The 71237-nt window shown below is 50.3% G+C and overlaps 1 pseudogene and 4 gene segments (V, D, J or C); all 5 read left to right on the top strand.

The window, feature by feature from the left end:
* The first annotated feature begins 17230 nt into the window (after positions 1-17230).
* Positions 17231-18403, top strand: LOC113889250. The segment is given in 3 exon segments: positions 17231-17337; positions 17420-17727; positions 18386-18403. Coding segments are annotated over 3 exon segments (372 nt in total).
* A 9558-nt stretch (positions 18404-27961) lies between these two features.
* LOC113889247 lies at positions 27962-28758 on the top strand. The segment is given in 2 exon segments: positions 27962-28073; positions 28156-28758. Coding segments are annotated over 2 exon segments (645 nt in total).
* A 9625-nt stretch (positions 28759-38383) lies between these two features.
* LOC113889246 lies at positions 38384-39163 on the top strand. The segment is given in 2 exon segments: positions 38384-38479; positions 38562-39163. Coding segments are annotated over 2 exon segments (633 nt in total).
* Positions 39164-49976: 10813 nt separating this feature from the next.
* Positions 49977-50738, top strand: LOC113889248. The segment is given in 2 exon segments: positions 49977-50084; positions 50167-50738. Coding segments are annotated over 2 exon segments (483 nt in total).
* Positions 50739-57465: 6727 nt separating this feature from the next.
* LOC113889249 lies at positions 57466-58216 on the top strand (annotated as a pseudogene).
* Positions 58217-71237: the final 13021 nt, after the last annotated feature.

Genomic DNA, 71237 nt, shown 5'->3' with positions numbered 1-71237 from the left:
GAGGACACAGCTGTGTATTACTGTGCAAGAGACACAGTGAGGGGATGGCAGTGTCAGCCCAGCCACAAGCCACCCTCCAGGTGCCCCATGACCACCAGGGGGCTTGTGGGACACACCGAGCACAGGGCTGAGCCCAGGAGCAGGTGCCCTGGGCTTGGAGGGTATGTTCGGGAGAGCCTGTGCTTTCCTCTTCCTGCCCAGGAGTCAACCAGAGACCCTCCTCTGTGTCCTAATGTCTCACTGCTGTGCTTTACGTCACCCTTGGCATATTGTGGGAATATGCATGTTTTTGCAGTTTTAATTTTCTGTTGAAGTAGAATGGATTTTTTACATACACATTTAATACTCAAGAATTAAGGATAATTTTTTGGTTTACTTTTTCTTCTCCTCATAGGAACTCAGCATATCCCTGAGGCCCATCACCATTTTCCTGGTGAGTCTGAATCTTGAAATTTTTGAAGGTTCTGAGAAGACACAGGAGATTTTCAGTTGCTACAATTTTTGTTGTTTTTGTAGTGGAAGCAAGAGACTCACTCTCCTTCTTTCACTGAAACTGCAAAAACGGGTAGAATTCTGCCGTGTCCAGTGTTAGAGGTGCTAGCACAGAGAGCCCCAATACTGCGTATACAGACATCCTCGTTATTCAGATTCCGCATTTGCAAGTTCACCTACTTTTTAGCTACTATTAGCATCATAAAATATATACCATTTTTCACGGTCATTAATGGACATTTACAATGTGGACTGTCTTTAAATCATCCAACACACGCATATTTCTACTTGAGGGCAGTCAAGCCCATTCCCTCATGTTTCATCCAATCATGTCAATCAGTCTCCTTCGTGTTCACTTTACTGACATATTTTCACATTTTGTGCTCCTTATGTGACAATTTCCCTCTTTAAAATGACCCCGTGTGTAGTCCTCACGCACAGGCTAGTGCCTCTAAGCACCCATTGCTGCAAGCTAACTTTAAATAGAAAATATGTCTCTCAGAAAGGTTAATTCAGCCAAGAATGGTATTTCTGGGGCATGTGAGCTTGACATTGATGCCTCAATATAATATCATTTTTAAGGTGGGATTCAGATCTCAATCTTTGTTTTTTGAGGTAGCCTTGGAAACTTGGTTGAGTTCCAAATACAGATGGTAAAATGGAGATTTATGGACAAGAAGGAGATGGACTGGACAGAAATGGACCATGAGGAGACTTCAAGTTCTGCAGTCCTGGCTAGACTGTCTCCAAGGATTCTTGGTCCATAGACATCAAGGAGATCAAATCACCTGGGAGAAGCAGGTTTAATGAAATGACTCCAACATTGAGAGTGATAGAGATCAAGGGTAAGCATGCTCACTAGTCTGACTTAGGTGTCTTGATAAAAACTAGGAAAGGATGGACACAGAAACCCACAGGTCAAGACCTCGTTTGAGAAACAAATTTCAGGAAGCCAGAGAAAAATGTGGTCAAGGCGTCCTTGTCACCTTGGGAGTCAGCATTCTTATCTTCATGGCCTAGTCCTCTGAAAGTCAGCTTTAATCCAAAGGAAGATGATCTGTCTGGTCCTTCCCCATCCTGCTGGCATCTGTGAGCTGTGAGCATCTCCCGGGTCTGCGGAAGGTGGAGTGATGTAGTGACCTCTGTGAAGAGGTCTCATGCTTTCTCCTCCCCAGGTGTCCTGTCCCAGGTGCTGGGGCGGGAGTCAAACCAGGACTATTGGAGGCCCTCTCCTCACCTGGTGTGTCTGTGGATTCTGCATCACACAGAGTACTGACTGCTGGGACTGGAGCCCTCAGTCTTAAGACTCAGAGCTGCAGTGATGGGGTGCTTTGGTCCTGGGAACAGCACAGCATAGAGCATGTCTCTCCAGAAACCACTCTCCATCCACAGAGACATGTCCATCTAGCTCCATGAGGACCTAGGACACAACCCTGTGTTGTTGTCCCAGGAGGTCCAGGGAGAAGTCAGACCCAACCCACGTAACGCTACCTGCACGGCTGCTCCAAGCACCAGGGGACACCTGCGTTCATCAGGAAACAAGAGGACACTTTTCAAGGCAGGAGAGAAAATGTCATGATGGGCTTTTCTCTCAGAAGCTGGGGTCTCTCCACTGGAACATTCCCTCCCCTGAAAGCTCCTTCCACTGTCACCCCAGAGAGCTTTCCTGTTTCTGAACCTGGGACATGATTTCATGGAGTCAGGCTGGTCTATCTTTCCCCATCTGTCTTAGGACAGGCTGCACAGAAATATTTCCTCAGGGGACCTATTAGGTCACTACTTTCTGTTACTTGCTGTCAACTTTTTAATTATTAATACTTCTACTTAACTTCGAGTCTGCTTTCACCTTCAGATGGATTTCCAAATCCTCTCAGGCTGAAGTTCTCCCCAGCCCTGTTAGACTCTGTGTCTTTCATTTGAATAGTGAGTAGTATTTGAAGTTGGCAATGATGTCATAGACCACTGGAGTGACTTTTTCCCCAGAGGACACTTGAAAATGTCTGGACACCAGTTAGGCTGTATCGTAAGGGATGAACTGTAGGTGGCTAGTTCTGCATTTGGTAGACAGATAAATGATAGATGAAATAGAAATGAAGATAAAAGGAAACAATGCAAACAATTGTATCCTAACAATATGGTTCAGTACAGTCCCTCGGTCCTGTCTGACTCTTTGGGATCCCATGAATCACAGCACGCCTCACCTCCCTGTTCTTCACCAACTCCAGGAGATTACTCAAACTCATGTCCATCGAGTCAGTGATGCCATCCAGCCATCTCATCCTCTGTCATCTCCTTCTCCTCCTGTCCCCAAGCCCCCAAGCATCAGAGATTTTTCCAATGAGCCAACTCTTCGCATGAGGTGGCCAAAGTATTGGAGTTTCAGCTTCAGCATCAGTCCTTCTGATGAACACCCAGGACTGATCTCCTTTAGAATGGACTGGATGTATCTCCTCAAGGTCCAAGGGACTCTCAAGAGTCTTCTCCAACACCAGAGTTCAAAGGACCAATTCTTCAGCACTCACCTTTTTTCATACTCCAACTCTCACATCCATACATGACCACTGGAAAAACCATAGTGTTGACTACACGGACCTTGTTGGCAAAGTAATGTCCCTGCTTTTAATAGGCTATCTAGGTTGGGTCATAACTTTAAATAACCATAAAAATTTATCTGTAAATTCAGTGAGTAGTTAAAGCTCAGAAGTGCAAAGGTGATACGTGAATGTACTTGAAGATATTTGTAAAACATAAATATTCAAATAATTGGTAAATATTTTTCTAGCGCACTCCTCAGTCACGTGGTGATTCTCTGTTTTCTCTCTATGAAATCATCACATACATTACCAGTTGGCTGCCATTTTTATTCCTTCCAGCCAGTGGATGAGCGACCTTAATTTTACATCATCCCCAGCATTTGATCGCTTTAGTATTTTGTACTTTAGCTCCTCTAAAGGTGTGTAATAGCATCTCATCCTCCTGTTATTTCATGCTTCCTAAGTGGTCAAACAGGAGATGCCAAGAGTGAACATCGACATTTTGGAATCAGCCAACTAAGATGGACTGGAATGGGTGAATTTAACTCAGATGAACATTATATCTACTACTACGGGCAAGAATCCCTTAGGAGAAATGGAGAAGCCATCATAGTCAACAAAAGAGTCTGAAATGCAGTACTTGGATGCAGTGTCAAACACCACAGAAGGATCTCTGTTTGTTTCCAAGGCAAACCATTCAATATCATGGTAATTCAAGTGTAGGCCCCGACCAATAATGCTGAAGAAGCTAAAGTTCAACGATTCTAAGAAGACCTACAGGGTCTTCTAGTATTAACATCCAAAGAAGATGTCCTTTTCATTACAGGGGACTGGAATGCAAACGTAGGAAGTCAAGAAACACCTGGAGTAACAGGCAAATTTGACCTTGGAGTGCAGAATGAAGCAGGGCAAAAACTAATAGAGTTCTGCCAAGAGAATGCACTGGTCATAGCAAACACCCTCTTCCAACAACTTAAGAGAAGACTACACACAGACATCACCCAATGGCCAACACCGAAATCAGATTGATTATATTCTTTGCCGCCAAAGATGGAGAAGCTCTTTAGAGTCAGCAAAAACAAGACCAGGAGCTGACTGTGGCTCAAATAAGGAACTCCTTAATGGCAAATTCAGACTTAAATTGAAGAAACTAGGGAAAACCACTACACCATTCAGGCATGACCTAAATCAAATCCCGTATGATTATACACTGGAAGTGAGAAATAGATATAAGGGACTAGATCTGATAGAGTGCCTGATGACCAATGGACGGAGGTTTCTGACAATGTAGAGGAGAAGGGAGCAAAAACCATCCCAAAGGAAATTAATGCAAAAAAGCAAAATGGCTGTCTAAGGAGGGCTTACAAATAGCTGTTAAAAGAAGAGATGGGAAAAGCAAAGGAGAAAAGGAAAGATATACCCATTTGAATGCAGAGTTTCAAAGAATAGCAAGGAGAGATAAGAAAATGTGGAAAAATTTGGAAAATGCAGCAGGGGCCACAGGACTGGAAAAGTCAATTTTCATTGCAATCCCTAAGAAAGGCAATGCCAAAGACAGCTCAAACTACCGCACAAATGCATTCATCTCAAACACTAGCAAAGTAATGCTCAAAATTCTCCAAGTAGGTTTGAATAATATGTGAACTGAGAACTTTCAGATCTTCAAGTTGGTTTTAGAAAAGTCAGAGCAACCAAAGATCAAATTGCCAACATCTGCTGGATCATCGGAAAAGCAAGAGAGTTCCAGAACAACATCTATTTCTGCTTTATTGACTATGCCAAAGCCTTTAACGATGTGGACCACAATAAATGGTGGAAAATTCTGAAAGAGATGGCAATACCAGACCCCCTGACCTGCCTCTTGAGAAATCTGTATGCAGGTCAGAAAGCAACAGTTAGAACTGGTATGGAACAGAGTGGTTCCAAATAGGAAAAGGAGTATGTCAAGGCTGTACATTGTCACCCTGCTTATTTAACTTATGTACAGAGGACATCATGAGAAACGCTTGGCTGGATAAAGCACAAACTGGAATCAAGATTGCCAGGAGAAATAACAATAACCTCAGCTATGCAGATGACACCACCCTTATGGCAGAAAGTGAAGAACTAAAAAGCCTCTTGATGAAAGTGAAAGAGGAGAGTGAAAAAGTTGGCTTAAAACTCAACATTCAGAAAACTAAGGTCATGGCATCGGGTCCCATCACTTCATGGCAAATAGATGGGAAACAGTGGAAACACTGAGATACGTTATTGGGTGGGGGGGCTCCGAAATCACTGCAGATGGTGACTGCATCCATGAAATAAAAAGACACTTACTCCTTGGAAGAAAAGTTATGATCAGTCTAGACACCATATTGAAAAGCAGAGACATTACTTTGCCAACTAGGTCCGTCTAGTCAAGGCTACGGTGTTTCCAGCAGTCATGTATGGATGTGAGAGTTGGACTTCAAAGAAATCTGAGCCCCGAAGAAATGATGCTTTTGAACTGTGGTGTTGGAGAAGACTCTTGAGAGTCTCTTGACCTGGAAGGGGATCCACCCAGTCCATCCTAAAAGAAGTCAATCCTGAATATTCATGGGAAGGACTGAAGTTGAAGCTGAAACTCCAATACTTTGGCCACCTAATGCTAAGAGCTGACTCATTTGAAGAGACCCTGAGGCTGGGAAAGATGAAGGCGAGAGGAGAAGGGGATGACAAGGATGAGACGGTTGGATGGCATCACTGACTCCATGCACTTGAGTTTGGGTAAACTCCAGGAGTTGGTGATGTGACGTTGGTGACACCAGGGAGGCCTGGCGTGCTGTGGTCCATGGGGTCACAAAGAGTCAGACAGGACTGAGTGACTGAACTGAATGGAAATAGTCAGATGATAAAACAATATCTATATGAAAAGACAGGGCCATCTTATACTGTGTCTTCAGTCCTCTTCCTGGATGCCATGATTTCAATGTAGCTCATAAACCACATGCTCCCCTAACCAAATTCAAATACTGAGAAGAAAGAGACTTCACAGGGACCCAGAAAGACCCCAGGGATGGTGATAACGCTCCATCCCCACTTACAAGGACAGGGCTGGCCCACATGGAAACTGCTCCTCATGCTCCAGGGTACAATCTACCCCTGGGTTGAGGGAGCTCACATTCCTCCTCCCACAGGGCCGAGGTGTCAGGGAAGGCAGGGTGGTGGTGTAGAAGATGGGGGTGTGGGGTCTTCTCCTCTGCCTGGTGACAGCTCCCCAAGGTGAGGGTCTCAGGTGCAGACATGGGTCTGTGCGGATGGTTGTGACTGCAGGTCGCTGACAGGGACTGATTCTCCTACCCAGGTGTCCAGCCCAGATGCACTACTGCAGTCGGGCCAGAACTGGTGAAGCCCTCACTGACCGTCTCCTCACTTGCACTGTCTCTGCTTACTCCATCACGTGGTTATTGCCCCAGGGAAGGGGCTAGAGCAGATGACATGCATAAACTATGATGGTGACACTTACTACAGCCCCTCCATCAAGAGCCACATCTCCATCTGCAGGGACATCCAAGAATCAGTTCTCCCTGCAGCTGAGCTCTGTGACCACTGAGGACACGGCCATGTGTTGCTGTGCAAGAGACACAGTGAGGGGAAGGCAGTGTGAGCCCAGACACCAGCCACCCTCCGGGAGCTCCATGACCACCAGTGGGTGCTGGGGACACACAGTTGTGAGTTGCAGGAGCAGGTGCAGATGGTGATTGACAGCTGGTCTCCTGTCAGGAGGCTTCCTCTCCTTGTAGCAGTTTTTCTGGGGAACTTCTCTGCATTCTTGACTCTTAGGTACCTCCTCAGTCTCTGAGGGAGAATGGTGGTTGGGATAGGGGACCGTATCCTCACTGCACGAAAGGCACAGTCTCTTAGGGTTGCTTCCTCTTGTCACTTAGGTCCGTTCTCTGGACATTTGGTTTAAGCTCGCTAAGTCCACATGAGAGGCTCTGTGTGACTCAACAGTGTGGCTCAGCACAGCAGGGCCAGTGAATGAGCTAGCCAGCGGTCAGCAGTGTAAGTGCAGCTGGACTCAGACAACAGAGGCGTATAAACCCAGAGCCAGGGAAGAACCCCCCTTGGCGGTGCTAAGTGAACTCACACCTCACTCACAGCATCAGCCATAGTTCTCTCCACGGAGACCAGCGGGACCTCCAGGCCAGCCTGAGATAGAAGCTGAGTCTGCTGACACGACACACAGATGCAGGAGGATGAAAAGATTGTGTCGTCTGTGTTCGTGCATCTACGTCTCTGGTGTCCTCAGGCTCACCTTCTACATCAACCTGGGTGGGGGTCCCACTGGATTTCCATGGAGAGAACTATGAAGAAAGGTCTGAGTGTGGTGTCAGCTCTTTGAGCACCACCGAGGGGCATTCCTCCCTTCACTAATTGACAGGCTCTAGTAGGTGCAGTAGCTTCTGTCCTTTGGGTGGTTTTACGGCAGATAGAGGACACACACTAAAGGGAAGCTTGTACTTTAAAAACAATTCCTACTTGATATCCTCAGCTTTCTCGTCAAGCTACGAGCCACCAGAAGTTTATACCAGGACAAGTCTTTCAAGGAGAGAGTACTATACATCTAAGGAATATACAGAATATTCCCTGATGAATAAAGAAGCCATTGTGAGCACTGTCTTGGTGTTCAGACATCCCTCCTGACTGTCTCATGGAAGAAACCCTACATTTTAGCTGATGACTCTTACTGATTTTAAACCACATATGTCCTAATGCATGCATGCTAGTCACTCCAGTCATGTCAGCCTCTTTACCACACAAGGGACTGTAGCCCATTAGGCTCCTCTGTCCATGAAATTTTCCAAGCAAGATTCTGCAGCGGGTTGCCATGCCCTCCTTCAGGGCATCTTCCTGACCCAGGGATTGTTCCTGTGTCTCTTACATCTGCTTATTGGTAGGCGGGTTCCTTATCACTAGCGCCATCTTTCAATCATTATGCGAGTCTCGTTCAGCAGAAATCACACAAAGTGAACACAGAAAACAATGAGAAAGTGAAAGTTGCCCAGTTGTATCCAACTCTTTGCGACCCCACGGACTACAGAGTCCATGGAATTCTCCAAGGAAGAATACCGGAGTGAGTAGCATTTCCCTTCTCCAGGGCATCTTCCCAACCCAGGGATCAATCCCAGGTCTCCCAAACTGCAGGCAGATTCTTCACCAGCTGAGCAACAAGGGAAGCCCAAGAACACTGGAGTGGGTAGCCTATCCCTTCTCCAGCAGATCTTCCTGTTCCAGGAATCGAATCCTATATTGCAGGATGATTCTTTACCAACTGAGCTAACAGTTCAACCCCTAAGTAATGGCTGATTTTCACAACCCTGTAGACTGCAGCATGCCAGACTTTCCTGTCCATCTCCAACTCCCAGAACTTGCTCAAGCTTATGTCCATCCAGTCGGTGATGCCATCCAACCATCTCCTCCTCTGTCTTCCCCTTTTCCTCCTGTCTTCAATCTTTCCCAGCATCAGGGTCTTTTCCAGTGAGTCAGTTCTTCAAATCAGGTAGCCAAAGTATTGGAGCTTCAGCTTCATTATCAGTCCTTCCAATGAATATTCAGGACTGATTTCCTTTAGAATAGACTGGCTGGATCTCCTTGCGGTCAAAGAGACTCTCAACAGTCTTCTCCAACACAGTAGTTCAAAAACATCAATACTTCAGTGCTCAGCTTTCTTTATGGTCCAAATCTCATATCCATACATGAGTACTGAAAAATCTGTAGCTTTACTAGATGGAATTTGTCCAGCAAAGTAAAGTCTCTGCTTTTTAATGCACTGTGTACAATGGTCATAGCTTTTCTTCCAAGGAGCATGCTGTCAGGGAAGCTTAAACTGATCTATCGGGGAAGCCCAAACAATGAGAAAAATCACAAGCCAATGAAACAAGGAGCCCAGATGCAGGTGGTCTCAGATTTGGTGAAGTCAGCAGTTCATGTACCTGGAGAGAATGAACAACCTTCCACATGGCACACCCACATGTCAGCCCCTCACCCAGGGAACCCCCTCATGTACGGATGTGATGACTGCATTCCCTGGTCACACAGGGACATTGAAAGGGGCTGGAAGGAGGGGGACGTCTACTCTGAAATTATCTCAGGGACCTGGAATCACCGAGAGGTGCTTTATCCTGCCTTCTGACTAGAACTGGGACACAAGGACGTAACAATCTCCTCACCGTGGTGCTTTCTGAAATCCAGCCTCTTGGAAGAGCTTTGGAATCTGAGCCTAAAATAAGTGCCCTGCTGAGTCCTTCATCCCTGTCTCTCTATGTTGGTCAAGTCTGTCCAGGCTCCTCTGACTCTTAGTGACATTCAATTTCTCCTTCGACTCACATGTCAAGGACAACCTCAGCTGGTATCTGCTGGTTCCTGCATCAAGAGGTAGTGTGTGTGGAAACTGTCACTTCCATCATTAAACAAGGAAATTCTCAACACCAAAAGTTTCGCTGGACCTATCAGAATCCTAACAATACAGGGGAATCCCCCAGAACAAAATCAGAGAGCTGGGCAATCCACAGTCCAGGTGAGATCTGCCCATGAATGCGAGGCTTCAGCAGGAGCACCTTCAGGGTAATTACTATTATTCCTGCAGGACCAGCAATAACCACTGTGAGGACGAGATGTCCTGGGGCCACACTCCATGGTTTGTGGGATATAACTCCAGAAACATCCAGATCTTCAAGGTGAGTGTTCATATTTATCCCTCAGGACACCTGACGGATGAGGGGAAGGCCAATGCTGAGAAATGTTAACACCTACCCAGAAGGTTCATCAGGCAGAGCCTCATGGAAGAGCTCTTCCCCCAGCTTCTCCAAGGAGGTGAACAGAAATTCTGGCCTACTACAGACCTACAGAGGGGGCAGATCTGACAGCTAAGAGAAGGGACTGGACTGGTGCACTGCAGCCCAGGAGGGAGTAGAACATGGATGGGCCAATACTGAAAACCCTGGTGATGCTCAGAGACCAGACCCAGATCCTCTGAGTCGTGGGTGTTCAACCTCAACAATGCAGGAAGCCCCTACCCACACGTGACCCCCAGGGACCATGCAGAGCTACGATATGCAGCATCTTTGAGGAGGGGAGCTAGTGTGCGGAGACCACAGCCAGGCAACATCCAGACGGCAGGGCACTGTGGCTCTGGTACCCACGGCTGGAGACAGGCTCAGACACCTCACTGCCCACTGGAGTGGGCATCAAGCCCCGTGTTTCTGCATGCAACTATCCTGTGACATGATGTTAGCCCACGGGGGGCTCCAGGAGGCCAAGGGACCCCAAGTCCTCGAGAGCCTCTGGACTCACTGTGAGTGTCAACTGCATCAGTGCACTTGCAGCCCCAGGGAGGTGACATCCAGGTGTTCTCACAAACTATTGTGTGCCTTATTGAGGCTATTTCTAGAGATGATTAAAAGAACATGCTGTCTCTAGAAGAATACTCTGAAGCTGGAACAGAGCCACTTAATGCCAGACCAGAAGCACTGCTAGGACGGCCTGTGAGCCCAGGCAGGGGGTGCCCAGGACCCCAGTGCATGGATGCTGCCCAGGAGCATGTGGGGAGGGGTCAAGGAGTCTCAGAGACAGAGTCTTCTCTTTTCACTGAAAACAATAACTAGCAGGACAAGGACTGGTGACGTTTAATATTGGGGCCTGTTGGGAATACACAGCTCGGTGAGGCCCTGAGAAGTACACGTCTATATGTCTGTGAGTGTTGTGTGAGTGTGTGTAAGTGTGCATGTTTGTGTGTATGTATATATATGAGGGAGTGTTTGTATGTGTGTGCATGTGAGTGTGCATATGTAGAGTGTGAGGGTGTTTATGTGTGCATCTGAGTGTGTGAATGTGTGTGATGGGTTTTGTGTCTGTATGTGTGAGTGTGAAAGTGTTTGTGAGTATATATCTCTGTATGTCTGTGTGACAGGTGTGTGTTTGTATAAAGGTGTGTATGTGAATGGTGTGTGTGTGTGTGATAGGTGTGTTTGACATGTGTATGTGTGCCTGTATGTCTGTGTGACAAAGGTGTGTGTATGTAACAGATGTGTGTATGTGATAGGTGTGTGTTTCTGTGTAGTCGATGTGTGTGTTACAGGAGGGTGTGTGTGTAACAGGTGTGTGTCTGTAACAGTTGTGTGTGTTACAGGTGGTGTGTGTGAGAGACAGATGTGTGTGTGTATGTGACAGGTGTGTCTGTATGTGTGTGACAGGTCTGGGTGTGTGACAGGTCTCTTTGTGTGTTACAGGTGTATGTGTGTGTAACAGGTGTGTGCGTGTGACAGGTGTGTGTGTGTTCAGTGTGTGTTTGAGACACGTGTGTGTGTGACGGGTGTGTGTGTGTGTGTGTGTGACGGGTGTGTGTGTGTGTGTGTGTGTAACAGGTGTGTGTGTGTCTGTATGTGTGTGTGACAGGTGTGTGTGTGTATGTACCAGGTGTGTGTGTGTGTGTGACATGTGTGTGTGTGTGTAACAGTTGTGTGTGTGTGTGTGCATGTCTCTGTGTAACAGGTGTATGTCTGTGAATACCCAGTGGTGGCTGACTTTGGGGAAACACACTGATTCGAGGTGAAGATGTCTCTGTGGCACTAAAGGCTGGTTCACAATGGGGACTGTGTCCTGTGGGGAGGGTCCCTCAGTGGAAGAGCTCTGTGCACAGGAGTCAGGGACCTGGCAGGACACACGCCCTCAAAAAGCATGAGGACACGGGCACACACCCACTGAGCATGGCCATGGATTATAAGTCTGCTCCTTCCTAATATTGCCCATGTATTGAGTGTAAAGTTCTCAGCGTCTAGAACATGCAGGTGACCTGAGATGTCCTAGGTTAAATACGGATATTCTGAGCCCTGAGAACATCACCCAGAGCAATACCGGCTCTGCACAGCAGTCCTGGGAGCACAGGCCTCACCAGGGACTGGAGCTGGACAGTCCTCCTCCTGGTGGCCTTGGCTCCAGGTCAGGGTCATCCCGGTGCTGCGGTGAAGGAAGGGACAGGGTCCAGTCAAGGGGCTTCATGCACTTCTGTCCCCTGTCCACAGGCGTGCACGCCCAGGTGCAGCTGGTGCCGTTGGGGCTGAGCTGAGGAAGCCTGGGGCCTCAGTGAAGGTGTCCTGCAAGGCTTCTGGATACACCTTCACCGACTACATGCACTGCATGTGACAGGCCCCTCAGCAAGGGCTTGAAAGGATGGACAGATTGACAGCAAAGATGGTGGAGCAAAGTATGCACAGAAGTTCCAGGGCAGAGTCACCTTGGTTGCAGACCCGTGCACCTGCACTGCCTACATGGAGCTGAGCAGTCTGAGGTCTGAGGACACGGCTGTTTATTACTGTGTGAGACACACACCGTGAAAACCCACATCCTGAGGGTGTCAGAAAACCTGAGAGGCAGGGCGGCTGTGCTGGGAGAGGAGAGGAGAGATATAATGGTTTTCCTGACTTCTCATCACCAAGAGTCTGAAATCTGAGAGATCAGATCCTGCTCTCCTGGGACACTGGTGTTTTTGAGCAAGATCTCAAGGTAACAAATATATGAAAGAAAGATGCAGGATAAAGATTTCTCTCCAAAGGGTTATGGATTCTTATTCCTTTTTTAGCAGGGGTATTGAGACCCTGATTCTTCTTGGGAATGTTAGGTGAGTAATTATCTGGGAATACTTGGTTAATGTCAAGTATGGGACTCTTATTCTGTAGAGTGTCCTGGCAAGACCTCTGGCTCATTCTTTAGTTTGAAGAGTGCCATCGTCCTTTGGGGATCCCAAGGGTGAATTTCTATTTCCCAGTCTCTGTCAAGCAGCCCACATGGAGCATCTAGTCAGACAGCCACGAGCAGGGCTACAGAGTCAGGGTCGAGGGGTGCACAGGTCCCTCAGTCTGTGGCAGCACATGGTTCCTCACAGGGACCACGGCCTGCAGTGTCCTGTCTCCAGGGGCAGTGCTTGTGGTCGCCAAATAAGACGCAGCCATGTGGGAGACACTGGCGGATGTGAGACCCATGTCCTAGCCTGTATCACTCTGCTGCTCACTGTGTCAAGGTCCCACATGTGTGGGGCCTAAATCGACACACACACATTCCCTTTCAGTCCACACTTCACAGTCTGATATCAGTTTCACTGGATTGGAATCCAGATGCGACAGGACCACAGTCCCAAGGCTCTCAGTGTGTGATTGCATCTGTGCCCCCAGAATTCAGATTTGGAAGTCCGGTGCACCCCAGAGAATGCTGCTATAATCAGGGTCTTTGGTAGATACTTAGTTCACGAAAGGAGAGTCCTCATGATTTGGGATGGAGTCTTTCTACGAATCCCCAGAGTATATACTAGTCCCTGTCTACCAGGTAAGGACCCAGCAGGAAGGTGCCAGATGTGAACCAGGAAGGGGGCCTCACCAGAAGGCAGCCTCACTGGTGTCCTGACCTGAGGCTTCCAGCCTCTAGGACTGTGGGAAATAAAGGCTTACTACAGACCACCCACCTGAGCTCCTGTTGCACTCTGAAAGGATAAAGTCAGGGACAATCTGCTTCTTTGCCGTGTCCAGTCTAGAGCTTCACTGCCCGCATCCCTGGCTCTCAGCCACTTCCTTCATCTGCACAGCCCAGCAAAGCACCTTCCATCAGTGGTCACTTATCCCAGAGTCAGATGCCCTTGGCCTCCCTCTGATGAACACATTTGTGGTTTCAACTGGAGCCACACGATAATCCAGGAAAAGCAGACTTTTCAATTATTCACATTTTGCGATCTCCCTAATGCCATGTGAGATGACATTCAGAGACTCAATGAATGATTCAGACAAACACAGTCCACCTTCAGCCCTGCAAATACATCCTTCCCACAGGCCCATTACACTTAGCAAATCCCAGAAAACCTCCCAAATGTCCACCTAAGAATTGACACTAAATTATAATGGCAATTATAATAAAGATTGTAGAGCAAAGTCGGTCTAAATACCATCAACCCCAAGTCCCAAATCTAGTCCTCTAACTCAGCTATGCGTGAGGATTTGTGTTCTAAAATACAACACGTAGACAGGCATATCTCAGCTACAAGGAGTTTCATTCCGTAAAAAGGATAATTGTAAGTCAGAAAGGACCCCTGGTCCCAGTGTGCACCAGTGCTCAGTGCTACAGTTGTGTCTGACTCTTTGCCTCCCTATGGACTATAGCCTGCCAAGTGCCTCTGTCCATGGGGTTCTCCAGGCCGAGAATACTGGAGTGGGTTGGTGTCTCCTCCTCCAGGGGATCTTCCCGACCCAGGGACTGAACCCAAGTCTCCTGCATTTCTTTCAGTGCAAGCAGATTCTTCACTGCTGAGCCTCCAGGGAGGCCCCACTGGCCCCGACAGTGTTTAAATCCATCCATGCAAACCCTACCAAGTCCAAGGTCTGGGAATAATCTTCTTTGGCTCCTCTTCCAGCCTCTGGGGCTGTTGATCTGCCCCTTTACTTTCCACTCCTTTTTGTGGGAGGTGGTGCATATTTGAAGCTGAGCACTTTCACCAGCCTATTTCCCACTTCTGGGATCTTGAACCATCACCGTGACCCTCATGTAAAAGACAATTGAGGATGGTGCATGACCTTTCTATTCATTGTTGAATTTGATTTGCTAATAGGTTTTGAGAAGTTTTGCATTAAATTCATCAAAGGTATGTTTTATAAAAGTCCCTAGAGAAACTTTCTGTTCTGAGACTGTTGCTCCCTGGAAGATTTTAAAATTACTCTGACGAAATTCAATTTTCACACCGACGATCATTCTCTCCATGTTGTCTCCTCCATCTTGATTCGGTCCTGCAGGGTTTACAGTTTAGGAATTTGTCCATTTCTTCTAGATTGTCCAATTTGTTGGCATACAACTCTTTGTAATAATCTCATATGATTTTCTGTATCTCTGAGGTATTAGCTTTATGTCTTTTCTGTTTTTAATTTTATTCCAGTAAGTTCTTTTTCCTCCTTTGGAGACTGGCTAAAGACTTATGGTTTTGTTTGTCTTTGAAAAAACGACAATGACAACAACACCAGCTGTTGATTTAACTGATCGTTGTTGCTGTTTTGTGTGTCTGTGTTCATCTCAATATTATTAATTTCTGCACTTTTTTGTCATTTCCTTCCTACTACTGCCTCTGGGCTTTTGTGGAGTTTCTGTTCTAATTTCTGTATGTAGTAAGTTGGATTGTTTCCTTCCATTTCGTGAAGAACGCCTGTATCACTGTCAGCTTTCATTTCAGAATTCTGGGCAGGCATAGAGTATAGAGATAAGTGTGTGTTAGTCCCTCAGTCGTGTCTGACACTTTGTTGCCCCAGGGACAGTAGCACACCAGTCTTCTTTGTCCTTTCTAGGCAAGAATCCTGGAGTGGGTAGCCATTTCCTACTCCAGGGAATCTCACACCTGGGGAGTCAACCCAGGTCTCCTACATTGCAAGTAGATTCTTTACCACAAGAGGCAAAATTCTCATTATCTACAGAACAGTGTAGATAGAAAACCCTAAAGACTCCACACAAAGCTATGACCACACTCATCCAGAGAGCACTGAACTCAATAAGTCAGACTGGGTACCAGCATCTGATTGTTCATGGCTTAGGAGTTGTTGGGGATTCTCTGGATCCCACTTCTGATGCCATAAACTAAACCCCACAGAAACCAAGCGGCCGTGGATTTGGGGATGTGTCTGCAGCCTTCCAGTCCCGTCAGATGAGAAGCATATTTCGGTTTTACAGGTGGTCCAGTGGGATCACGAGATCAGAGAAACTACTGGAGAGTGGACAGCCTGTTAGGCGTGCACCACAAGACTCCACTGGCTTTGATGATGGATGAAGGTGTTGAGCCAAGGGATGAGGACACATCCAGACTCAGTGACTGGGATGGCAGAGGCCAGAGTTCCAGGGTCAATTCAGGATTCTTGGCCATGTTGCATAGCACCAGGCACAAGTGACCCCACAAGCTCTGAGGCAGAGTGAGGTGGGGCCTCTCCCCAGAGCTCATTCATGTCTTGGGAAACTGGATCTGGCACAGAAGACATGCTCGTGCAGAACTGCTGTGGCCAAAGCCAGACCGGGAAGGGCTTTGCATAGACAGTAGGTTCTAACTCAGTTAGTGTACAGGTGAGATACGTGTGCTGAGAAGAGCTGACCTGTGCCAGACCCAAAGGGATGACGTCTCAGGGCAGAAGACCAGGGTCACATGGACAGGGGATCAGTCAGAGTGGGGACACACACTGGTCTTTTTTGCTCCAGGACGGATAACACCACTGATGACACTGATGACAGCTCTCCCCACCCCGGGCAAAGCCGCTGTAAAGTCCACACATGCTGTGACTGTTGTCAGCCCCAGTCTACATCCTCACACACAGAAATGCAGGTGTGAGGCCACAGCCGCAGGGCCACAGGGAGATGGGGGAGTGGAGCCCTGTGGAGCTCCCAGGAGCTGTGTGTCCTCAGTCCTCAGTAGACTTGGGGTCCTCAGTGTCCACCCTCAGGGAGGAGATGCTGAGGTTCACGAGTTCCTGCAGACACTCAGTTGTGCACAGGAAAATGCAGCCCACTGGGCAAGTCAGCCGTGCTGGGAAGACGAGCATCTCAGCAGAAATGTCTACTTTGTCCACAAAATTAATACTGTGTTTAATTACTCTGAACAAACTTCCTCTAGAGTGATTCTTGAGACTATTTAAGCTGTTCAGATGAAAAAACAGTCAAGAAAGCCAAGGGAAATATAAATGCTTTAGTCATTCCGATAGACATTAAATTGTACTCAACTCCATTTGAATTCAGTGTGATTATTACATGTATATTTTTCTCTGATGTTTGCATGTGGAGTAAGTAAACATCAGCTAATTAGAGAAGAAAATAAAAAATAAGAGTCTGTGTCTAACAAATGGCTGGTACGTGAATGTGTGGTGGACATTTGTTGAGTAAAGGTAAACACGTTCTTGGGATTAAAGTCTCTTCCCCAAATCTGCCATTGTTCCCTGAAAGCATCTTTTTTCCTGACCAGCCCTCCTTCATCATTTCATTCCTCAACAGTCTTCCTGGTCTGGGGAGGGGGACCCCAAGAGGGGCTGAGTTCTCTGAGGGCACAGTCAGCATCCCCTCACAGGGGGAGCCCCATATACAGGACTCTATTCACTGCTTTCTGCTTTTTATACAGAGGTCCCTCCTGTATGCAAATATCCACTCAGGTCACAGGGTAGAAACAGAGCACCAGCTCACTTAAATTCAGGCTCCTCCTGAGGCTTGAAGAGACTTGCAGGAGTGGTGACTCTCATCTGCTCCAAGATGAACCCACTGTGGACCCTCCTCTTTGTGCTGTCAGCCCCCAGAGGTGAGTGTCTCTGGATCAGACATGGGCACGTGGGGAAGCTGCCTCTGAGCCCACGGGTCACCGTGCTTCTCTCTCTCCACAGGGGTCCTGTCCCAGGTGCAGCTGCGGGAGTCGGGCCCCAGCCTGGTGAAGCCCTCACAGACCCTCTCCCTCACCTGCACGACCTCTGGATTCTCATTGAGCAGCTATGCTGTAGGCTGGGTCCGCCAGGCTCCGGGGAAGGCGCTGGAGTGGGTTGGTGGTATAAGTAGTGGTGGAAGCACATGCCTTAACCCAGCCCTGAAATCCCGGCTCAGCATCACCAAGGACAACTCCAAGAGCCAAGTCTCTCTGTCAGTGAGCAGCGTGACAACTGAGGACACGGCCACATACTACTGTGCGAAGGACACAGTGAGGGGAAGTCAGTGTGAGCCCAGACAAAAACCTCCCTGCATGGGGGCCCGTGACCACCAGGGGGCGCGCAGGACTCAGTACAGAGCTGAGTCCTGGAGCAGGTGCAGAAGAGGCGTTGGGTGGTGAGGGGCCTGGGGGGGATTCTCCTCAGAGCTTCTCTTTCCTCTTCCTGCCCAGGAGCCGCACCTCAGAGCCTTTTGTGTGTCCTGATATTTCATTGTTGTGGTTTATGTCACACTCAGACAACTGTGTGTGTGTATATATTTTAATTTTTCCTGGAAACAAGGATAGTCTTCTGGAGATACACACACACACACACACACACACACACACACACACATAATACTCAAGAGCTGCGGGACCTCCACGCCAGCCTGAGATAGAAGCTGAGTCTGCTGACACCAACCACAGATGCAGGAAGATGAAAAGATTGTGTCGTCTGTGTTCCTGCATCTGTGTCTGTGGTGTCCTCAGACTCACCTTCTGCATCAATCTGGGGTGGGGGTCCCCCTGAATTTCCATGGAGAGAACTATGAATAATGGTCTGAGTGTGGTGTCAGCTCTTTGAGCACCACCGAGGGGCATTCCTCCCTTCACTAATTGACAGGCTCTAGTAGGTGCAGTAGCTTCTGTCCTTTGGGTGGTTTTATGGCAGATAGAGGACACATACTAAAGGGTAGCTTGTACTTTAAAAACAATTCCTACTTGATATCCTCAGCTTTCTTGTCAAGCTATGAACCACCAGAAATTTATACGAGGACAAGTCTTTCAACAACAGAGTACAATACATCTAAGGAATGTATAGAATATTCCCTGATGAATAAAGCAGCCATTGTGAGCACTGTCCTGGTGATCAGCCATCCCTCCTGACTTTCTCATGGAACAAACACTAGGTTTAGCTCATGGAACTTAGTGATTTTAAATCACTTTTGTCCTAATATATGCATGCGAGTCACTTCAATCATGTCAGACTCCTTACCACCCATTTGACTGTAGCTCATTAGGCTCCTCTGTTCATAAAATTTTCCAGGCAAGAATACTGGAGCATGTTGCCATGCCCTCCTCCAGGGCACTTTCCTGATGAAAGGTTGTTGTTGAATCACGCGAATACACCGGGATTCTTGGCCCCCGGAGGAGAAGAATTCAATCCGGGGCCAGAGACGAGGCTTGATCGCTCAGAGCTTTGGTGTAATAAAGTTTTATTAAAGTATAAAGGAGATAGAGAAAGCTTCTGACATAGGCATCAGAAGGGGGCAGAAAGAGTACCCCCCTGCTAGTCTTCAGCTGGATGTTATATAGTCACTAGCAGTCTGTTAATGAAAGAAAGGAATGTCTTAAAATTCAGAATGGCACCAGGCCCCTCACCCATAAGATGTATTTTGGGATAATCTTGGCACCAAATGGCTTATCCTGGGCCATAAAATGATTAACTTGAATCTTGAAGAAGGGCAGATCACCATACAAATAGTTTCATTTAAATAGATTAGGGGAACAATATCTGAGTATAACAAACTGGTTTGTCAAGTAGGTTCTGGGCCAAGAGGCTGAACCAACTTGGAGACAGAGTTTGGGGTAAAGGCATAGTACATTAGCATAGCTTAAGACGAACATTTCCATAAGAAAAAGGCATTGGTTATCTCTAGGCTCAAGAATAGCTAACTTCAGGGAAACCAGGTGTCATTATGGCAACACAGTATTTTAAGAGAAACCTCCCTTTAAATTTGTATAGAGAAGGAAAAAATATGGCTAGTTTGTTTCCTCCTGCCGCTTAAGAGAGATAAAAATGTCTGACACTTGCAGGCTATTTCCTCCATTTGGAGACCCCTGGCCTTCCTGCCTGTTACCCTCTCACTGACCCAGGGATGGAGCCTGTGTCTCTTGCATCTGCTTATTGGTAGGCGGGTTCTTTATCACTACCACCATCTTTCAATCATTATGTGAGTCTCATTCAGCAGAAATCACACAAAGACAAAGTGAACAGAGCAAACAATGAGAGAGTGAAAGTTGCTCAGTTGTATCCAAATCTTTGTGACCCCATGGGATTGTCCAAGGAAGAATACCGGAGTGAGTAGCATTTCCCTTCTCCAGGGCATCTTCCCAACTCAGGGATCACACCTAGGTCTCCCAAACTGCAGGCAGATTCTTCACCAGCTGAGCCACAAGGGAAGCCCAAGTACACTGGAGTGGGTAGCCTATCCCTTCTCCAGCAGATCTTCCAGTCCCAAGAGTCGAATCCTATACTGTAGGATGATTCTTTACCAACTGAGCTAACAGTTCAGCTGCTAAGTAATGGCTGACTCTTCACAACCCCATGGACTGCAGCATGCCAGACTTCCCTGTCCATCTCCAACTCCCAGAACTTGCTCAAGCTTATGTCCATCCAGTCGATGATGCCATCCAACCATCTCATCCTATAGCATCCCCTTTTCCTCCTGTGTTCAATCTTTCCCAGCATCAGGGTCTTTTCCAATGAGTCTGTTCTTCAAATCAGGTGGCCAAACTATTGGAGCTTCAGCTTCAGCATCAGTCCTTCCAATGAATATTCAGGACTGATCTCCTTTAGGATAGACTGGTTTGATCCTTTTGCAGTCCAAGGGACTTTCAACAGTCTTCTCCAACACCACAGTTCAAAAGCATCCGTTCTTCAGTGCTCAGCTTTCTTTATGTTCCAACTCTCATATCCATATATCACTACTGGAAAAACCATAGCTTTACAAGATGGAATTTGTCCAGCAAAGTAAAGTCTCCTCTTTTTAGTGCACTTTCTAGGTTGGTCATAGCTTTTCTTCCAAGGAGCATGCTATCAGGGAAGCTTGAACTGATCTATCGGGGTAGCCAAATCTGTGAGAAAAATCACAAGCCAATGAAACAAAGATCCCAGATGTGGGTGGTCCCAGATTTGGTGAAGTCAGCAGTTCATGTACCTGGATAGAATGAACAACCTTCCACATGGCACACCCATATGTCAGCCCCTCATTCAGGGGACCCCCTCATGTACAAATGCGGTGACTGCATTCCCTGGTCACACGGGAACATGGAAAGGGGCTGGAAGAAGGGGGACGGCTCCTCTGAAATTATGTCAGGAACCGGGAATCACCAAGAGGCATTTTGTCTTGCCTTCTGACTAAAACTGGGGCTCCAGGATGTAACAATCTCCTCACCATGGTGCTTTCTGAATTCTAGCCTCTTGGAAGAGTTTTGGAATCTGAGCCTAAAATAAGTGCCCTACTGAGTCCTTCCTCTCTGTCTCTCTATGTTGGTCAAGTCTGTCCAGGCTCCTTTGACTCTTAGAGACATTTGAATTCTCCTTCGACTCCCAGGTCAAGGACAACCTCAACTGGTATCTGCTGGTTCCTGCATCAAGAGGTAGTGTGTGTGGAAACTGTCATTTCCATAATAAAGCAAGGAAATTCTCAACACCAAAACTTTCCCTGGACCTAACAGAGTCCTAACATTGCAGGGGAGTCCCCCAGCACAAAACCAGAGAGGTGGGCAATCCACAGTCCAGGTGAGATCTGCCCATGGAAGCAAAGCTTCAGGAGGAGCACCTTCAGGGTAATTACTACCAATTCCTGCAGGACCAGCAATAACCACTGTGAGGATGAGAGATCCTGGGGGCCACGGTCCATGGTTTGTGAGATATAACTCCAGAAACATCCAGGTCTTCAAGGTGAGTGTTCATATTTATCCCTTCAGGACACCTGACGGGCGAGCGGGAGACCAATGCTGAGAAATGTTAACACCTACCCAGAAGGTTCATCAGGCACACCCTCCACAGAAGAGCCCTTCCCCCAGCTTCTCCTAGGAGGTGAACAGAAATTCTTGTCCAGTGCAGACCTATAGAGGGGTCATATCTCACGGCTAAGAGAAGGGACTGGAATAGAGCACTGCAGCCCAGGAGGGAATAGAAAGCAGATGGTCCAATACTGAAAACCCTGGTGACCCTCAGAGCCCAGACCCAGATCCCCTTAGTCATGGGTATTCAATCTCAACAACGCAGGTAGCCCCTACCTACATGTGACCTTCAGGGACCTGGCAGAGCTACGATATGCAGCCTCCTTGAGGAGGGGAGCTAGTGTGCAGAGACCACAGCCAGACAACATCCAGGAGGCAGGGCGCTGAGGCTCTGGTACCCACGGCTGGAGACCAGGCTTGGAGCCCTCACTACTGGACTCAGACCCGCTCTCTCCTGCCTGATTGACATGGCCAGTATCCCTCTCCTGCTCTTGGGTATCTGACTTGCTCAGGAATATTTATGAAGGATCCATCAGAGACTCAGAACATGGGGAAGCCGGTTTGTCTAGGGTCCTGCTGGAGGATACATGGCTCACTCAGCAGTGGGTCTGTCTCCCCACCGACGCCAGGTCCTGAGGTCCTCTGACAGGTGTTCAGGAGGGACGGTGAGAAGCAGGATGGAGTCTGAGGATGGATGCACCCCGAGGCTGTCCTGCTGAAGAGATGTCCTGCCAGGGTACATGCACATGGCTGACCTAGCTTCTCTGCAGGGTGCTGTTGTGGCAACCCACTCCAGTGTTCCTGCCTGGAAAATCCCATGGACAGAGGAGTCTGGTGGTCTACAGTCCGTGGGGTCTCAAAGGGTCAGACACGACTGAGATGACTGAGCATGCTCACTGCCCCATTCCCTGGGTGAGCACTCCCTCAGGGCAGCCTCACTGGAGTCAGCTGAAAAGGGCTCTGCCTCGATCTCCTAGGATGTCTCAGGTGTCTCCTCTCACAGGTGTGGGCACTAGGAGCCCCTCAGGCATTTGTGCTCTGAGTTGTCTGGGTCGACTGCACTGATTTCTGACAAGTGGGCTCGTCTGGACCTTCTTGTGGGGCCACTGCAGGGTCCAGGTGCTGCAAGAACAGATGAGCCAGGAGTGAACGGTAGGTGCAGTGGGCATCGAGCCCCATGCTTCTGCGTGCAGCTATCCTGTGACATGATGTTAGCCCATGGGGGGCTCCAGGAGGCCAAGGGACCCCACATCCTCGAGAGCCTCTGGACTCACTGTGAGTGTCAACTGCATCAGTGCACCTGCAGCCCCAGGGCGGCGACGTCCAGGTGTTCTCACAAACTCCTTCCTTGGGGGCTCTCTACAGAGTGCATGCGTTTATTGAGGCTATTTCTGCTGCTGCGGCGGCTGCTGCTGTTACTAAGTCGCTTCAGTCGCTTCCGACTCTGTGCGACCCCATAGATGGCAGCCCACCAGGCTCCCCCGTCCCTGGGATTCTCCAGGCAAGAACACTGGAATGGGTTGCCATTTCCTTCTCCAAAGGCTTTTTCTAGAGAAGATTAAAAGAACATGCTGTCTCTAGAAGAATACTCTGAAGGTAGAACACAGCCACTTAATACCAGACCAGAAACACTGCTAGGACTGCCCTGTGAGCCCAGGCAGGGGGTGCCCAGGACACCAGTGCAGGGCTGCTGCACAGGAGCATGTGGGGAGGGGCTGTGAGTCTCAGAGACGGAGTCTTCTCTTTTCACTGAAAACAATATCTAGCAGGTCAAGGACAGGTGGCGTTTAATATTCTTGCCTTTGGGAATACAGAGCTTCGTGAGGCCATGAGCAGTATGTGAGGAGATGTGTGATCATGTGTGAGTGCATGTATGAGTGTGTAAATGTGTGTGTGTATATGAGCATGCGAGTGTGGATGTGTGTGCATGTTTGTGTGTGTGTGAGTGTTTATATGAGTGTGTGAATATGTTTGAGTATGTGTGAGTGTGGATATATGTGCGTGTTTGTGTGTGTGAGTGTGTGCATGAGTGTGTATATGTATGAGTATATGTACATGTGTATCTTGGTTAGTGTGGATGTGTGCATGTGTGTGCTTGTGTTCGTGTGTATGTATGCATTTGTGTGTGAGTGGGAAGGTCTCTGTGTGACAGGTGTGTGTGTGTGTGTGTGAGAGGTGTGTGAATGTGAGATAGGTGTGTGTGTGTCTGTGTGTGACAGGTGTGTGCGTGACAGGTGTGTGTGTGACAGGTGTGTGTGACTTGTGTGTAACACATGTGTGTGTGACAGGTGTGTGTGTGTCAAGGTGTATGTGTCAAGGGGTTGTGTGTGACAGGTGTGTGTGTGAGACAAGTGTATGTGTAACAGATGTGTGTGTGACAGGTTGTTGTGTGTGAGTTGTGTCTCTAAATTTGTGTGACATGAGTGTGAGTGTGTAACTGTTGTGTCTGACAGGTGTGTGTAACCGGTGTGTGTGTGACAGTTGTGCATGTGACTGTGTTTGTATGTCTGTGTGACAGATGTGTGGGTCAGTGACAGGTGTGTGAGTGTGACAGGTGTCTCTGTGTGAAGGGGTGTGTGTGTGTGTGTGAAGGTGTGTGTGTGTGACAGGTGTATATGGAACAAGTATGTGTCTGTGTGTGACAGGTGCATGTGTGACAAGAGTGTGTGGGTCTGTAACAGGTGTGTGTGTGTGACAGATGTTTGTTTGTGTGTGTCTGTGTGTTTGTTTAACAGATGTGTGTGTGTGTGTAACAGGTGTGTCTGTGTTTATGACAGGTCTGTGTGTGTGAAGAGGTGTGTGTGTGCATGACAGCTGTTTGTGTTACTCTGTGTCTGTATGTCTTGTGACAGGTATGTGTGTGTGTGTGACAAGTGTGTGTGTGTGTGTGTTTGACTTGTGTGACAGGTGTGTGTCACTGTGAGTCTGTATATCTGTGCGACAGGTGTGTGTGTTAATGTGTGACTGGTGTGTGTGCATGAGAGACAGGTATGAGTGTGTGTGACAAGTGTATGTGTGTGACAAGTGTGTGTGTGTAAAACCTGTGTTTTTGTGTGTGACAGGTGTGAGTGTCTGAAGGGGTGTGTGTGAGTTACAGGTGTGTGTGTGACACATGTGTGTGTAACAAGTATGTGTGTTTGTAATAGGTGTGTGTGATTGTGACAAGTGTGTATGTGTGTGTGTGTGTGTCTGTGTGACACCTGTGTGTGTGTGACAGGAGAGTGTGTGTGGGTAACAGGTGTGTGTGTACACCAGGTGTGTATGTGTGTGTGACAGGTGTGTGTGTGTGCGTCACCAGTGTGAGTGTGTGACAGGTGTTTATGTGTGTGTGACAGGTGTGTGTGTGCATGACCAGTGTGAGTGTGTGACAGGTGTGTTGAGTGTATGAAGTGGTCTTCACGTGAGTAACAGGTGTGTGTGTGACAGGTGTGTTGTGAGTGTGACAGGTGTGTATGTGTGTGTGACAGGTGTGTTGTGTGTGTGAAGGGGTCTGTGTGTGAGTATCAGGTGTGTGTGTGTGACAGGTGTGTATGTGTAAAACAGGTGTGTATGTGACAGATGTTTGTGTGAAGGGGTGAATGTCTGTGACAGGTGTGTGTTTGACAGGTGTTCTGTGTGTGTTAAGGGGTGTGTGTGTGACAGGTGTGTGTGTAACAAGTATGTGGGTGTGCGACAGGTGTGTGTGTGTGAGGTCTGTGTGTGTGTGGCAGCTGTGTTGTATGTGTGAATGTGTGTGTCTGTATGTCTGTGTGACAGGTATGTTTTTATGTGACAGGAGTGTGTGTGTGTAACAGCTGTGTGTCTTTGTTTGTATGACAGGTGTGTGTATGACAGGTGTGTGTGTGCATGACCACTGTGAGTGTGTGACAGGTGTGTTGAGTGTATGAAGTGGTCTTCACGTGAGTAACAGGTGTGTGTGTGACAGGTGTGTTGTGAGTGTGACAGGTGTGTATGTGTGTGTGACAGGTGTGTTGTGTGTGTGAAGGGGTCTGTGTGTGAGTATCAGGTGTGTGTGTGTGACAGGTGTGTATGTGTAAAACAGGTGTGTATGTGACAGATGTTTGTGTGAAGGGGTGAATGTCTGTGACAGGTGTGTGTTTGACAGGTGTTCTGTGTGTGTTAAGGGGTGTGTGTGTGACAGGTGTGTGTGTAACAAGTATGTGGGTGTGCGACAGGTGTGTGTGTGTGAGGTCTGTGTGTGTGTGGCAGCTGTGTTGTATGTGTGAATGTGTGTGTCTGTATGTCTGTGTGACAGGTATGTTTTTATGTGACAGGAGTGTGTGTGTGTAACAGCTGTGTGTCTTTGTTTGTATGACAGGTGTGTGTATGACAGGTGTGTGTGTGTAACACGTGTGTGTGTGAGAGAGGTGTCTGTGACAGGTTAGTGTGTGTGTCTAAAAGGTGTGTGTATAAAGGGGTGTGTGTGTGACAGTTGTGTATAACAAGTATGTGTGTGTAACAGGTGTATGTGTGTGTGTGTGTGACAGGTGTGTTGTGTATGTGACTATGTGTGTCTGGGTGTCTGTGTGACAGGTGTATGTGTGTGACAGGAGTGTGTGTGTGTGTAAAAGTGTGGGTGTGTACCCCATGAACTGTGGCGTGCCAGTCTTCTTTGTCCTTTTCTAGACAAGAATCCTGGAGTGGGTTGCCTTTCCTATTCCAGGGAATCTCACACCCGGGGAATCAACCCAGGTCTCCTACATTGCAAGTGGATTCTTTACCACAAGAGGCAAAATTCTCATTATCTACAGAACACTGTAGATAGAAAACCCTAAAGACTCCACACAAAGCTACGAGACCACACTCATCCAGAGAGCCCTGAACTCAACACGTCAGAGTGGGTACCAGCATGTGATTGCTCATGGCTTAGGAGTTGTTGGGGATTCTCTGGATCCCACTTCTGATGCCATAAACTAAACGCCATAGAAATCCGCTGGCAGTGGATTGGGGGATGTGGTCTGCAGCCTTCCAGTCTCGTGGGATGAAACGCATATTTGGGTTTTACAGGTGGTCCAGTGGGATCACAAGATCAGAGAAAGTGCAGGAGAGAGGAAAGCCTGTTAGGCGATGCACCACAAGACTCCACTGGCTTTGATGATGGACAAAAGTGTTGAGCAAAGGGATGAGGACACACCTAGCTCAGTGACCTGGATGCCAGAGGCCACAGTTCCAGGGTCACCCTCAGGAGTCTTGACCATGTTGCATAGCATCAGGCACAAGTGACCCCACAAGCTCCGAGGATGAGTGAGGTGGGGCCTCTCCCCAGAGCACATGCAGGTGTTGGGAAACGGGATTTGGCACAGAAGACACACTCGTGCAGAACTGCTGTGGCCAAAGCCAGACCGGGAAGGGCTTTGCATAGACAGTAGGTTCTAACTCAGTCAATGTACAGGTGAGATCCTTGGGCCGAGGAAGAGCTGACCTACACCAGACCTGAAGGGGTGATGTCTCAGGGCAGGAAACCAGGGTCACATGGACAGGGCATCCATCAGAGTGGGGACACACACTGGTCTTTTTTGCTCCAGGACGGATAACACCACTGATGACACTGATGACAGCTCTCCCCACCCCGGGCAAACCCGCTGTAAAGTCCACACATGCTGTGACTGTTGTCAGCCCCAGTCTACATCCTCACACACAGAAATGCAGGTGTGAGGCCACAGCCTCAGAGCCATAGGGAGGCGGGGGAGTGAGCCCTAAGGAGCTCCCAGGAGCTGTGTGTCCTCAGTCCTCAGCAGACTTGGGGTCCTCAGTGTCCACCCTCAGGGAAGAGATGCTGAGGTTCACGAGTTCCTGCAGACACTCGGTTATGCACAGGAAAATGCAGCCCACTGGGCAAGTCAGCCATGCTGGGAAGACGAGCATCTCAGCAGAAATGTCTACTTTGTCCACAAAATTAATACTGTGTTTAATTACTATGCACAAACCTCCTCTAGAGTGATTCTTGAGGTTATTTAAGCTGTGCAAGATGAAAAAATAGTGAAGAAAGCAAAGGAAAATATAAATGCTTTAGGAATTCTGATAGACATTAAATTGTACTCAACTCCATTTGAATTCGATGTGATTATTACATGTATATTTTTCTCTGATGTTTGCATATGGAATAAGTAAACATCAGCTAATCAGAAAAGAAAAAAAATTAAGAGTAGGTGTCTAAGAAATGGCTGGTACCTAATGCGTGGTGTGCATTTGTTGAGTAAAGGTAAACACAGTCTTAGGATTGAAGTATCTTCCCCAAATCTGCCATTATTCCCTGAAAGCACCTTTTTCCCTGACCAGCCCTCCTTCAACATTTTATTCCTCAAGAGACTCCTTGTCGTGGGCAGGGGAACCCCAGCAGGGGCTGAGTTCTTTGAGGGCACAGTCAGCACCCCCCTCACAGGGGGAGCCCCATAGACAGGACCTCTATTCACTGCTTTCTACTTTTTATACAGAGGTCCCCCCGGTATGCAAATATCCACTCAAGTCACAGGGTAGAAACACAGCACCAGCTCCCTTAAATTCAGGCTCCTCCTGAGGCTTGAAGAGACTTGCAGGAGTGGTGACTCTCATCTGCTCCAAGATGAACCCACTGTGGACCCTCCTCTTTGTGCTGTCAGCCCCCAGAGGTGAGTGTCTCTGGGTCAGACATGGGCACGTGGGGAAGCTGCCTCTGAGCCCACGGGTCACCGTGCTTCTCTCTCTCCACAGGGGTCCTGTCCCAGGTGCAGCTGCGCGAGTCGGGCCCCAGCCTGGTGAAGCCCTCACAGACCCTCTCCCTCACCTGCACGGTCTCTGGATTCTCACTGAGCAGCTATGCTGTAAGCTGGGTCCGTCAGGCTCCGGGGAAGGCAGTGGAGTGGGTTGGTGGTATAGATAATGATGGAGACACATACTATAACCCAGCCCTGAAATCCCGGCTCAGCATCACCAAGGACAACTCCAAGAGCCAAGTCTCTCTGTCAGTGAGCAGCGTGACACCTGAGGACACGGCCACATACTACTGTGCGAAGGACACAGTGAGGGGAAATCAGTGTGAGCCCAGACAAAAACCTCCCTGCATGGGGGCCCGTGACCACCAGGGGGCGCGCAGGACTCAGTACAGAGCTGAGTCCTGGAGCAGGTGCAGAAGAGGCGTTGGGCGGTGGGGGGCCTGGGGGGGGGATTCTCCTCAGAGCTTCTCTTTCCTCCTCCTGCCCAGGAGCTGCACCTCAGACCCTCTTCTGTGTCCTGGTAATTCCTTGTGCTTTATGTCGCTCTCAGAAAACTGTGTTTATATATATTTTAATTTTTCCTTGAAGCAAGGATAGCTTTATGCAAACACACACACACACACACACACACATAATACTAAACAGCTAAAATTTTCACCTTCATTTCTCTTATTTCAAAGGAACTCAGTAAAAACATTTGACTCTCATGTTATTTTCAACTATTAACTATCCTGAAAGGAAACTTGAGATATTTAAACATTTTTAATCTTTGTTTTGTTTTTGTCCATGAAGAAGGAAGAGACTCAACCTCCTTCTATCTGTCAAACTGCACAGTAGAATCTGGAGCAAGCAGTGTCTAAGGCTCCAGTGTCAGGGGTCCCCAGTGCTGCATATGCAATGATTCTCATCATTCACAGGTTCTGTACTGCAAATTCACCCACATGCTAGCTTTTATTAGCGTCTTAACATAAACACTGTCACCTTGTGTCCTTATATAGACATTGACAGTTTGGCCAGTTCACTGAGTCACTCAACACACACACATTCCAGGTGAGGGCAATCAGGGTGATACCATCTCGCCTCAACGTCTCTGAAGTCCACACCCCATTCTGAGCTTATGTCTGGATCATTCATAAGGGGAAATACAGAGGTCCTCAGGTGGATTTGTCCGTGGGGTCAACATGGAGCACACCACCATCTGTCCTCTCTCCCATCACAGTGACCGTCACTGGCATAGGGAAAGGAAGCAGGATCTGTGCTGGCTCAGCCCTGAGGAAAGACCCAAGGACTGAGAGGACGAGGGGCTGAGCTGAGATGGGCAAGGGGCAGGAGGTGGGGGCCGTCAAGATGGAGACTCTGGGCTCAGATAGGGGGACTTGCCCTGGGATCTGGTTCCAAGCCATCTGATAGACACACTGCTTTCCCACACTTCCTCACCAACCATGTAAATCAGAAGGCACCCGTGGGGATCCTGGGATGACCAGGGTGAGTGTGACCACAGCCTCTCTGTATTCACAGGAATAGAGCTCCTCAATGTAAATTCCTCTTTAAGCTCCAGGGTAAAATCCACCCTGGGCTGTGAGAGCTCACCCCTCTCTGCTCACACAGGATGGAGGTCTCAGTGAATGCAGAGCTGTTGGGTAGAAAATGGGGCTTTGGGTCTTCTCCTCTGCCTGGTGACAGCTCCCCAAGATGAGGGTCTCAGGTGCAGACACGGGTCTGTGGGGATGACTGTGACTGCAGGTGACTGACAGGGACTGATTCTCCTTGTCCCTAGCTGGTCTGTCCCAGTGCAGCTGCAGGAGCAGGGTCCAGAACTGCGGAAGCTCTCACCTGTTCCATCTCTGGTTGCTCCATCACCAGTGGTTACTGGTAACCAGTACTCCCTGCAGCTAAGCTCTGTGACAACCAAGGACACGGCAGTATGCTGCTGTGCAAGAGACACAGTGAGGGGAAGGCAGTGTGAGCCCAGACACCAGCCACCCTCCGGGGGCTCCATGACCTCCAGCGGTGCTGGGGACACACAGTTGTGAGTTGCAGGAGCAGGTGCAGATGGTGATTGACAGCTGGTCTCCTGTCAGGAGGCTTCCTCTCCTTGTAGCAGTTTTTCTGGGGAACTTCTCTGCATTCATGACTCTTAGGTACCTCCTCAGCCTCTGAGGCAGAATGGTGGTTGGGATAAGGAGCCATATCCTCACTGCACGAAAGGCACGGTCTCTTAGGGTTGCTTCCGCTTGTCGCTTAGGCCCGTTCTCTGGACATTTGGTGTAAGCTCGCTAAGTCCACAGGAGAGGCTCTGTGTGATTCAGCAGTGGGGCTCAGCACAGCAGGGCCAGTGAACGAGCTAGCCAGCGGTCAGCAGTGTAAGTGCAGCTGGACTCAGACAACAGAGGTGTATAAACCCAGGGCCAGGGAAGAACCCCCCTTGGTGGTGCTAACGGAACTGACACCTCACTCACAGCATCAGCCATAGTTCTCACCATGGAGACTCAGCGGGACCTCCACACCAGCCTGAGATAGAAGCTGAGTCTGCTGACACCACACACAGATGCAGGAAGATGAAAAGTTTGTGTTGTCTGTGTTCCTGCATCTATGTCTGTGATGTCCTCAGACTTACCTTCTACATCAACCTGCGGTGGGGTCCCAATGAATTTCCATGGAGAGAACTATGAATAATGGTCTGAGTGTGGTTTCAGCTCTTTGAGCACCACCGAGGGGCGTTCCTCCCTTCACTAACTGACAGGCTCTAGTAGGTGCAGTAGCTTCTGTCCTTTGGGTGGTTTTACGGCAGATAGAGGACATGAACTAAAGGGAAGCTTTTACTTTAAAAACAATTCCTACTTGATATCCTCAGCTTTCTTGTCAAGCTATGAGCCACCAGAAGTTTATACGAGGACAAGTCTTTCAACGAGAGAGCACCATACATCTAAGGAATATACAGAATATTCCCTGATGAATAAAGAAGCCATTGTGAACACCGTCTTCGTGTTTAGCCATCCCTCCTGACTGTCTCATGGAACAAACACTACCTTTAGTTCATGAAACTTAGTGATTTTAAATCACTTTGTTCTAATGCATGCATGCTAGTCACTCCAGTCATGTCAGCCTCTTTACCACACTAGGGACTGTAGCCCATTAGGCTCCCCTGTCCATGAAATTTTCCAAGCAAGAATACTGGAGCGGGTTGCCATGCCCTCCTCCAGGGCATCTTCCTGACCAGGGATGGATCCTGTGTCTCTTACATCTGCTTATTGGTAGGCGGGTTCCTTATCACTAGCGCCATCTTGCGATCATTATATGAGTCTCCTTCAGCAGAAATCACACAAAGTGAACAGAGTAAATAATGAGAAAGTGAAAGTTGCTCAGTTGTATCCAACTCTGCGACCCCACGGACTACACAGTCCATGGAATTCTCCAAGGAAGAATACCGGAGTGAGTAGCATTTCCCTTCTCCAGGGCATCTTCCCAACTCAGGGATCAAACCCAGATCTCCCAAACTGCAGGCAGGTTCTTCACCAGCTGAGCCACAAGGGAAGCCCAAGTATACTGGAGTGGGTAGCCTATCCCTTCTCCAGCAGATCTTCCAGTCCCAGGAAGCGATCTTATATTGCAGGATGATTCTTTACCATTGAGCTGTGAGTTCAGTCACTCAGTAATGGTTGACTCTTCCCAACCCCGTGGACTGCAGTATGCCAGACTTCCCTGTCCATCTCCAACTCCCAGAACTTGCTCAAGCATATGTCCATCCAGTCGATGATGCCATCCAACCATCGCATCCTCTGGCATCCCCTTTTCCTCCTGTGTTCAATCTTTCCCAGCATCAGGGTCTTTTCCAATGAGTCTGTTCTTCAAATCAGGTGGCCAAAGTATTGGAGCTTCAGCTTCAGCATCAGTCCTTCCAGTGAATATTCAGGACTGATTTCCTTTAGGATAGACTGTTTTGATCCTCTTGCAGTCAAGGGACTCTCAACAGTGTTCTCCAACACAGCAGTTCAAAAGCATCAGTACTTCAGCACTCAGCTTTCTGTATGGTTCATCTCTCATATCCATACATGAGTACTGGAAACTCCATAGCTTTACCAGACGGAATTTGTCCAGCAAAGTCTCCACTTCTTAATGCGCTGTCTAGGATGGTCATAGCTTTTCTTCCAAGGACCGTGCTGTCAGGGAAGCTTGAACTGATCTATCGGGGAAGCCCAACAATGAGAAAAATCACAAGCCAATGAGACGAGGAGCCCAGATGTGGGTGGTCCCGGATTTGGTGAAGTCAGCAGTTCACGTACCTGGAGAGAATGAACAACCTTCCACATGGCACACCCACATGTAAGCCCCTCCCCCAGGGGAACCCCTCATTACGGACATGATGACTGCATTCCCTGGTCACACGGGGACATGAAAAGGGGCTGGGAGAAGGGGGACGGCTCCTCTGAAATTACCTCAGGAACCCGGAATCACCGAGAGGCGTTTTGTCCTGCCTTCTGACTAGAACTGTGTCACCAGGACGTAACAATCTCCTCACCATGGTGCTTTCTGAATTCCAGCCTCTTGGAAGAGCTTTGGAATCTGAGCCTAAGATAAATGCCCTGCTGAGTCCTTCATCCCTGTCTCTGTATGTTGGTCAAGTCTGTCCAGGCTCCTCTGACTCTTAGTGACATTCGATTTCTCCTTCGACTCCCAGGTCAAAGACAACCTCAGCTGGTACCTGCTGGTTCCTGCATCAAGAGGTAGTCTGTGTGGAAACTGTCATCTCCATCATTAAAGCAAGGAAATTCTCAACACCAAAACTTTCTCTGGACCTAACAGAGTCCTAACATTACAGGGGAGTCCCCCAGCACAAAACCAGAGAGGTGGGCAATCCACAGTCCAGGTGAGATCTGCCCATGGAAGCAAAGCTTCAGGAGGAGCACCTTCAGGGTAATTACTACCAATTCCTGCAGGTCCAGCAATAACCACTGTGAGGATGAGAGATCCTGGAGTCGCAGTCCATGGTTTGTGGGAAATAACTCCAGAAACATCCAGATCTTCAAGGTGAGTGTTCATATTTATCCCTTCAGGACACCTGACGAACGAGGGGAAGGCAAACCCTGAAAAATGTTAACATCTAACCAGAAGGTTAATCAGGCAGACCCTCCATAGAAGAGCTCTTCCCCCAGCTTCTCGTGGGACGTGAACAGAAATTCTTGTCTACTGCAGTCCTACGGAGGGGTCATATCTCATGGCTAAATGAAGGGACTGGACCAGGGCACTGCAGCCCAGGAGGGAGTATTACGTGGACGGGCCAATACTGAAAACGCTGGTGATGCTCAGAGCCCGGACCCAGATCCCCTGAGTAATGGGTGTTCAACCTCAACAATGCATGTAGCCCCTACCCACATGTGACCCCCAGGGACCTGGCAGAGCTATGATATGAGGCCTCTTTGAGTAGGGGAGCTAGTGTGCAGAGACCACAGCCAGACAACATCCAGGAGGCAGGGGGCTGAGGCTCTGGTACCCACGGCTGGAGACCAGGCTTGGAGCCCTCACTACTGGCCTCAGACCCCTTCTCTCCTGCCTGATCAACTTGGGCAGTATCCCTCTCCTACTCTTGGGTATCTGACGTTCTCAGGAATATTTATGAAGGTTCCTTCAGAGACTCAGAACAGGGGGAAGCAGGTTTGTCACAGGGTCCTGCTGGAGGACACAAGGCTGACACAGCAGTGGATCTGTCTCCCCAGTGACCTCAGGTCCTGAAGTCCTCGGGCAGGTGGTCAGGAGGATATGGTGAGAAGCAGGATGGAGTCTGAGGATGGATGCAACCCTAGGCCATCCTCCTGAAGAGATGTCCTGCCAGGGGACATGCACACGGCTGACCTAGCTTCTCTGCAGGGTGCTGTTGTGGCAACCCACTCCAGTGTTCCTTCCCGGAGAATCCCATGGACAGAGGAGTCTGGTGGGCTACAGTCTGTGGGGTCTTAAAGGGTCAGACACGACTGAGGTGACTGAGCATGCTCACCACCCCATTCCCTGGGTGAGCACTCCCTCAGGGCAGCCTCCCCTGAGTCAGCTGACAAGGGCTCTGCCTCGTCCTCCTCCGACTCTCAGGCATCTCCTCACAGGTGTCGCACTAGGAGCCCCTCAGGCGTTTTTGCTGTGAGTTGTCTGGGGCGACTGCACTGGTTTCCGACAAGGGGGCTCATCTGGACCTTCTTGTGGGGCCCCTGCAGGGTCCATGTGCTGCAAGAACAGGTGAGCCCAGGAGTGAACGGTAGGTGCAGTGGGCATCGAGCCCCATGCTTCTGCGTGCAGTTATCCTGTGACATGATGTTAGCCCACGGGGGGCTCCAGGAGGTCAAGGGACCCCACGTCCTCGAGAGCCTATGGACTCACTGTGAGTGTCAACTGCATCAGTGCGCCTGCAGCCCCAGGGCAGCGACGTCCAGGTGTTCTCACAAACTCCTTATTTGGGGTCTCTCTACAGAGTGTGTGCATTTATTGAGGCTATTTCTGCTGCTCCTGCTGCTGCTGCTAAGTCGCTTCAGTCGTGTCCGACTCTGTGCAATCCTAGAGACGGCAGCCCACCAGGCTCCCCCGTCCCTGGGATTCTCCAGGCAAGAACACTGGAGTGCGTTGCCATTTCCTTCTCCAAAGGCTATTTCTAGAGAAGATTAAAAGAACATGAAGTCTCTAGAAGAATACTCTGAAGGTAGAACACAGCCACTTAATACCAGACCAAAAACACTGCTAGGACTGCCCTGTGAGCCCAGGCAGGGGGTGCCCAGGACCCCAGTGCAGGGCTGCTGCCCAGGAGCATGTGAGGAGGGGTCAAGGAGTCTCAGAGACAGAGTCTTCTCTTTTCACTGAAAACAATAACTAGCAGGACAAGGACTGGTGACATTTAATGTTGGGGCCTGTTGGGAATACACAGCACAGTGAGGCCATGAGAAGTATATGAGGATATGTCTGATTCTGTGTATGAGTGTGTGAATGTGTGTGAATGTGTATGTGAGCATGTGAGTCTGGATGTGTGTGCATGTTTGTGTGTGTGTCAGTGTGTATATGAGTGTGTGAATGTGTTTGAGTCTATGTGCGAGTGTGGATGTGTGTGCATGTTTGTGTGTGTGATGTGTGCATGAGTGTGTATGGGTATGTGTGTATATTTGTGAGTGTGAATGTGTGCATGTGTTTGCTTGTGTTTGTGTGTAGGTGTGTGTGTGTGTGAGTGAGCATGCCTCTGTGTGACAATTGTGTGTGTTTCTGTGGTGATAGATGTCTGGGCGTGTACAGGCTTGTGTGTGTTTGACAGGTGTGTGTGTCTGTAAAGGTGTGTGTATGTGTGACAGATGTGTGTGTGACTGTGTGTGTCTGTATGTTTGTGTGACATTCATGTTTGTAACAGGTCTGTGTGTGTGTAACAGATGTGTCTGTGTGTAAGAAAGGTGTGTGTGTGTGAGGGTGTGTGTATGTGTGTGTGACAGGTGTGTGTGTGTGACAGGTGTGTGTGTGACAGATGTGTGTGTGTGTGTAAAGGGGTGTGTGTGTGTGATGTGCGTGTGTTTGTATCAAGTATGGGTGTGTGCACAGGTGTATGTGTGTAACAAGTATGTGTGTTTATAACACGTGTGTGTGTGTGACACAGGTGTGTGCGTGTCACAGATATCTGTGTGTTAAGGTGTGCGTGTGTGTGACAGGTGTGTGTATGTGTGAAGTGGTGTGTGTGTGTGACAGGTGTGTCTGTGTATGAATGGGTGTGTGTGTGACAGGTGTGTGTGTGTGCCAGTTTTGTTTCTGAAGGGATGAGTGTGTGTGACAGATGTGTGTGTGTGACATCTGTATCTGTGTGTGTGAAGGGGTGTGTGTGACAGGTGTGAGTGTGACAGTGTGTGTGTGACAAGTATATGGGTGTGCAACAGGTGTGTGCATGTGTGACACGTGTATGCGTGTGGAAGGTGTGTTGTGTGTGTGTGTGTGTGTCTGTATGCCTGTGTGACAGGTATGTGTGTGTGTGACAGGAGTGTGTATGTGTAACAGCTATGTGCGTTTGTGTGTGTAACTGGGGTGTGTTTGTGTGTGACAGGTGTGTGTCTGTAACAGGTGTGTGTGTGAGACAGGCGTCTGTGTGTCTGTGACATGTTTGAGTGTGTGTGTGTGTAAAAGGGGTGTGTGTGTGACAGCTGTGTGTAACAGGTATATGTGTGTGACAGGTGTGTGTGTGTGTGACAGGTGTGTTGTGTGTGTGGTTGTGTGTGTCTGTATGTCTATGTGACAGGAGTGTAGGTGTGACAGGACTGTGTGTGTGTGTAACAGGTGTGTGTGAGTGTACCCCATGGACTGTGGCGTGCCAGTCTTCTTTGTCCTTTCTAAGCAAGAATCCTGCAGTGGGTTGCCATTTCCTACTCTTGGGAATCTCACAACCGGGGAGTCAACCCAGCTCTCCTACATTGCAAGTGGATTCTTTACTACAAGAGGCAAAATTCTCATTATCTACAGAACACTGTGGATAGAAAACCCAAAAGACTCCACACAAAGCTACGAGACCACACTCATTCAGATCACTGAACACAAGAGGTCAGAGTGGGTACCAGCATCAGATTGCTCATGGCTTAGGAGTTGTTGGGGATTGCCTGGATCCCACTTCTGATGCCATAAACTAAACCCCATAGAAACCAACTGGTAGTGGATGTGGGGATGTGTCTGCGGCCTTCCAGTCCCATGAGATGAGAAGCATATTTGGGTTTTACAGGTTGTTCAGTGGGATCACAAGATCAGCGAAAGTGCAGGAGAGAGGAAAGCCTGTTAGGCGATGCACCACAAGACTCCACTGGCTTTGATGATGGATGAAGGTGTTGAGCCAAGGGATGAGGACACACCTAGAAGCTCAGTGACCTGGATGCCAGAGGCCACAGTTCCAGGGTCACCCTCAGGAGTCCTGACCATGTTGCATGGCATCGGGCACAAGTGACCCCACAAGCTCTGAGGCAGAGTGAGGTGGGGCCTCTCCCCAGAGCACATGCAGGTGTTGGGAAACGGGATCTGGCACAGAAGACGCTCGTGCAGAACTGCTGTGACCAAAGCCAGACTGGGAAGGCCTTTTCATAGACAGTAGGTTCTAACTCAGTCAGTGCACAGGTGAGATCCCTGTGCCGAGGAAGAGCTGACCTGCACCAGACCCGAAGGGGTGATGTCTCAGGACAGGAAACAAGGGTCATATGGACAGGGGGTCAGTCAGAGTGGGGACACACACTGGTCTTTTTTGCTCCAGGAGGGATAACACCACTGATGACACTGATGACAGCTCTCCCCACCCCGGGCAAACCCGCTGTAAAGTCCACACATGCTGTGACTGTCGTCAGCCCCAGTCTACATCCTCACACACAGAAATGCCGGTGTGAGGCCACAGCCGCAGGGCCACAGGGAGACGAGGGAGTGGAGACCTAAGGAGCTCCCAGGAGTTGTGTGTCCTCAATTCTCAGCAGACTTGGGGTCCTCAGTGTCCACCCTCAGGGAGGAGATGCTGAGGTTCACGAGTTCCTGCAGACACTCAGTTGTGCACAGGAAAATGCAGCCCACTGGGCAAGTCAGCCATGCTGGGAAGACGAGCATCTCAGCAGAAATGTCTACTTTGTCCACAGAATTAATACTGCGTTTAATTACTCTGAACAAACCACCTCTAGAGTGATTCTTGAGATTATTTAAGCTGTTCAACATGAAAAAACAGTCAAGAAAGCAAAGGAAAATATAAATGCTTTGGGAATTCTGATAGACATTAAATTGTACTCAACTCCACTTGAATTCAATGTGATTATTACTTGTATATTTTTCTCTGATGTTTGCATATGGAGTAAGTAAACATCAGCTAATCAGAAAAGAAAAAAAAATAAGAGTTTGTGTCTAACAAATGGCTGGTACCTGAATGTGTGGTGGGCATTTGTTGAGTAAAGGTAAACATGTTCTTTGGATTGAAGTCTCTTCCCCAAATCTGCCATTATTCCCTGAAAGCATATTTTTTCCTGACCAGCCCTCCTTCAACATTTTATTCCTCAAGAGACTTCTTGTCGTGGGGAGGGGGACCCCAGGCGGGGCTGAGTTCTCTGAGGCCACAGACAGCACTCCCTCACAGGGGGAGCCCCATAGACAGGACCTCTATTCACTGCTTTCTGCTTTTTATACAGAGGTCCCTCCTGTATGCAAATATCCACTCAGGTCACAGGGTAGAAACAGAGCACAAGCTCCCTTAAATTCAGGCTCCTCCTGAGGCTTGAAGAGACTTGCAGGAGTGGTGACTCTCATCTGCTCCAAGATGAACCCACTGTGGACCCTCCTCTTTGTGCTGTCAGCCCCCAGAGGTGAGTGTCTCTGGGTCAGACATGGGCACGTGGGGAAGCTGCCTCTGAGCCCACGGGTCACCGTGCTTCTCTCTCTCCACAGGGGTCCTGTCCCAGGTGCAGCTGCGGGAGTCGGGCCCCAGCCTGGTGAAGCCCTCACAGACCCTCTCCCTCACCTGCACGGTCTCTGGATTCTCATTGAGCAGCAATGGTGTAGTCTGGGTCCGCCAGGCTCCGGGGAAGGCACTGGAGTGGGTTGGTGGTATAAGCAGTGGTGGAAGCACAGGCTATAACCCAGCCCTGAAATCCCGGCTCAGCATCACCAAGGACAACTCCAAGAGCCAAGTCTCTCTGTCAGTGAGCAGCGTGACACCTGAGGACACGGCCACATACTACTGTGCGAAGGACACAGTGAGGGGAAATCAGTGTGAGCCCAGACAAAAACCTCCCTGCATGGGGGCCCGTGACCACCAGGGGGCGCGCAGTACTCACTCAGAGCTGAGCCCTGGAGCAGGTGCAGAAGAGGCGTTGGGCGGTGGGGGGCCTGGGGGGGATTCTCCTCAGAGCTTCTCTTTTCTCCTCCTGCCCAGGAGCTGCACCTCAAACCCTCTTCTGTGTCCTGGTAATTCCTTGTGCTTTATGTCGCTCTCAGAAAACTGTGTGTTTATATATTTTTTAATTTTTCCTTGAAGCAAGGATAGCTTTATGCAAACACACACACACACATAATACTAAACAGCTAAAATTTTTCACCTTCATTTCTCTTCTTTCAAAGGAACTCAGTAAAAACATTTGCCTCTCATGTTATTTTCAACTATTAACTATCCTGAAAGGAAACTTGAGATATTTAAACATTTTTAATCTTTGTTTTGTTTTTGTCCACGAAGAAGGAAGAGACTCAACCTCCTTCTATCTGTCAAACTGCACAGTAGAATCTGGAGCAAGCAGTGTCTAAGGCTCCAGTGTCAGGGGTCCCCAGTGCTGCATATGCAATGATTCTCATCATTCACAGGTTCTGTACTGCAAATTCACCCACATGCTAGCTTTTATTAGCGTCTTAACATAAACACTGTTACCTTGTGTCCTTATATAGACATTGACAGTTTGGCCAGTTCACTGAGTCACTCAACACACACACATTCCAGGTGAGGGCAATCAGGGTGATACCATCTCGCCTCAACGTCTCTGAAGTCCACACCCCATTCTGAGCTTAGGTATGGATCATTCATAAGGGGAAATACAGAGGTCCTCAGGTGGATTTGTCCGTGGGGTCAACATGGAGCACACCACCATCTGTCCTCTCTCCCATCACAGTGACCGTCACTGGCATAGGGAAAGGAAGCAGGATCTGTGCTGGCTCAGCCCTGAGGAAAGACCCAAGGACTGAGAGGACGAGGGGCTGAGCTGAGATGGGCAAGGGGCAGGAGGTGGGGGCCGTCAAGATGGAGACTCTGGGCTCAGAAAGGGGGACTTGCCCTGGGATCTGGTTCCAAGCCATCTGATAGACACACTGCTTTCCCACACTTCCTCACCAACCATGTAAATCAGAAGGCACCCGTGGGGATCCTGGGATGACCAGGGTGAGTGTGACCACAGCCTCTCTGTATTCACAGGAATAGAGCTCCTCAATGTAAATTCCTCTTCAAGCTCCAGGGTAAAATCCACCCTGGGCTGTGAGAGCTCACCCCTCTCTGCTCACACAGGATGGAGGTCTCAGTGAATGCAGAGCTGTTGGGTAGAAAATGGGGCTTTGGGTCTTCTCCTCTGCCTGGTGACAGCTCCCCAAGATGAGGGTCTCGGGTGCAGACACGGGTCTGTGGGGATGATTGTGACTGCAGGTGACTGACAGGGACTGATTCTCCTTGTCCCTAGCTGGTCTGTCCCAGTGCAGCTGCAGGAGCAGGGTCCAGAACTGCAGAAGCTCTCACCTGTGCCATCTCTGGTTGCTCCATCACCAGTGGTTACTGGTAACCAGTACTCCCTGCAGCTAAGCTCTGTGACAACCAAGGACACGGCAGTATACTGCTGTGCAAGAGACACAGTGAGGGGAAGGCAGTGTGAGCCCAGACACCAGCCACCCTCCGGGGGCTCCATGACCTCCAGCGGTGCTGGGGACACACAGTTGTGTGTTGCAGGAACAGGTGCAGATGGTGATTGACAGCTGGTCTCCTGTCAGGAGGCTTCCTCTCCTTGTAGCAGTTTTTCTGGGGAACTTCTCTGCATTCATGACTCTTAGGTACCTCCTCAGCCTCTGAGGCAGAATGGTGGTTGGGATAGGGGACCGTATCCTCACTGCACGAAAGGCACAGTCTCTTAGGGTTGCTTCCGCTTGTCGCTTAGGCCCGTTCTCTGGACATTTGGTGTAAGCTTGCTAAGTCCACAGGAGAGGCTCTGTGTGACTCAGCAGTGGGGCTCAGCACAGCAGGGCCAGTGAACGAGCTAGCCAGTGGTCAGCAGTGTAAGGGCAGCTGGACTGAGACAACAGAGGTGTATAAACCCAGGGCCAGGGAAGAACCCCCCTTGGTGGTGCTAACTGAACTGACACCTCACTCACAGCATCAGGGATAGTTCTCGCCATGGAGACTCAGCGGGGCCTCCACGCCAGCCTGAGATAGAAGCTGAGTCTGCTGACACCACACACAGATGCAGGAAGATGAAAAGTTTGTGTCGTCTGTGTTCCTGCATCTATGTCTGTGATGTCCTCAGACTTACCTTCTACATCAACCTGGGGTGGGGTCCCAATGAATTCCCATGGAGAGAACTATGAATAATGGTCTGAGTGTGGTTTCAGCTCTTTGAGCACCACCGAGGGGCGTTCCTCCCTTCACTAATTGACAGGCTCTAGTAGGTGCAGTAGCTTCTGTGTTTTGGGTGGTTTTACGGCAGATAGAGGACACATACTAAAGGGAAGCTTGTACTTGAAAAACAATTTCTACTTGATATCCTCAGCTTTCTTGTCAAGCATGAACCACCAGAAATTTATACCAGGACAAGTCTTTCAACAACAGAGTACAATACATCTAAGGAATGTATAGAATATTCCCTGATGAATAAAGCAGCCATTGTGAGCACTGTTCTGGTGATCAGCCATCCCTCCTGACTTTCTCATGGAACAAACACTACGTTTAGCTCATGGAACTTAGTGATTTTAAATCACTTTTGTCCTAATATATGCATGCGAGTCACTTCAATCATGTCAGACTCTTTACCACCCATTTGACTATAGCCCATTAGGCTCCTCTGTTCATAAAATTTTCCAGGCAAGAATACTGGAGCATGTTGCCATGCCCTCCTCCAGGGCAACTTCCTGACCCAGGGATGGAGCCTGTGTCTCTTGCATCTGCTTATTGGTAGGCAGGTTCCTTATCACTAGCGCCATCTTTCAATAATTATGTGAGTCTCGTTCAGCAGAAATCACACAAAGACAAAGTGAACAGAGCAAACAATGAGAGAGTGAAAGTTGCTCAGTTGTATCCAAATCTTTGCGACCCCAAGGACTATACAGTCCATGGAATTCTCCAAGGAAGAATGCCGGAGTGAGTAGCATTTCCCTTCTCCAGGGGATGTTCCCAACCCTGGGATCAAACCCAGGTCTCCCAAACTGCAGGCAGATTCTTCACCAGCTGAGCCACAAGGGAAGCCCATGTATACTGGAGTGGGTAGCCTATCCCTTCTCCAGCAGATCTTCCAGTCCCAGGAATCAAATCCTATATTGCAGGATGATTCTTTATCATTGAGCTGTGAGTAAGTCGCTCAGTAATGGCTGACTCTTCACACCCCCATGGACTGCAGCATGCCAGACTTCCCTGTCCATCTCCAACTCCCAGAACTTGCTCAAGCTTATGTTCATCCAGTCGATGATGTCATCCAACCATTCCATCCTATAGCATCCCCTCTTCCTCCTGTCTTCAATCTTTCCCAGCATCAGGGTCTTTTCCAATGAATCTGTTCTTCAAATCAGGTGGCCAAAGTATTGGAGCGCAGCTTCAGCATCAGTCCTTCCAATGAATATTCAGGAATGATCTCCTTTAGGATAGACTGGTTTGATCCTTTTGCAGTCCAAGGGACTCTCAACAGTCTTCTCCAACACCACAGTTCAAAAGCATCCGTACTTCAGCGCTCAGCTTTCTTTATGGTCCAACTCTTATATCCATTCATCACTACTGGAAAAACCATAGCTTTACAAGAAAGAATTTGTCCAGTAAAGTAAAGTCTCCTCTTTTTAGTGCACTTTCTAGGTTGGTCATAGCTTTTCTTCCAAGGAGCATGCTATCAGGAAAGCTTGAACTGATCTATTGGGGAAGCCAAAACAGTGAAAAAAATCACAAGCCAATGAAACAAGGATCCCAGATGTGGGTGGTCCCAGATTTGGTGAAGTCAGTAGTTCATGTACCTGGATAGAATGAACAACCTTCCACATGGCACACCCATATGTCAGCCCCTCATTCAGGGGACCCCCTCATGTACAAATGTGAGACTACGTTCCCTGGTCACATGGGGACGTGGAAAGGGGCTGGAAGAAGGGGGACAGCTCCTCTGAAATTATGTCAGGAACTGGGAATCACCAAGAGGCATTTTGTCCTGCCCTCTGACTAAAACTGGGGCACCAGGATGTAACAATCTCCTCACCGTGGTGCTTTCTGAATTCCAGCCTCTTGGAAGAGCTTTGGAATCTGAGCCTAAAATAAGTGCCCTGCGGAGTCCTTCATCCCTGTCTCTCTATGTTGGTCAAGTCTGTCCAGGCTCCTCTGACTCTTAGTGACATTCGATTTCTCCTTCGACTCCCAGGTCAAGGACAACCTCAGCTGGTACCTGCTGGTTCCTGCATCAAGAGGTAGTGTGTGTGGAAACTGTCTTTCCATCATTAAAGCAAGGAAATTCTCAACACCAAAACTTTCCCTGGACCTAACAGAGTCCTAACATTGCAGGGGAGTCCCCCAGCACAAAACCAGAGAGGTGGGCAATCCACAGTCCAGGTGAGATCTGCCCATGGAAGCAAAGCTTCAGGAGGAGCACCTTCAGGGTAATTACTACCAATTCCTGCAGGACCAGCAATAACCACTGTGAGGATGAGAGATCCTGGTGATGCTCAGAGCCCAGACCCAGACACAGATCCCCTTAGTCATGGGTATTCAATCTCAACAACGCAGGTAGCCCCTACGCACATGTGACCCCCAGGGACCTGGCAGAGCTATGATATGCAGCCTCTTTGAGGTGGGGAGCTAGTGTGCAAAGACCAGAGCCAGACAACATCCAGGAGGCAGGGCGCTGAGGCTCTGATACCCACGGCTGGAGACCAGGCTTGGAGCCCTCACTACTGGACTCAGACCCGCTCTCTCCTGCCTGATCTACATGGCCAGTATCCCTCTCCTGCTCTTGGGTATCTGACGTGCCCAGGAATATTTATGAAGGTTCCATCAGAGACTCAGAACAGGGGGAATACAGGTTTGTCACAGGGTCCTGCTGGAGAACACGTGGCTGACACAGCAGTGGGTCTGTCTCCCCAATGACCTCAGGTCCTGAAGTCCTCAGGCAGGTGGTCAGGAGGGACGGTGAGAAGCAGGATGGAGTCTGAGGATGGATGCACCCTGAAGCCGTCCTGCTGAAGAGATGTCCTGCCAGGGGACATGCACACGGCTGACCTAGCTTCTCTGCAGGGTGCTGTTGTGGCAACCCACTCCAGTGTTCCTCCCTGGAAAATCCCATGGATAGAGGAGTCTGGTGGTCTACAGTCCGTGGGGTCTCAAAGGGTCAGACACGACTGAGATGACTGAGCATGCTCACCGCCCCATTCCCTGGGTGAGCACTCCCTCAGGGCAGCCTCACTGGAGTCAGCTGAAAAGGGCTCTGCCTCGATCTCCTAGGATGTCTCAGGTGTCTCCTCTCACATGTGTGGGCACAAGGAGCCCCTCAGGCATTTGTGCTCTGAGTTGTCTGGGGCGACTGCACTGGTTTCCGACAAGTGGGCTCATCTGGACCTTCTTGTGGGGCCCCTGCAGGGTCCAGGTGCTGCAAGAACAGGTGAGCCAGGAGTGAACGGCAGGTGCAGTGGGCATCGAGCCCCATGCTTCTGCGTGCAGCTAATCTGTGACATGATGTTAGCCCACGGGGGGCTCCAGGAAGTCAACGGACCCCAAGTCCTCGAGAGCCTCTGGACTCACTGTGAGTGTCAACTGCATCAGTGCACCTGCAGCCCCAGGGAGGCCACGTCCAGGTGTTCTCACAAACTCCTTCCTTGGGGTCTCTCTACAGAGTGCATGAGTTTATTGAGGCTATTTCTGCTGCTGCTGCTGCTAAGTCGCTTCAGTCGTGTCCGACTCTGTGCAATCCCAGAGACGGCCACCCACCAGGCTCCCCCGTCCCTGGGATTTTCCAGTCAAGAACACTGGAGTGGGTTGCCATTTCCTTCTCCAAAGGCTTTTTCTAGAGAAGATTAAAAGAACATGCTGTCTCTAGAAGAATACTCTGAAGGTAGAACACAGCCACTTAAAACCAGACCAGAAACACTGCTAGGACTGCCCTGTGAACCCAAGCAGGGGGTGCCCAGGACCCCAGTGCAGGGCTGCTGTACAGGAGCATGTGGGGAGGGGCCGAGAATCTCAGAGACGGAGTCTTCCCTTTTCACTTAAAACAATATCTAGCAGGTCAAGGACAGGTGGCATTTAATATTGTGGCCTGTGGGGAATACACAGCTTGGTGAGGCCATGAGCAGTATGTGAGGAGATGTGTGATTGTTTGTGAGCGTGTGTATGAGTGTGTGAATGTGTGTGAGAGTGTATGTGAGCATGCGAGTGTGGATGTGTGTGCATGTTTGTGTGTGTGTGAGTGTTTATATGAGTGTGTGAATGTGTTTGAGTATGTGTGAGTGTGGATGTGTGTGCATGTTTGTGTGTGTGAGTGTGTGCATGAGTGTGTATATATATGAGTATATGTACGTGTGTATCTTTGTGAGTGTGAATGTGTGCATGTGTGTGCTTGTATTGGTGTGTATGTATGCATGTGTGTGTGAATGGGAATGTCTCTGTGTGACAGGTGTGTGTGTTTGTGTGTGTGAGAGGTGTGTGTGTGTGTGAGATAGGTGTGTGTGTGTGTCTGTGTGTGACAGGTGTGTGTGTGATAAGTGTGTGTGTTACAGGTGTGTGTGACTTGTGTGTAACACATGTGTGTGTGACAGGTGTGTGTGTCTCAAGGTGTATGTGTCAAGGGGTTGTGTGTGACAGGTGTATGTATGAGACAAGTGTATGTGTAACAGATGTGTGTGTGACAGGTTGTTGTGTGTGAGTGTGTGTCTCTAAATGTGTGTGACAAGAGTGTGAGTGTGTAACCTTTGTGTCTGACAGGTATGTGTAACCGGTGTGTGTGTGACAGTTGTGCATGTGACTGTGTGTGTTTGTATGTCTGTGTGACAGGTGTGTGTGTCTGTGACAGGTGTGTGTGTGTGACAGGTGTCTCTGTGTGAAGGGGTGTGTGTGTGTGTGTGAAGCTGTGTGTGTGTGACAGGTGTATGTGTAACAAGTATGTGTGTGTGTGACAGGTGCATGTGTGACAAGAGTGTGTGGGGCTGTAACAGGTGTGTGTGTGACAGATGTTTGTTTGTGTGTGTCTGTATGTTTCTGTGATAGATGTGTGTGTGTGTGTACCAGGTGTGTGTGTGTGTGACAGGTGTGTGTTTCTGTGTAGTAGATGTCTGTGTTACAGGAGGATGTGTATGTAACAGGTGTGTGTTTGTAACAGTTGTGTGTGTTACAAGTAGTGTGTGTGTGAGACAGGTGTGTGTGTGTGTGACAGGTCTCTGTGTGTAACAGGTGTGTATTTGTTAAGTGTGTGTGTGAGACACGTGTGTGTGTGACAAGTGTGTTGTGACAGGTGTGTGTGTGTGTGTGACAGGTGTGTGTCTTTGTGTAACACGTGTTTGTTTGTGTAAAAGGTGTGTGTGTATGACAGGTGTGTGTGTGACGTGTGTGTGTGACAGGTGTGTGTGTTTCTGTATGCCTGTGTGACAGGTGTGTGTGTATGTAACAGGTGTGTGTGTGTGTGTGGCAGGTGTGTGTTTGTGTGTAACAGGTGTGTGTGTGTGTGAGTGTGTGCATGTCTCTGTGTGACAGGTGTATGTCTGTGAATACCCAGTGGTGGCTGACTTTGGGGAAACACACTGATTCGAGATGAAGATGTCTCTGTGGCACTAAAGGCTGGTTCACGATGGGGACTGTGTCCTGTGGGGAGGGTCCTGCAGTGGAAGAGCTCTGTGCACAGGAGTCAGGGACCTGGCAGGACACACGCCCTCAAACAAGCATGAGGACACGGGCACACACCCACTGAGCGTGGCCATGGGTCATAAGACTGCTCCTTCCTGATATCGCCCATGTATTGATTGTAAAGTTTTCAGCCTCTAGAACATGCAGGTGACCTGAGGTGTCTTAGGTTAAATATGGATATTCTGAGCCCTGAGAACATCACCCAGAGCAACATAGGCTCTGCACAGCAGTCCTGCGAGCACAGCCCACACCAGAGACTGGAGCTGGACAGTCCTCCTCCTGGTGGCCTTGGCTCCAGGTCAGGGTCACCCCGGTGCTGCGGTGAAGGAAGGGACAGGGTCCAGTCAAGGGGCTTCATGCACTTCTGTCCCCTGTCCACAGGGGTGCACACCCAGTTGCAGCTGGTGCAGTGGGGGCTGAGCTGAGGAAGCCTGGGGCCTCAATGAAGGTGTCCTGCAAGGCTTCTGGATACACCTTCACCGACTACATGCACTGGGTGTGACAGGCCCCTCAACAAGGGCTTGAAAGGATGGACAGATTGACAGCAAAGATGGTGGAGCAAAGTATGCACAGAAGTTCCAGGGCAGAGTCACGTTGGCTGCAGACACGTCCACCAGCACCGCCTACATGGAGCTGAGCAGTCTGAGGTCTGAGGACACGGCTGTTTATTACTGTGTGAGACACACAGTGTGAAAACCCACATCCTGAGGGTGTCAGAAACACTGAGGGGCTGGGCGGCTGTGAAGGGAGAGGAGAGGAGAGAAATAATGGTTTTCCTGACTTCTCATCACCAAAAGTCTGAAATCTGAGAGATCAGATCATGCTCTCCTGGGACACTGGTGTTTTTGAGCAAGATCTCAAGGTAACAAATATATGAAAGAAAGATGCAGGATAAAGATTTCTCTCCAAAGGGTTATGGATTTTTATTCCCTTTTTAGCAGGGGTATTGAGACCCTGATTCTTCTTGGGAATGTTAGGTAAGTCATTATCTGGGAATACTTGGTTAATGTCAAGTATGGGATTCTTATTCTGTAGAGTGTCCTGGCAAGACCTCTGGCTCATTCTTTAGTTTGAAAAGTGCCATCGTCCTTTGGGGATCGCAAGGGTGAATTTCTATTTCCCAGTCTCTGCCAAGCAGCCCGCACGTGTCATCTCCTCAGCCCAGCTCCTCTGGGCTTTTGTGGTGTTCTGTTCTAATTTCTGTATGTAGTAAGTCGGATTGTTTCCTTCCATTTCTTGAAGAAAGCCTGTATCACTGTCAGCTTTCGTTTCAGAACTGCTGGGCAGGCATAGAGTTTAGAGATAAGTGTGTATTAGTCCCTCAGTCGTGTCTGACACCTTGTTGCCACAGGGACAGTAGCACACCAGTCTTCTTTGTCCTTTCTAGGCAAGAATCCTGGAGTGGGCTGCCATTTCCTACTCCAGGGAATCTCACACCTGGGGAGTCAACCCAGGTCTTGTACATTGCAAGTGGATTCCTTACTACAATAGGCAAAATTCTCATTATCTACAGAACACTGTAGATAGAAAACCCTAAAGATCCACACAAAGCTATTAGACCACTCTCATCCAGAGAGCACTGAACTCAATAAGTCAGACTGGGTACCAGCATCAGATTGCTCATGGCTTAGGAGTTGTTGGGGACTCTCTGGATCCCACGTCTGATGCCATAAACTAAACCCCACAGAAACCAAGCGGCAGTGGATTTGGGGATGTGTCTGCAGCCTTCCAGTCCCGTGAGATGAGAAGCATATTTGGGTTTTACAGGTGGTCCAGTGGGATCACGAGATCAGAGAAACTACTGGAGAGTGGACAGCCTGTTAGGCGTGCACCACAAGACTCCACTGGCTTTGATGATGGATGAAGGTGTTGAGCCAAGGGATGAGGACACATCCAGAAGCTCAGTGACTGGGATGGCAGAGGCCAGAGTTCCAGGGCCAATTCAGGATTCTTGGCCATGTTGCATAGCACCGGGCACAAGTGACCCCACAAACTCAGAGGCACAATGAGGTGGGGCCTCTCCCCAGAGCTCGTTTACATCTCGGGAAACTGGATCTGGCACAGAAGACATGTTTGTGCAGAACTGCTGTGGCCAAAGCCAGACCAGGAAGGGATTTTCATAGACAGTAGGTTCTAACTCAGTCAGTGCACAGGTGAGATACGTGTGCTGAGGAAGAGCTGACCTGTGCCAGACCCAAAGGGATGACATCTCAGGGAAGGAGAAGACCACGGTCACATGGACAGGGCGGCAGTCAGAGTGGGGACACACACTGGTCTTTTCTGGCTCCAGGAGGGATAACACCACTGATGACACTGATGACAGCTCTCCCCACCCCGGGCAAACCCGCTGTAAAGTCCACACATGCTGTGACTGTCGTCAGCCCCAGTCTACATCCTCACACACAGAAATGCAGGTGTGAGGCCACAGCCGCAGGGCCACAGGGAGATGGGGGAGCGGAGCCCTAAGGAGCTCCCAGGAGCTGTGTGTCCTCAGTCCCCAGTAGACCTGGGGTCCTCAGTGTCCACCCTCAGGGAGGAGATGCTGAGGTTCACGAGTTCCTGCAGACACTCAGTTGTGCACAGGAAAATGCAGCCCACTGGGCAAGTCCCGTGCTGGGACGACGAGCATCTCAGCAGAAATGTCTACTTTGTCCACAAAATTAATACTGTGTTTAATTACTATGAACAAACCACCTCTAGAGTGATTCTTGAGGCTATTTAAGCTGTTCAAGATGAAAAACAGTCAAGAAAGTAAAGGGAAATATAAATGCTTTAGTAATTCTGATAGACATTAAATTCTACTCAACTCCATTTGAATTCAGTGTGATTATTACATGTATATTTTTCTCTGATGTTTGCATGTGGAATAAGTAAACATCAGCTAATTAGAAAAGAAATAAAAAAATAGGAGTTTGTGTCTAACAAATGGCTGGTACCTGAATGTGTGGTGGGCATTTGTTGAGTAACAGAAAACACATTCGTGGGATTAAAGTCTCTTCCCCAAATCTGCCATTTTCCCTGAAAGCATCTTTTTTCCTGACCAGCCCTCCTTCATCATATCATTCCTCAACAGTCTTCCTGGTCTGGTCAGGGCGACCCCAGGAGGGGCTGAGTTCTCTGAGGGCACAGTCAGCACCCCCTCACAGGGAAACCCCAGAGACAGGACCTCTATTCACTGCTTTCTGCTTTTTATACAGAGGTCCCTCCTGTATGCAAATACCCACTCAGGTCACAGGGTAGAAACACAGCACCAGCTCCCTTAAATTCAGGCTCCTCCTCAGGCTTGAAGAGACTTGCGGGAGTGGTGACTCTCATCTGCTCGAAGATGAACCCACTGTGGACCCTCCTCTTTGTGCTGTCAGCTCCCAGAGGTGAGTGTCTCTGGGTCAGACATGGGCACGTGGGGAAGCTGCATCTGAGCCCATGGGTCACCGTGCTTCTCTCTCTCCACAGGGGTCCTGTCCAAGGTGCAGCTGCAGGAGTCGGGCCCCAGCCTGGTGAAGCCCTCACAGACCCTCTCCCTCACCTGCACGACCTCTGGATTCTCATTGACCAGCTATGGTGTAAGCTGGGTCCGCCAGGCTCCAGGAAAGGCGCTGGAGTGGCTCGGTGGTATAGATAGTGGTGGAAGCACAGGCTATAACCCAGGCCTGAAATCCAGGCTCAGCATCACCAGGGACAACTCCAAGAGCCAAGTCTCTCTGTCAGTGAGCAGCGTGACACCTGAGGACACGGCCGTGTACTACTGTGCGAAGGACACAGTGAGGGGAAGTCAGTGTGAGCCCAGACAAAAACCTCCCTGCATAGGGGCCCGTGACCACAAGGGGGCATTCAGGACTCAGTACACAGCTGAGCCCTGGAGCAGGTGCAGAAGAGGCGTTGGGCAGTGAGGGGCCAGGGGGGAATGCTCCTCAGAGCGTCTCTTTCCACCTATTGCCCAGGAGGTGCAACTCAGACCCTCTTCTGTGTCCTGGTATTTCATTGTTGTAGTTTATGTCACTCTCAGACAACTGTGTGCATAGATATTTTTTAATTTTTCCTTGAAGCGTGGATAGCTTTATGCAAACACACACACCAACACACATAATACTCAACAGCTAAAATTTTTTCTCCTTCTTCTTCTCTCAAAGGAGCTCAGTAAAACACTTGACTCATTAATTTCAAACCTGTTAACTATCCTGAAAGGAAACACAAGATATTTAAACATTTTCATCTTTGTTTTGTTTTTGTACATGAGGAAGGAAGAGACTCAACCTCCTTCTTCCTGTCAAACTGCACATTAGAATCTGCAGCAAGCAGCATCAAAGGCTCCAGTGTCAGGGTCCCCAGTGCTGCATATGCAATGATTCTCATCATTCACAGATTCTGTACTGCAAATTCACCCACATGCTACCTTTTATTAGCATCTTAACATAAACACTGTTACCTTGTGTCCTTATATAGACATTGACAGTTTGGCCAGTTCACTGAGTCACTCAACACACACACATTCCAGGTGAGGGCAATCAGGGTGATACCATCTCGCCTCAACGTCTCTGAAGTCCACACCCCATTCTGATCTTAGGTATGGATCATTCATAAGGGGAAATACAGAGGTCCTCAGGTGGATTTGTCCGTGAGGTCAACATGGAGCACACCACCGTCTGTCCTCTCTCCCATCACAGTGACCGTCACTGGCATAGGGAAAGGAAGCAGGATCTGTGCTGGCTCAGCCCTGAGGAAAGACCCAAGGACTGAGAGGACGAGGGGCTGAGCTGAGATGGGCAAGGGGTGGGAGGTGGGGGCCGTCAGGGCGGAGACTCTGGGCTCAGAAAGGGGGACCTGCCCTGGGATCTGGTTCCAAGCCATCTGATAGACACACTGCTTTCCCACCCTTGCTCGCCAACCATGTAAATTCAGAAGGCGCTCACGGCGATCCTGGAATGACCAGGGTGAGTGTGACCACAGCCTCTCTGGATTCACAGGAAAAGAGCTCCGCAATGCAAATTCCTCTTCAAGCTCCAGGGTAAAAACCACCCCTGGGCTGTGAGAGCTCACCCCTCTCTGCTCACACAGGATGGGGGTCTCAGTGAATGCAGAGCTGTTGAGTGGAAAATGAGGCTTTGGGGTCTTCTCCTCTGCCTGGTGACAGCTCCCCAAGATGAGGGTCTCAGGTGCAGACACGGGTCTGTGGGATAATGGTGACGGCAGGTGACTGACAGGGACTGATTCTCCTTGTCCCCAGCTGGCCTGTCCCAGTGCAGCTGCAGGAGTAGGGCCCAGAACTGCTGAAGCTCTCACTGACCCTCTCCCTCACCTGTGCCATCTCTGGTTGCTCCATCACCAGTGCTTACTGGTAACCAGTACTCCCTGCAGCTAAGCTCTGTGATGACCAAGGACACGGCAGTATACTGCTGTGCAAGAGACACAGTGAGGGGAAGGCAGTGTGAGCCCAGACACCAGCCACCCTCCGGGGGCTCCATGACCTCCAGCGGTGCTGGGGACACACAGTTGTGTGTTGCAGGAGCAGGTGCAGATGGTGATTGACAGCTGGTCTCCTCTCAGGGGGCTTCCTCTCCTTGTAGCAGTTTTTCTGGGGAACTTCTCTGCATTCATGACTCTTAGGTACCTCCTCAGTCTCTGAGGCGGAATGGTGGTTGGGATAGGGGACCGTATCCTCACTGCACGAAAGGGACGGTCTCTTAGGGTTGCTTCCGCTTGTCGCTTAGGCCCGTTCTCTGGACATTTGGTGTAAGCTCGCTAAGTCCACAGGAGAGGCTCTGTGTGACTCAGCAGTGCAGCTCAGCACAGCAGGGCCAGTGAACGAGTTAGCCAGCGGTCAGCAGTGTAAGTGCAGCTGGACTCAGACAACAGAGGTGTATAAACCCAGGGCCAGGGAAGAACCCCCCTTGGTGGTGCTAACGGAACTGACACCTCACTCACAGCATCAGGGATAGTTCTCGCCATGGAGACTCAGCGGGACCTCCACGCCAGCCTGATATAGAAGCTGAGTCTGCTGACACCACACACAGATGCAGGAAGATGAAAAGTTTGTGTCGTCTGTGTTCCTGCATCTATGTCTGTGATGTCCTCAGACTTACCTTCTACATCAACCTGGGGTGGGGGTCCCAATGAATTCCCATGGAGAGAACTATGAATAATGGTCTGAGTGTGGTTTCAGCTCTTTGAGCACCACCGAGGGGCGTTCCTCCCTTCACTAACTGACAGGCTCTAGTAGGTGCAGTAGCTTCTGTCCTTTGGGTGGTTTTACGGCAGATAGAGGACACGAACTAAAGGGAAGCTTTTACTTTAAAAACAATTCCTACTTGATATCCTCAGCTTTCTTGTCAAGCTATGAGCCACCAGAAGTTTATACGAGGACAAGTCTTTCAACGAGAGAGCACCATACATCTAAGGAATATACAGAATATTCCCTGATGAATAAAGAAGCCATTGTGAACACCGTCTTCGTGTTTAGCCATCCCTCCTGACTGTCTCATGGAACAAACACTACCTTTAGTTCATGAAACTTAGTGATTTTAAATCACTTTGTTCTAATGCATGCATGCTAGTCACTCCAGTCATGTCAGCCTCTTTACCACACTAGGGACTGTAGCCCATTAGGCTCCCCTGTCCATGAAATTTTCCAAGCAAGAATACTGGAGCGGGTTGCCATGCCCTCCTCCAGGGCATCTTCCTGACCAGGGATGGATCCTGTGTCTCTTACATCTGCTTATTGGTAGGCGGGTTCCTTATCACTAGCGCCATCTTGCGATCATTATGTGAGTCTCAACAGCAGAAATCACACAAAGTGAACAGAGTAAATAATGAGAAAGTGAAAGTTGCTCAGTTGTATCCAACTCTGCGACCCCACGGACTACACAGTCCATGGAATTCTCCAAGGAAGAATACCGGAGTGAGTAGCATTTCCCTTCTCCAGGGCATCTTCCCAACTCAGGGATCAAACCCAGATCTCCCAAACTGCAGGCAGGTTCTTCACCAGCTGAGCCACAAGGGAAGCCCAAGTATACTGGAGTGGGTAGCCTATCCCTTCTCCAGCAGATCTTCCAGTCCCAGGAAGCGAATCCTATATTGCACGATGATTCTTTACCATTGAGCTGTGAGTTCAGTCACTCAGTAATGGCTGACTCTTCCCAACCCCGTGGACTGCAGCATGCCAGACTTCCCTGTCCATCTCCAACTCCCAGAACTTGCTCAAGCTTATGTCCATCCAGTCGATGATGCCATCCAACCATCGCATCCTCTGGCATCCCCTTTTCCTCCTGTCTTCAATCTTTCCCAGCATCAGGGTCTTTTCCAATGAGTCTGTTCTTCAAATCAGGTGGCCAAAGTATTGGAGCTTCAGCTTCAGCATCAGTCCTTCCAGTGAATATTCAGGACTGATTTCCTTTAGGATAGACTGGTTTGATCCTCTTGCAGTCAAGGGACTCTCAACAGTGTTCTCCAACACAGCAGTTCAAAAGCATCAGTACTTCAGCACTCAGCTTTCTGTATGGTTCATCTCTCATATCCATACATGAGTACTGGAAACTCCATAGCTTTACCAGACGGAATTTGTCCAGCAAAGTCTCCACTTCTTAATGCGCTGTCTAGGATGGTCATAGCTTTTCTTCCAAGGACCATGCTGTCAGGGAAGCTTGAACTGATCTATCGGGGAAGCCCAACAATGAGAAAAATCACAAGCCAATGAAACGAGGAGCCCAGATGTGGGTGGTCCCGGATTTGGTGAAGTCAGCAGTTCACGTACCTGGAGAGAATGAACAACCTTCCACATGGCACACCCACATGTGAGCCCCTCCCCCAGGGGAACCCCTCATTACGGACGTGATGACTGCATTCCCTGGTCACACGGGGACATGAAAAGGGGCTGGGAGAAGGGGGACGGCTCCTCTGAAATTACCTCAGGAACCCGGAATCACCGAGAGGCGCTTTGTCCTGCCTTCTGACTAGAACTGGGTCACCAGGACGTAACAGTCTCCTCACCGTGGTGCTTTCTGAATTCCAGCCTCTTGGAAGAGCTTTGGAATCTGAGCCTAAAATAAGTGCCCTGCGGAGTCCTTCATCCCTGTCTCTCTATGTTGGTCAAGTCTGTCCAGGCTCCTCTGACTCTTAGTGACATTCGATTTCTCCTTCGCCTCACAGGTCAAGGACAACCTCAGCTGGTACCTGCTGGTTCCTGCATCAAGAGGTAGTGTGTGTGGAAACCATGATTTCCATATTAAAGCAAGGAAATTCTCAACACCAAAACTTTCCCCGGACCTAACAGAGTCCTAACATTGCAGGGGAATCCCCAGGCACAAAACCGGAGAGGTGGGCAATCCACAGTCCAGGTGAGACGTGCCCATGGATGTGAAGCTTAGGAAGGAGCACCTTCAGGGTAATTACTACCAATTCCTGCAGCACCAGCAATAACCACTGTGAGGATGAGAGATCCTGGGGTCGCAGTCCATGGTTTGTGGAATATAACTCCAGAAACATCCAGATCTTCAAGGTGAGTGTTCATATTTATCCCTTCAGGACACCTGACGGACGAGGGGAAGGCAAACGCTGAAAAATGCTAACACCTACCCAGAAGGTTCATCATGCAGACCCTCATGGAAGAGCTCTTCCCCCAGCTTCTCCAAGGAGGTGAACAGAAATTCTTGTCCACTGCAGACCTACAGAGGGGTCATATCTCATGGCTAAGAGAAGGGACTGGACCAGGGCACTGCAGCCCAGGAGGGCGTAGATCGTGGATGGGCCAATACTGAAAACCCTGGCGATGCTCAGAGCCCAGACCCAGATCCCCTGAGTCATGGGTGTTCAACCTCAACAATGCATGTAGCCCCTACCCACATGTGACCTCCAGGGACCTGGCAGAGCTATGACATACAGCCTCTTTGAGGAGGGGAGCTAGTGTGCAGAGACCACAGCCAGACAACCATCAGGAGCCAGAGCGCTGAGGCTCTGGTACCCACGGCTGGAGACCAGGCTTGGAGCACCTCACTACTGGCCTCAGACCCGCTCTCTCCTGCCTGATCGACATGGCCAGTATCCCTCTCCTGCTCTTGGGTATCTGACATGCTCAGGAATATTTATGAAGGTTCCATCAGAGACTCAGAACAGGGGGAAGCAGGTTTGTCACAGGGTCCTGCTGGAGGACACGTGGCTGACACAGCAGTGGATCTGTCTCCCCAATGACCTCAGGTCCTGAAGTCCTCGGGCAGGTGGTCAGGAGGATACGGTGAGAAGCAGGATGGAGTCTGAGGATGGATGCAACCCGAGGCCGTCCTGCTGAAGAGATGTCCTGCCAGGGGACATGCACACGGCTGATCTAGCTTCTCTGCAGGGTGCTGTTGTGGCAACCCTCTCCAGTGTTCCTGCCTGGAGAATCCCATGGACAGAGGAGTCTGGTGGGCTACAGTCCGTGGGGTCTCAAAGGGTCAGACACGACTGAGGTGACTGAGCATGCTCACCACCCCATTCCCTGGGTGAGCACTCCCTCAGGGCAGCCTCCCCTGAGTCAGCTGACAAGGGCTCTGCCTCGTCGTCCTCCAGCGTCTCAGGTGTCTCCTCTCACAGATGTGGGCACTAAGAGCCCCTCAGATGTTTGCGCTGTGAGTTGTCAGGGCTACTGCACTGGTTTCCGACAACGGGGCTCATCTGGACCTTCTTGAGGGGCCCCTGCAGGGTCCAGGTGCTGCAAGAACAGGTGAGCCCAGGAGTGAACGGTAGGTGGAGTGGGCATCGAGCCCCGTGCTTCTGCATGCAGGTATCCTGTGACATGATGTTAGCCCACGGGGGGCTCCAGGAGGCAAAGGGACCCCAAGTTCTCGAGAGCCTCTGGACTCACTGTGAGTGTCAACTGCATCAGTGCACCCGCAAGCCCAGGGCAGCGACATCCAGGTGTTCTCACAAACTCCTTCCTTGAGGTCTCTCTACAGAGTGCATGCATTTATTGAGGCTATTTCTAGAGATGCTTAAAAGAACATGCTGTCTCTAGAAGAATACTCTGAAGATGGAACACAGCCACTTAATACCAGACTAGAAACACTGCTAGGACTGCCCTGTGAGCCCAGGCAGGGGGTGCCCAGGACCCCAGTGCAGGGCTGCTGCCCAGGAGCATGTGGGGAGGGGCCGGGAGTCTCAGAGACGGAGTCTTCTCTTTTCACTGAAAACAATAACTAGCAGGACAAGGACTGGTGACGTTTAATATTGGGGCCTGTTGGGAATACACAGCTCGGTGAGGCCATGAGAAGTACATGTGTATATGCCTGTGAGTGAGTGTGTGAGTGTGTATGTGAGCATGCAAGTCTGGATGTGTTACATGTTTGTGTGTTAGTGTGTGCATGAGTGTGTATATGTATTAGTATATGTATGTGTGCATCTTTGTGAGTGTGAATGTGTGCATGTGTGTGCCTGTGTTTGTGTGTATGTGTGTGTGTAAGTGTGTGAGTGAGCATGTCTCTGTGTGATGTGTGTGTGTCTGTGTGTTTGACAGATGTGTGTGTGTGAGACAGGTGTGTGTGACAAGTTGTGTGTTAGACGGGTGGGTGTGTGTGTAACAGGTGTGTGTGTGTAACAGGTGTTTGTGACAGGTGTGTGTGTGACAGTGTGTGTGTGTCTGTATGTCTGTTTGACAGGTGTGTGTGTGACAGGTGTGTGTGTTAGACCGGTGTGTGTGTGTGTGTGAATACCCAGTGGTGGCTGACTTTGGGGAAACACACTGATTAGAGGTGAAGATGTCTCTGTGGCACTAAAGACTGGTTCACGATGGGGACTGTGTCCTCTGGGGCGTATCCCTCAGTGGAAGAGCTCTGTGTACACAGGGGTCAGGGACCTGGCAGGACACACGCCATGAAACAGCATGAGGACACGGACACACACCCACTGAGCGTGATCATGGGTCAGAAGACTACTCCCTCCTAATATCGCCCATGTATTGAGTGTAAAGTTTTCAGCCTCTAGAACATGCAGGTGACCTGAGGTGTCCTAGGTTAAATATGGATATTCTGAGCCCTAAGAACATCACCCAGAGCAACACCGACTCTGCACAGCAGTCCTGGGAGCACAGCCCTCACCAGGAACTGGAGCTGGAGAGTCCTCCTCCTGGTGGCCTTGGCTCCAGGTCAGGGTCACCCCAGTGCTGCGGTGAAGGAAGGGACAGGGTCCAGTCAAGGGGCTTCATGCACTTCTGTCCCCTGTCCACAGGGGTGCACGCCCAGGTGCAGCTGGTGCCGTTGGGGCTGAGCTGAGGAAGCCTGGGGCCTCAGTGAAGGTGTCCTGCAAGGCTTCTGGATACACCTTCACGGACTACATGCACTGCGTGTGACAGGCCCCTCAGCAAGGGCTTGAACAGATGGACAGATTGACAGCAAAGATGGTGGAGCAAAGTATGCACAGAAGTTCCAGGGCAGAGTCACGTTGGCTGCAGACACGTCCACCAGCACCGCCGACATGGAGCTGAGCAGTCTGAGGTCTGAGGACACGGCTGTTTATTACTGTGTGAGACACACAGTGTGAAAACCCACATCCTGAGGGTGTCAGAAACCCGGAGGAGCAGGGCGGCTGTGCTGGGGCTGATGATGACAAAGACGATTGGGTCGGGGTCCTGAGAAAAGTGGATACAAACATGTGTTCACTGTTACAGGAGTGTGTTCACTGTCAGAATTTGTGTTCACCATCAAAGGAGTTGTGTGTTCACTCTCAGAGGACTGTATTCCATCAGAGGAGTGTGTTTGCTTGTACAGGAGTGTGTTCCCTATCTGTGGAGTGTGTTTGCTGTTACAGGATTGTGTTCACTGCTAGAAGAATATGTTCATTTTCAGAGTGTGTTCCCTGCCAGAGGTGTGTGTTCACTGTTACAGGAATGTTTTCCATACAATAGATACTCTGTCAGAGGAGTGTGTTCCATACACTAAGCGCTCTGTTGGAGGAGTGTGTTGTGTACAATACACGTTGTGTCAGAAGAGTGTGTTCCGTACAATAAGCACTGTGTTGGAGGAGTGTGTTCCGTACAGTAAAGATTCTGTAAGCAAAATATCAGCACTGGGGGGGGAAGCATCAGTGCACTCTACAGACATGAGCCACTTTGAGGTCTCTGTGTGGACCTGAGTCTTTGCCTCAGAGCCATGGCTCCATCCCATGTGAAGTCCAGCTTCATCTCCATGCAGATGTGTTAAGTCGTCTGCAGGTGGTTGAGCCTTTTGCAGCCCCGCCCAGGAGTGAACAAAAACCCCTTTTGCTCTATGTCATGTCCAGGACCTGGTATGCTGTGTTCTGAGTTCCAGCCATTCTAACTGTGCAGTGGCACCTCACGATCCTTTAAGCATGCAGTCCTTGATGGCTTGTGATGTGGAAGGTCTTTCCAAGTGCTCACGTGTCAGCTGTCCATCTTTGGAGGCAAGTTCAGACTTCACCCATTTTTCACTGGGTTGCTTACCTTCTGTTGTTCAGTTATGAGTGTCCATGTGCATTCATAGCACAAAGTTCTTACCAGATATGCTATTTATAAGTGTATCTTTCCATCCTGTGGCTTGCCGTTAGATTCCCTTAACAGTGAGTTCAGAAAACAAGTGTTTTTCATTGTGATGCTCTCCAATTTATCAGTTTTTCCCCCATGGATCATGCTATTGGTCTTATGTCTAAAAATTGTTGGCAAATTTAAGGGCACCCAGAAGTTGTCCAAGTGCAGCCCCGCCCCTCCCTCAACAGATGGGGCTGAAGAGGTGGGAAAATCAGGAATATGGAAGAATCCTAGATCCATTGACAGGTTTGTCCTGTGTGTGTGTGTATGGGTGTTCAGTTGAGTCTGACTTGTTCAGACCCCATGGACTGCAGCCCACCAGGCTTCTGTGTCTGTGGGATTTTTCCAGGCAAGAGTACTGGAGGGGGTTGCCATTTCCTCCCTCAGAGGATCTTCCCCACAGGGATTGAACCCGTGTTTCCCACGTCTCTTGTGTCTCCTACATTAGAAGCAGACTCTTTACCACGGCACCACCTGGGAAGCCCTGCCCTAACTGTAGTTTCCCCTTTCCAGAACGGCCTATAAATGAAGTCACACAACATGCAGGCCTTTAAGACTGCTTTCTTTCACTTCGCCATATGCATTTAAGGTTCATTCACACCAGCCATGGACAGTCCAGAAAGGAAATTAAGAAAGTATTCCATTTAAAATTGCATCTAAAAGAATTAAATGCCTAGCAATAAATTTAACCAAGGAGAGGAGAGACATGTGCACTGAAAACCACAAGACCTAAGACAAAATATAAAACATGGAAAGAAATGAGACTCCATGCGTGTTCAGTTGTAGCTGGCTCTTTGAGATGCCATGGACTGTAGCCCACCAAGCTTCTCTGTCCATGGGATTTTTCAGGCAAGAACACTGGAGTGGGTTGCCATTTCCTCAGGCAGGGCATCTTCCTGACCCAGGCACCCTATTTCTCCTGACAGTCTTGACTGCAGCCCAGGCCCCGTGGAGCCTCCCCTCCTGTGTCTCCTGCACTGACCGGCGGGGTCTTTGCCGCGCACATCACCTGGTGCACACACATCTGAGCTCACAGATGGAACAGCTTCTCCACATTGTAGGACAGCAAGGCTTCCCCGAGTCACTAACACGACCAGTGAGGAGCAGAAAGCCACTGAGTAAGAGGGCAGGGTTTCCCTTAGAGCTGATGGGAGCCCTCAGGACCCGGAGCGAGGAGGTGGCTGCTCAACTGTTCGGTGTCAAATGGTTAGTTTCATGACATGTGAAGTTTCCATCCACTAAAAAGAAAAGATTCCTAGATGACCCTTGAGGGTTCCATAGCTCGTTCTTCTATTCTTCCCATGCACGTGAGGACCACGGGCGGCCCACTCTTCCTCTGGGGGAAAGGACACCGTGCTTGCCTGCAGTTCCAGCAGTCATGGATGAGGCTGCTCCAGCCGTTCGTGTGCAGTCCTGTGTGGATGTGTTTCAGTTGACTCAGAGGCACCTAGAAGCATGCTTGCCGATCTTAGGAGAAACCTGTGGATATTGCTCAGTTGCTAAGTCGGCTCCATGAACTGCAGCACGCAGGGCCGCTTGTCCTCCACTGCTGCTGCTAAATCACTTCAGTCGTGTCCGACTCTGTACGACCCCATAGACGGCAGCCCAGCAGGCTCCCTCGTCCCTGGGATTCTCCAGGCAAAAACACAGGAGTGGGTTACCAATTCCTTCTCCAATGCATGAAAGTAAAAACTGAAATTGAAGTCACTCAGTTGTGTCCGACTCCTAGCGACCCCATGGACTGAATCCCACCAGGCTCCTCCATCCATGGGATTTTCCAGGCAAGAGTATTGGAGTGGGTTGCCATTGCCTTCTCCAACTACCTCCTGGGGTTTGTTCAAACTCAAGTCATTGAGTTGGTGATGCTATCTAACCACCTCATTCTCTGCCGTCCCCTTCTTCTGGCCTCAATCTTTCTCAGGATCTGGATCTTTTCCAATGAGTCACCTCTTCACATCAGGTGGCTAAAGTAGCAGAGCTTCAGCATCATCCCTTCCAATGAATTTCCAGGGTTGATTTCCTTTAGAATTGACTGGTTTGATATCCCTGCTGTCCTAGACACTCTCAAGAGTCTTCTCCAGCAGCACAATTCGAAAGCATCAATTCTTTGGTGCTCAGCCTTCTTTATGGAAAATGGTAACCCACTCCAAGGTTCTTCCAAGATAACCTCACAAATGGTATGAAAACTGTAAAATTATGTTACCTTTCTTCAAAACTGCCACACTGCCTGCCGAGGTGACTGGATCAACCTTCTTTCCACCAACAATGATGAGCTTTTCCATTGTCCTCCTCACTGATCAACAGTAGGCATTGCAAGACTGGTGGGTTTTAGCCATTTTAACAGTATGGCTAAACATTGGCCCTGCGTGTGAGGAGAGCTCCTAGGGAGGGTCTGGATTTTCTCTGGTCCTGATGCTCTCAGACATCTCCCCTCCATACCTGTGGGGACGGACCCTCACTCTCCTGAAAATCCACTGCACTGTGACCTTCACAGAAGGGGAGTGGTCCCACAGAGAGCACAGGTCTCATTACAAGCATGGGGTTCCAGACCCCCGGCCCACCATATAAGCTCTGTCTCACACACACCAGAGTGGGCCGAGAGGCCCTCCCTGCCCCAAGGGCCCCTCCACGATGCTCACAGGTCATGCTGTCACCTCAGTAGCAGCCTGGGTGGTGGGACGATGGAAGGATGATGAAGCCCCCTCTGCCTTTGGAAATGCATCTGATGCAACATGCAAGTGTCTCTGTTCCCAGTGTGCTGTCCTGTGGAAGCTGGAGAGGCCAGCTCAGGGTGAGTGTGTGAGATGCGCCCCGATAGACCCCCATCCTCCTCCACTCCGGCTCTGGCCATGTCCAGAGAAAAGGCTGGAGGTCAGTGGGTGGCAGAACCGCATGGCCAACCCCGGCTGGCAGAGGCGGTGGCCGCAGGAGTCCTGGAACAACATCCACTTCTTGGAAATGTCCCATTACACTCTCTCCTTTTCTGTCAGGAAGCGGGCAGGCCGCTCTGTGGGTGTCCCCATGGCCCTGCCTCAATGGGCCAGGCCAGGATCCCCACGAGGCCACCCCAGCACCTGTGCACTCCCCACACTGCATCTGCTCCCTGACGACGCCTCACACACAGCATCTCTGTTCAGGGGGCAGGTGACCGGGGGCAAGCCCTCTGGGCCAGCACTTTGGTCCTTGTAGGTCAGGAGCACCCTCTTGATCACCCCCTCTGGGGAGGGGGACCAGCTCCCTTGTACAGGATTCCTTCTAGCCCAAGAAAGGAGCTACAGGACTATTCCCCTACCCGACCTCACCCTGCACCCCAACTTCTGAATAACGACAGCTTCTGTAAACCACGTGTGCAGGGGACGTAGGAGCTGGTGATGCCCCTGGTGGCCACACGCGTGTGCTCCACATGTTCTCCACACCAAGCCCTGAGGTCCCCCCCATTGCTGCGGGGCCCCCTCTGCCAGAGGGAAGGGGACCCTGTGTGTGGCAGCTGCAGGTCTGGCTTAGGCGCTGCCCTGCTGTGGGCCCCTCAGAAATCCAGGGGTCCCTGGCCTTTACTGGCTCTCCTGCCACCTGTGGGCATGTGATGTTTGCCTCCTTCTAAGGTTGTGCCTGTTTCCTCCCCAGCCCACACTCAGGAGGCTGACACGAGCTCCGGAGACCCATGGAGCCAACTGGGCTGCTAAATACAGCCAGAATGAATACCGATCCTTTTCACACCCAACACGAGAGCTGCCCTGATCCCTGGTGGAGACTATTGGTCAGCAGGTGTCCTCCCACACTCTGAAGAAGACAGGGTGTAGGTACAGAAGGTGGAAATAGTGGCCGGGTACATCACATCTAAGCCGAGTGAGCTTCCTGAGACTCCTGTCTTCGGTTGTTGTCTCTGCGGCTGATGCTCCGCACGGAGGACCATCCAGATGGGGAAGATGGAGACCCTGTGGACAGTAGGAGCCAGGCTCCATGGCATCGGCAGCCTCTTTCCCATTGACAGCTCATCTCCAATTGCACATCTCAGGGACTCGGAATACCTCAGGGCTGAAAAGCACTGTTGACCCAGTTATCACCACAGAACTTCCCAGGAGCACAGGGCTGCCAGAGCCCACACAATGCACACCCTGTGTTCCTGCAACCAAAAGCACCACGCCCAGAAATCAGAGACACACCTTCCTGGGACATCGTCTCTGGCACGCGCCTCCCCAGTGACAGCCGCTGCTGCACAGGGCTGAAGGCAGATGCAGTGCTCTATCCTCCACAGTATCCAGCAGGTAAAAGCAAACACCTTCCCCGCCTGCAGGAAGTACTCCCTCTGACCATTTCTGCAAATGGTGAAGAGGACCTGAAGGAGTCTGTGACTCCCCCAGGATGACAGCAGGCACTGACACTGAACACAGAGCCAAGAGGAAGGGGTCAGGCCTGTCAAGCAGCAGGGCCCAGGGACATCCCGGATCCCACGCTCCTTCCACTCTGCTCGCCTCACCACAGGCCGATCCGCCGAGGGCCAGGAGTCGGGGCCACGAGTAGCGGCCTTACTGGCAGAGCCAACAGACAGAGCAGAGGGCCGACGAGAGTCCTCCCGAACCATGTGGCCTGAGTTTGACTCCTGTTTCTCTTACAGTGTGGAGACTGGGAGGTGAGGAGGTCGGGTGCTAAAGTGCTAAAGGCCACAGGCTGCTGCAGACACTTCGTGCTTCCAGCCAGATTCTGCATGGAGGGCTCAGGTTCTCATCCCCTGCAGCCATGCCCAGCAGGGCTTGACCAAGGGTTTCCTGTGAGCTGACTCTCAGGCAAGGGGCCAGGGTTCAGGAGACAGCCACTGCATACACCTTGGGCCACCTCCCTGTAGCGAGCAGCTTGCAGTCAAGGCAACAGAACACAGATGTGAAAGGGAAGGAGCCAGATCCGACCTGAGTCAGACGTGTTCTCTCCCAAGACAAGAAGGCAAAAAGAGAAACAGACCAATGAGCAAAATGCAGCAGAGGGCACCCTCTGTTGATACAGAGTTCTCATATTATGGATGAAAGCGAAATCTTGCTTTTGATTCTGCCCTGTGAGTGAGTTTCTGTCCTCTGTGGATGGCTACAAAGTGGTGTAAAACTGCCTGAAATACTTCCTCGCTCCCCTTGGGTACCATGCAGCCCCCTGGGTCCACAGAGGCACAGGCGAGAACCATCCCCTGCCGGGAAAGAACCACACAGAAGGTCACCCAGGGTCTCGCAGTCAGGCCTGATTTCTGGTCTCACCAGCCAGGGTCAGCAAGAATCACAGAGAGTGTCCCAGAGGAGAGTGGGGAGCCTGCTCCTCAGGGGGCCTAAACGACGCTTCCAAGCAAAAATCAAGAGGAACACGTGGTTTGCAAGTGACCTACCTGCTAATCGGAATGAGACACACGCAATTATGAGCTTCTAAAACATTTCAACACCTACAAATGTTAAGTGACGTGAGCAGTGTCTGGTTCCAATCGCCAAAGTAGCAGGAAGTGGTGCTCGCAGGGAGGAAAAGAGGCCTGTGCAGGAGGGGGCCTGGCAGCTCCAGGGGGCAGAGTGGGGGGCCGTGAGCCGTGTTGCAGGTGTACATTGGGCGTGCAGACCGCTGGAAGAAGGGCTGGACGTGTGGAGTGGAGACAGGCCTCTGCTCCCCTCCCCTGCCCCTCCCATGCCACCCTCGTGGACACAGCCTCCCCCCTGCCCCTGGTCAGCCCCGCTGCACTGATGACCAGGCTTGCCCAGGGCCTCGCCCTGTGACTGTGACTCCGTCTCTGCACACGACCCGCCCAGGGCTGGGCGCTGGCAGCCCCGGCACCCTTTGTTCTCTGTCAGTGTCTCCTCTGACGGCAGTGGCCTCAGCACGCGGCTCAGACCTGGCTTCTCTGCGGGGCCTCGCCTTCTCTGTCCTCGCTGGCAGACATCCCTGAGCAGCGCCCCCATGCCGGCAGAGGGCTGGGTCTCCCTGAGGGCAGCCCTCTGGCTGCTCGGGCTCTGTGCAGTGCTGGCCCCTGTCCAGTGCTCTCCGGACCGTCCCTCATGGCGCTACATCTCCACGGAGGTGGTGATTCCCAGGAAGGAGCTGCACCAAGGCAAGGGCGCCCAGGTGTTGGGCTGGCTCTCCTACAGCCTGCGTTTTGGGGGACAGAGGCATGTAATCCACATGCGACGCAAGAGGCTCTTTTGGCCTGGATACCTGATGATGACTCAGGATGACCAAGGAGTCCTGCAGACGGACCACCCCTTCGTCCCTGAAGACTGCTACTACTTTGGCTACCTGGAGGAGATCCCTTTCTCCACGGTCACCATAAACACGTGCTATGGGGGTCTCCAGGGTTATATTGAAGTTGGATGACCTCGCCTACGAAATCAGCCCCCTCAAGCATTCTCGAAAGTTTGAGCACACTCTTTCTCAGATGGTGGCAGATGCCAGCACAATGGGACTGAAGCACAGACCAGGGTATGAGGAGGAAAGGGACCCTCTGCTTTCTCCAGCAAACATCACTGCAGCCCCCAGGATGTCTAGTAAGCTGTATATGTTTCATGAAGCACTTATGAAAGGATTATGTCAGTCTACTAATGCATTTTACAGAACTGCAAACAATGTGTCAGAAACTGTTCAGTACATGGTGGATGTGGGCAATATCATTGATGCAGTTTATCGTGGTCTTGAGACAAGGTTTTATATAAGTGTCATGCACATTTATAATGTTAGGGACCCAGTCAGCACTGCATCTCTCAGACGAGGGAGTGCATACTTCCAGTTCTATTCAAGAACCTTATTTCCTGCTTTTCACCCACATACAGCTGTAGTCTTTAGCACAGCTGAACCGCCTGATGGTGTCTATGTTCCAGGTCTGTATAGTTTCTGCCATTCAGGAGGCTTGGTGCCAATTGCTACATCAGGGGAAAAATACCCTAACGGTGGCTCTCTATGGTGTGCTTTCTAATTGGCAGAAGTATCGGTCTGTATTATGACTACCCAGACTGTGTTTGCCAGAGAAGGACCACCTGCATTATGAATGGCTACCAGTCACTGACAGATGCTTTCAGTAACTGCTCCTATGGGCATTACAACATATAGTTATGCGTGATAGAAGCTCTGTATGTTTCACCCTGAGCCGGTATATTACAATAAATCGATGACACACGAACGTTGTGGAAACAAAGAAGTGGAAAATGAGGAGCAATGCGACTGCGGCTCCTTCAAGGAGTGCTATAGCAACCCATGCTGTGACAACCTCTGTTCTTTCACTGAGGCAAGTATTTGTGATGCAGACACATGCTGCACAAACTGCACATTCTCCAAGCCCGGGACGCTCTGCAGACCCATCCGGAGTATGTGTGACCTTCCTGAGTACTGCCGTGGGATAAGCAAGACCTGCCCTAGAGATGTTTTTATGCAAGATGGAACCCCATGTGGTGAAGAGGGGTACTGCTTTAAAGGAACTTGTACTGACCGTAGTGTGCATTGCAAAGAAATCTTTGGTAGAGGGGCTTTGAATGCTCCGGATCAATGCTATACTATAAACAGAAAAGCTTACCGATTTGGATTCTGTAGAAGAACATCTTGGTCTGTCCGCTTTATAGCTTGTTCACAGCAGGATCAGCTTTGTGGAAGGCTGCAGTGCACCAATGTCAGTTTTCTCCCTCCACTGCAGGAACACGTTGGATTTCATCAAACGCATACGTTAGAAGCCTTTGTGTTTGGGCTGGACCTACACCGTGGGCAAGGAGCAGTTGATTATGGCCAAGTGAAAAACGGTGCCCTCTGTGCTCCTGGAAAGTACTGTTTAAACACCTTCTGCAACGGTTCTGTTAGTAAAATGGAGTATACATGTTTCCCTCAGAAATGCAACTCCAGAGGAGTTTGCAACAGTGAAGACAACTGCCATTGCCACCTGGGCTGGGCACCGCCGTTTTGCGAAAACACGGGTGACGGAGGAGTGAAGACAGCGGACCCCCTCCAAGACTGTTTCGATCGGTACCATATGACGAGACAATTTTAGTCTATGTGAGACTGGTGTTCGGTCGCCTGTATGCCCTTATAGCTGCAGTCCTCTTGGTGTGGCCACAAATGTAAAAAACTATCCATACCAGCAAAATTAAGGAAGGAGACAGTGCATCCTGTGTAAACCAGCCTCCTGGACCCCTGCACAACTGCAGGGGAGGTAGGAGGAACTTCTGAGAAGGAGTCAGTGATAGACAGCAAAGCTGAAGTCTGCGGCAGACAGGGGTGGGGCAGGTATCAGGAGGGTCAGCATTCTCACACCAGGTCTCTTCGATAGGCCGCTGATCAGAACTCTGAAATAAATCTTGAAAAGCATACATAGGTGTCCTCTAATATTTTTGTATTCCTAAGAGCCCAAACTGAGCCTGAGACTGGTCAGGAGAGACCTGAGTCAGCAACTGGGTCTTGACCCAAAGTTGCTGGTCCCGGTGTTAACAACCCCTTTAGGGGAAACTTTATTGGGGTTTCTCCAAATCAGTGCTCTTGAACACTGAGGTTTTCCTCATCTCCTAGGTAGCTTCTCTTTTGCCAAACCAAACTGGATTCAGGGTATTCAAGGGCTACTCCCAGTCGAGGACTACTCGCGCAGGGTCGGGGGCTAATGGAGTGATCTGCCACGTGGCAGCCCCACTGTCCTCTGGCAGCTGGGCAGGGTGGGAGCCTTCCACGTCCAGCCTCAGGACAGAGCAGAGGCCCAGACAGCCATTTCTTACCCTTGGGTGACCTCTGGCTTTTTTTGAGGTGAACATCATGTGCGTGTGTGCAAGAGTGAGTGTGCTCAAGTGCTGGGTGTGTCTGGCCCCATGAGGACACCCCCTGGAGGCCAGCCTGGTGCCCATGGCCTCCAGGCTCTGCAGACCCAGCGCTAGAATCTAGGTGGGCTCTCCTCTTTTTTCCACAATTCTTGGGTAAAGGCTTTAAAGTCCTCAAACTCAAACTGGGTTCTAAAACTCAGAGATGGAAGGTTCTGGAAACACTCTCCTGGCCCCACAATGGCTCCAGTTGTGGGAGCCCAGGGACCACTGGGTCTGCTTGGGAGACGCACTGCCAGCACTCTTGTGTGAAGACCCTCCCAACCGCCCAGGGTCCTCCTCCCTCCCACCGACCCCTGCCTGCAGAGCCCAGTGCAGGTGGAAGAGGTGCCCACACCCTGTCCAGGGCAGGACTGTTCCCCCTTCTCCTGGTCAGGGCTGGCAGAGAGCCTGGGTTTAGGTGCTTTCAACACTGGGGCACCTGGTCAGGACCTTGACAAAGCCTCCTTTGGCCCACCTGCTCCCTCCCGTACCTGAGGAAGCAAGTGGACCAGAGACAGCACCCCATGGTGAAAGGCCTCTCTTCCCCAGAGCCCTTGAGAGACAAGGTTCTTCTCCTTCCAGAGGTTCTTCCCCCATGTCAGAGAAGAAGCTGGGGAAAGCGGGCTGCTGTGGGTTAGCCATTGCAAAGGCCCACTGAGCACAGTCAGTGGCTCCGGGTCCATCCAGGGCTTTGGGAGGAGGGAGAGGACGCAGAGGCAGTCTCATCATGTTTCTTGACCTGAAGCAGCCCAGGGGAAAAACACACATTTGGTATTAGTCAATTCAGAAACTGAAAGCAGAAATAGAGTCTAAAATAGAAGATACCTTCCCCTGTCTCCGGGGAAGAACCAAGGAAACCTGGACCAAGCAGCAGGTATCAAAGAGTGGGGCTGATGGCGGTGACTGGTGAGTGAGCCCAGGAACCCTGGACGGGCTGGGAGGAGCTCGTCGGCGGAAGGTTGGGCCCACCCGAAGGAGATGCTCCCTAGGCCTCCCACCACCCCCCAGAGCCACACTTCCTGACCTCCTGACCGGCCCTGCCTCAGTGCCTCCCTGTTGGAGAAGACTCTGGAGAGTCTCTTGGACAGCAAGGATATCTTACCAGTCCATCCTAAAAGAAATCAGTCCTGAATATTCATTGGAAGGACTGATGCCCAAGCTGAAGCTCAATACTTTGACCACCTGATGTGAAGAACTGACTCCTTGGAAAAGACCCTGATGCTGGGAAAGATCGAAGGCAGGAGGATCAAGGACAACAGAGGATGAGATGGTTGGATGGCATCACCGACTCGATGGACATGAGTTTGAGCAAGCTCCGGAGATGGTGATGGACAGGGAAGCCTGACGTGCTGCAGTCCATGGGGTGGCAGAGTCGGACACGACTGAGCACGTGAACTGACTGAACTGAGGCCTCCCACCACTCCCCAGAGCCACGCCTTCCTGCCTCAGCACCGCCTCCTGCCCTCAGCTGTCCTTGCTCATAGACGCCAGCTGGCCCCCCTACAGGGGACAGCACTGCAGTCCCTGTGGGCCGGGTGCTGCTAGCAGCCTCAGAAGGAAAACCCACCTGCATGGAGCCCCCAGGACAGGCCGCAACACCCAGCCCAGGCCTAGCTGGTAGGCCTGGACACTGGTGAGGGCCTCAGCAAGCAGCCACAGCTGCCCAGCACAGCTGCAGCCCCACGAGGGCACATGCCGGGGGCGTTCGGCTCCAGGGACCCTACTGGCCACCTGGGGCTCCAGAGGTGACCTGGAGAGGATGAGGGGAGACGTGCCCTCTGCCTGGAGCCCCGTGCAGGTGCCCACGGGAAGCCTGGAGCAGTGGCCAGGAGCTCCTGTTGTCCTCAAAAGCGCAATATCAGCCCCAGAATGCAGGGCCTGGCGAGTCCTCCATCCAGACCCAGCACAGTGCGCGTCGTCCACTCAGCCTGAGCTCACTGCAGACCTGCCCTGGACTCCGTGCCTCTGCGCCATCCTCCCCAGAAGCCAGAGCCCTTCCCCACCCCAGAACCAACCCTGCCCACCCACCCCCAGCGCCGTCTTCTCATCACAGCCCCGTTCTTGCATGGAGATCTGGCCCCACCAGCAGCTGGCAGGAGACGGTGTGCTGGGTCCTTTGCAGCCCGTGCCAAGCCTGTGGAGTAATTAATCGTCACAGTTCCCACGGGTCCCCTGGGATTCCTGGTGAGGACCCAGCGAGTGACATGTGGGCACCGGGCGTGCTGCCCAGGCCACACCAAGCATTCAGTCTGCCAGGGTCTTCACCAGCTCCTGCCACTCTGTTGCTGCGCAGCCTGAGCCCCTCCCTCCACCTGCAGCAGCAGACACACCTGCCCCACCTGCAGCTCCGAGACTGTGCGCCCACCCCCAGCATGGCCATGCCTGTGGAGCCAAAGCCTAGCCATGGGATTCACTCCAGCGGCCCTGCCCCTCAGGCAGGGCACGACACACCCTCACTGGAGGCCACTGCCCCAGCGGGCAGTGCTCATGGACAGCCCACCGTCCAGCCGTGTTTGCAGCAGTGTTCCCTGTCTCTGCCCCACCTCAGGGGCTCTCCCTGCCCTGCACCACCTGCTCCCCCTGCAGGCTCTGCTCCTCTGCCCTGGACACACTGCAGGCTGGGAGGACCGAGCAGGTCCAGAGCACAAGGGTTAGCAGAGCATGCCAACAAAGTCAATGCCGGCACCCAGAACGTTCCTTTTCTAGCCACAAAACTGAGTGAGACAGAAGTAAGAATCTAATTAGAATGCGAATCCTCAAGAAAGCGCTGAGGTTACCGAGTTGTAATCATCTGCACAGGCTAATCCGGGCCCTGGTGGATTTGGGGCAAGCTTTCGGACATCTGCAAAACTGGTCATGCCCGCGTGTAGGAATCCTGCCCAGATGCCCCATGGCCGTGTGTGGGGACCCTGCCCTGATGCCTTCAAAAGGAGAAGCTCGGGCTGGATGACGTGTCAGCAAACAGCCAGACATCATCAATGAAACTCTGTATTCCTTGTTTGTTGTGGGTTAGACACAAGTGTGTCCAACTCTTCACAACCCCATGACTGTATCACCTGCCAGGTTCCACTGGCCATGGGATTTCCCAGGCAAGAATAATGGAGTCTGTTGCCATTTCCTTCTCCAGGGAGCTTCCTGACCCAGGATCAAACCAGCATCTCCTGCATTGGCAGGAGACTTCTTTACCAGTGAGACACCAGGGAAGTCCAGATGAAATTCTAGGAAGCCAAATT

The sequence above is a fragment of the Bos indicus x Bos taurus genome, unplaced genomic scaffold (assembly GCF_003369695.1).
Source record: "Bos indicus x Bos taurus breed Angus x Brahman F1 hybrid unplaced genomic scaffold, Bos_hybrid_MaternalHap_v2.0 tig00011648_arrow_arrow_obj, whole genome shotgun sequence".
NCBI classification, from domain to species: Eukaryota; Metazoa; Chordata; class Mammalia; order Artiodactyla; family Bovidae; genus Bos; species Bos indicus x Bos taurus.
The sequence above is the reverse complement of the archived record's forward strand: the minus strand, read 5'-3'. Positions and strand labels throughout refer to the sequence as shown.